Source organism: Nicotiana tomentosiformis, chromosome 9 (genome assembly GCF_000390325.3).
Source record: "Nicotiana tomentosiformis chromosome 9, ASM39032v3, whole genome shotgun sequence".
Lineage (NCBI taxonomy): Eukaryota > Viridiplantae > Streptophyta > Magnoliopsida > Solanales > Solanaceae > Nicotiana > Nicotiana tomentosiformis.
In genome coordinates this window covers 75,618,716-75,681,756 of record NC_090820.1, presented here as the reverse complement: position 1 = coordinate 75,681,756, position 63,041 = coordinate 75,618,716, and the positions used below count along the sequence as shown (strand labels likewise).

Below are 63,041 nucleotides of genomic sequence, written 5' to 3'. Positions count from 1 at the left end.
AGTTGGGTCCAGGAAGTGTCTTGGCTTCTTGGTTTTCCAAAGAGGAATTGAAGTAAATCCTGATAAGATTAAAGCCATAGAAGATATTTCTGACCAACTGAAGAGTGTAAAGGAAGTGCAAAAGTTGACTGGCAGGTTGCCGACCCCTAGCTGATTCATATCAAGGTCATCTAAGAAATGTCATTCTTTACACTATTAAAGAATAAGAATGCCTTCTCGTGGACACCGGAGTGCCAGCAAGCATTAAAATACTTGAAGAGGTATTTGTTCAGTCCTTCTTTAATGTCTAAACCAAAGGATGGGGAGTAGTTGTAAATTTATTTAGCGGTATCGAAAGTTGCGATGAGTGCAGTTCTAGTTTAGGAGGAAGAAATTACGCAATTCCCTCTTTATTATGTTAGTAAAATACTGTCAGGTGCGAAAATGCATTATCTGCACCTAGAAAAGTTGGCTCTAGCTCTCGTAGTCGCCTCTCGAAAGCTGAAACCCTATTGTCAATGTCACCCAATAGCCGTTAGATGACTTTTCCCCTGAGGAACATCCTTTATAAACCTGAATTATCAGGTCGATTGGCTAAATGGGCAGTTGAAATTAGAGAATTTGATATTGAATAATAAACCTCGTACTGCGATTAAGTCACAAGTTTTGGCCGACTTTGTGGATGATTTTAGTCCGAGGATGATGCCTTTAGCTACAAAAGAAGTAGTTCTGGTATTAGGAACTGCTTCCGGTGTAAGAACCTTGTTTATGGATGACGCCTCCAACATAAAAGATTCCGGCTTGGGATAGTATTAATCACTCCTTCGGAGAAATCCTGAGACAGGCCATTCAAACTGTTCTGTTGACTAACAATGAAGCCAAGTAGGAGGTTATGGTTGCAGGACTTGAATTAGCCCAGGGACTCGGCTCCGAGGTAATTGAAGTAAAGTGCGATTCCCAACTAGTGGTAAATCAGATATATGGGATCTTTGATTCCAAATAAGAGCGCATGTAGTAGTACTTGAATAAAGTGCAAGTTTTACTCTCCTGGTTTAGGGAATGGTCAGTGTTGCACCCTATTTTGCACTAGTCAAAACAAGATTCAACTTGTGATTCTTCTGTTGTTGATAAAAGAGAGTCTCCACCTAATATTTAAATGTGTACTAGGGTACTTATTTAATTACTAAGTTATATTCTTTATTAGTCTTCTAACCGATGAGATTATGGGTAAGGGTTCTTGTTCTTCAAAGGGGAAGGTATTAGGCACCCCTTAAAATCTACCTGAGGTAGCTCCTTAGGACTTAGACTAGATTTAGAACCAGTTATTTATACTATGCCTTAACTAGTGTTCTAAAAATATGGCTTACCGTATATTAGGATGTAATTCTCACAAAGGGAGGGTGTAGTTTAAAATTAATAGAGGAAAATAGTGTTATTGTATATATACTTGAAAAGAACTTTTGAAAAGAGATATACTGTGCTTGTATTTAAGAAAGTGTGTGAAAAGGAAAAATTAAAGTATACACTTGTTCCTAAGCATGAGTAGGCCTAAATGTACCTTGATCTTTTAAACTTGAAGAAAATCCATCTTTTGAAAATCCATTGGGGTGGCAGCACTTCCTATTTTGAGATAACTTGATTCTCTTTTTAAAGATTTTGGAAAGTGAGGCAGCCATTTTTCTAAGCTTTGGGATTCAAAATCCTTTGAGAAAAATAAAGTGAGCGAAAACATGGTAACGATATAAGCAATTATAATTGGCGAACGAGAAATTAGTTACTAACTAATTATTTTTAATCCCATGTTATTTAGGGCTTGCCTAAGTTTTATATGACATTAAGGTATAAAATAAAGCATGCAATCCAATAAATGAGTTTTGTATACATGTGAGGTGGAAACAACAATAAAAATACGACAAAGTGCAGAGAGGCAGTAAATTACAGTAGCAAAACAGAAAATGATAAAAGAGTTTAGAGAAAGAGGACTGAACTCTAGTATTTGGGCCTCAAAGAGGCAGGCCTAGTAGTAAAGGGACGGATACAGCTGACTTTAGACTTCTTAAAAATGAGTATTGTTGGGCTTGGGCCTGGGCCTGAGCTTTCTTAGGAACTCGACATGCCCAAACAAGTGTACATGCCCAAAAGAAGGAGAAAGTCATTAGATACATGTGCTATATGTTCAGCATATTCAACCATGTATGAAATATATAAACAAATGATTGGAGCAGGAATATAACAAAATATCAATACTCAAATACTATGAGAAAATTTACTTATGTGGTGTAATACGCTCAAATTACACCTATACAATTGGTGTAAGGCGGTCGATGTAAAATATAATAATCCAACTAGGTTGGGGTCGAATCCCACAGGGAATAGGTGTGAAAAAGTTACTTAAATAGTGTGAAACTTGACTTTAAGTCGTAATTCTACTCCGTTAGTTTAAACCAAGTTTTGTAATTGTGAATTATCGAGAAAAGCTATTTTGTTGAGATGATTTGATTAATTTGATTTAGAAACCAAAGTTGTGCCTCCATCAATGGAATATAATGCGAACGGTGTTAATATTATATATTTCTAATAGAAGATCCGTTGATATACAAGTCATTCCTAAATGACTACCCAATATTTTTCAATAATTAGATAGTATTTCCTCTTTATGATTTTTCCAAATATAAAAGAGTTACAATTAAGAACAAATAATTTATTTCAAGTAGAACCCACTTATCCCTAATAGATTCTATTAAACAAGGTTTAAAGCTTTGAGTTCATGCTATTCAATTCTACCAAACTCCAACCCACTTTTCCAAGTAAATATAGAGTGAATTGGCACTAGTCAATGTTTGCAACCATCAACTATAAATAAAGTATGAGAAATGAATAGAAATCGACCAACCATTATATATATATTCAATGATAAACACCCATTAACATTACACCCACAGAGGATTCACAACTTTAGTATTTAAAATTAGCTACTCATACTAGAATACAAGAACAATGTAATAAATAAAGTCATGAAACTTACAAATATAGACAAAATCTTGGATTCTCTCTCACAAACTTCCAAACTAATGGTGCATTCAATGCTCTAAGTGAAGCCTCTTTCTGTCAGACCAGATACTGCACAAAAACCCTTATCATTCTATTTATAATGGTCTAAAAGTCATGGTAAAAAAATGACAAAAATGACCCTGCAGATCAAGTCTGTGACCGCAAAATGGGTCGCAGAAGGCTTTTGCGGTTCGCATATCTTCAGTTCCACCGCAGAATTGATCACACAAACTTCCACTTTTTCCATCGCATTTTGGTTATGCGGTCTGCATATCACTTTTGCGGCTGCATAACACACCGCATAGTCATCTTCATTGGACTTCTTTTACAATTATACAATCATTATGCGGTCCGCACAAAAGTTATGCGATCGCATAATGGATCGCAAACTTGTCTCTCAGGAACTGGGCTTTTCTGCTTCATTTTGCGATGAGTCTGTGGCTCGCACATCACTTTTGCGCCCGCAAACTTGCCGCATTTCTGCCTTTCATAGGTTTTTGTCATATTCTTTTATGATCTTGGTTCTTCAAGTTTGGTTTCCTGCAAAACACCAAAACTACATAAGAAATGACTTATAATGCTATAAAAGATGAGCTAAATCTATGTAATTAGTGTCAAAAGTGTCGTATTTGTATGGCACATCATGGTGGTTATACATGGAAAATAATTTAGATTAAAAACCTTCTGTTGTCATTAAACACTAAACCCATAAAGAACAACAAGTGTCAATGAATTAAGGGTTAAGGAGAGAGTTCTACTCAAGGTCGATGCTCCCTTTGAATCCCCCGACACTTCAAAGTTCCCAGGGGTCCCAAGGCCTAAGGCAATGCTTGTGCCGTGGAGAGCAGTCCAACCTAGAGTTAAACTCTACTCCCAAATACCCCTAACCACTAACGACTCATTTTCCTTATGGGTTTAAGTGCCAATGAGGCCCTTTCAATATAAACTAACTACCATAATACTCCCTTACCACAGAAGTATACCTTTTTTCCTAACAGAATAACATAAAGATACGAAAGCAATTTTATAACTACATTTCTAATACTAAATGAATAATACGCATATCAAGTAAGTCTAAAGGTCAAATTTCAAAGTCATATGAGAGAGAAGCATGAAACACTATAATATTACTGTTAAAGGTCTAAACACTAAGGAAGACATTCGAAGGAAAGGTAAAGAACACACAGTTCATATATACAGCAACACAAATGCCTCTAAAAACAGATTAGTTAACTCAGGCTCTGCAACTAGCATATGCACAGATTGACAGTACTACTTAAAACATCTACAAGGGTTCAGACAGATGGTCATGATTAGCAAACACTATAGATATTATCAAAGATATCAAAACTCTTGGCATGACTATAGGTTACAGATTCAAACATGGGATTCTTAGAGATGCTTAATAGAACCATCGGTTACCAACCATACTTCATTTAGGAATTGAGGACAGAATCTCATCTCCCCTTATGTAAACAATTATATCTAAGCAACAACAATAGGAAATCCTCCTAGGGTTCACAGACCAAGTTCAGTTCATCAATAGGGAAAGAAAGAACCAAGTGCAGTTTCAAGACAGAGGGACATGCAACATTCTAAATCAACTACTCATAGACATTTCACATGAGGTTATAATATTACAGAAGTCAGGGTAAGCTTCACAAAGTCAACAATGTTATAAAAGAGATTTAAGATAAAAAAAAAAGTGCTATACCAAATAGGTTTGACTCAACCATATAACTGAGAGCTCTATCTAAACATGAACTAGTTATACTCAAGCTTGAAAATAGTCATAACTATGTTTGTTTTATGAAAAACAACAAAATATAGGAGAAAAGGTCACTGAAGTTCATAAGAGTTCACCCCAATAACACTATTTCACATAGGTATAACCAACAGTTAGATATGAACATAATAATTTCATGGTGGCAGCCCCGAAGTTGCTCTCAGAGTTAATAGATACAGATATAGAGAAGGAGAGCACTTAAACACTTAGACTTTTCATGCTTCAATTAAGTAGTGAAGGATTAAATTATGAACTTTTAAGTTTTGTCCTAATTAGGATTAACAAATAGTGATCTCGACCAGAATGCAAGAAAACAGTGTATGAAGATAGATATCACAATGGAACTATTGACAGAAAATCTGAAGTTTAGACAAGCATGGAAGTCATTAAAGTACATTAAGAAAATTTAATCATATTGGTTATCTGAAAGTCATTAAGGTCACATACAGTTCAATCAACACTATCTAAGGATACTTAGGAGCATAACTAATGATCACAAGTAAACAACATCTTATCACGAACTGAAAATAATATTTCTACACTAATGACAAACACTATAAACTAATACAATTAATAGAAGGCAACAAAATGTTCATAGTATTCAAGTAAGACAATTAAAAGAGAAGAGGGTGAAGGTATACTGACCTTCTCTAGGGCAGCAGACCAAATAAGAGTTTATTTAGTTGTTTAGGAACCAAGAACTCAAAGACTTAAACTAATGAGTACCTCAGAGCCAAAATCAGAAATCGAGTAAGAACTTAGCCTTAGTCAAAGAAATTCTAAAACTACTATATTTATTTTCTGCCTTTTTAGGTGTTCTTGGTGTGTTTTTCTTCAGTGGTTGGTGGTGGTAGGTTATGTTAGGTGAGAACATTAAGGGCCCTTTCTATAGTGCCATTAAGGCTCTAGGGTTTCAGCAGATTCAATTGATAGTGGAAAGTGACGAAAGATTGATGATAATAGCAAAATCGGGGGAAACTCTAAGGAGGCAGAGAGACAAAATGATTAACAAGTTTACATAAGTGAAGAATGGCCGTTGAAGGCAAAGAACCATCGGATAAGACCTCAATGTCCAGAGGTCACTACGTTTGACCTCTGGACAAAGAATAACAGTGGTGATGATGAAGAAACACCATGCATGCCATGGATTTAACAGAACACGAGAGAAATCCGAGATTTGATATTGCATCTTTGAGTCTAGGTTTTCAGATTTGGGTATTTGAAGTTTGAGTGATGAGATAGGAAATAGCCGGCTGGATTCGCAATTTTCAGAAGGCAAAATAATGGTTTCAGGCTTGATTTGTGACTCGTGAGAGAAATCATATGATTTGAAGGTTTTTCTTTCCGAGCTTAGGGTTTTTGATTAGGGGTTTTGAATTGTAACGATGGAATAGGAATGTTCAGGCGGGATTCACCGGTGTAGCAGGAATAGAATGGATGATTTAGAGTGATTTCGAGTGACCATGCACAAATTTGTGCAAGGTTTTTGGAGATTGATGGCTTATGGAGATGAGAGAAAAGAGAGAGGAAAGGGAAAGAGAGGCGGCAGGTTGAGGTGAGAAATGATTAGGGTTTGGGTAGGTTTAGGGACTGTCTCTGAGTTTAAGTTGGGAGATGGAACGGGAGTCGTTGGATCTGTTGATCAACGGCTCCGATTGTTTTGGTATTTAGGGATTTTAGAAATAATTCAATCGAAAAAATCGATGACCGTTGGATCTCTTTGATCTGACGGTGGAGATTAAGTCCCTGGGTGCTTGAAAATTAAAGAGGAAATAGAATAAAAATGTGGGTTGTTGATTTAAGAAATGGACGGTCAGATGATTTGTGTTTGTTTTGTGTGTGCTGGAGACGGGTGACGTGGTGTGTGGTGATTGGTTCAAATGTGATGGCAGGGATTGCCAAAATGGAAAGAGAGGGGTTTTTTTGACTGGGTATTTCCATATTGGGCTTGCACATTTGGGCCAAAATAAATTTAATAGATGACCACTTTGTGTTTAGTTGATAATTTCAATTGTAGCCTTTTATCTTTTAATCCCTTTTTGTAATTAATTTAAATAAAATTAATTATTTTCAATAAAATATAATAGAAATTATAATTATCAAATATACTACTAATTATTATAATTAATTATTTATAAAATACTTTGTTTTCTAAATTGTAACACTAATTTTGAATTATTAATATAGTAGTCTAATTTACTAGAAATTAAGGAGGAATTCATTAAATTAACTATATAGGCCTATGTGATGTATATAAAAGTTATTTCAATAATCTTAAAATAGGAAGTATATTTGTAATTACATAATACTAATAGTACATAATTAATTTTAAAACTAATACATAATTAATTTGTAAAAATAGGTATTTATTACTAGAAAACACTTCCAAAATACTTATTTTAAATTATTAGGTATAAATAAATTAATTTAAAAATAGAGGGTCAAAATTGGCCGTCAACAGCTGCCCCTATTTGACCGGAGACGATAAAAGAGTTTTTGGGCAAAGAAATTGAACTAAAGCCAATTTTGTCCTAACTTTAGGCATGCATTGCAAGAGTGGCATGAAGATTATGAGTTGCAAGATTAAGTTAAGGAAGATTCTGGGAGGATTTTGGGAAGAATTGTGGAGAGATTGGGGCCGAATTCTGTTTGTGAATTGCTTACACACCTCGGGTTTAATGAGGATTTGGCCTCGTGTAGTTCTGGAGTAATTTTTTTTAGAAAGCGATACTTGCAGGAATTGCCCCAGTATCGTATTATGACGATAAGACGAGGCATAGAATTGGGCACCCATGACAGCTTAAATTTTGCAGCTTGATTTGAAGGATTTGAAATTTTTTAGTTTCACTGGCCGTTTCGTGTTTGAATTTGGATCCTTGGCCCACTAATGGGTTTGTTGTCCCTCATAGCGTTGTAGTTTAGTCTACTTCTTAGAAAGGTTCCACGCTGCGGTGTTTGTTCCTGTGAAACAAATGAAATATACGCATACCAATATATTGCAATGCAGAATATACTAAGATGTGATGTAAATGACACAGGAATGAAGATGTATGGCTGCCGGCGAGCCGTTATTTGGGATTGGGATGATGGGATACTTGATCTTGACTCGACTTGTTAGCCGGACTTTGTACCGTTCCGCAGCTGTTAGAGCATTTGCAAATTGTCTCCGCTTGTTGGGAGAGCTTGATTTGTAGAGTGCATATCCACTTGTTGGGAGAGCTTGATTTGTAGAGTGCATATCCACTTGTTGGGAGAGCTTTGCACTAAAGAATGTAAAGTAACCTCCGCTTGGGAGTGATTAATTAAAAATGTAATCATGCTTGAAGCTGCATGAGCAAGACGTTAAAAGATTCAAAGTAATAGCAAATAAAATAAAAGCGTGCTCAAGAGATACTCTTGAGTGCGAAGCTAGGTTGTGGCCATCAATTGGCAGAACGTCGGTGACGAGGTTTGCGACTATCTATTCTGGCATCCATTATGATGGAGCGGCGATGCGGATTACTTTATTGGCAAAATTTGTAGTTTTCTATATACAAGGCTCCGATTGACGAAGCCAACGTTCGACTTGTACAGGGCGCTCCGTTTGATTGAGGTGATAGTTCGCTATATACAGGACTTCAATTGGTGAAGTCGATGGCTAATTTGTACAGAGTGCTCCGATTAGTTGAGTAGGCGGTTTTCTATATACAGGACTTCAATTGGTGAAGACGACGGCTCGCTTTGTACAAGGTCCTCCGATTGGTTGAGCAGACAGTTTGCTCTATACAAGGTTTTCCGTATCAGCTGTCTGATTCCGAGGTACCTGCAAAGGATTCAAAGGTTAGCTTTAGCCGTACCAGAAAAATTCAAGTAAAGGAGGAAGAGAGATAATCTTAGGCAAGTGGCGGATCCGTCATTTTTCCCAGTGTGGTCTTACTTACTGCTTCCTTACTCCCTGTTGACCCTACATTCAAAGAAAAATTCTTAGTGGGAGTGGGAATTTTGATTTGTGTCGACCACAATGTTGGTTTGCCCCGGCCTTTGACATGATTGCGCCGCGAAGTTCGGTAGATGGAACAAATAAATATATTTTTTTTAGAAACATTTTGAAAACACTTTGTTTTTAAGACAAATGTCGTCGTTCCGGATTATGACATGTTGCGAAAGGTTCTCCACTTGCGAGTGTATCCTCTTGAAAACTTTGTCGTGTTAATGTCGTCCTTCCGTGATGCTTCTGACAATGCGGCTGCTTGTTGTTGTGACTGCGTCCCAATTCGAACTAATGCATTACAAGGCTTTCCTAAGGTTATGACCGAACCCTTTCAGGTTGCCTACATATCCAAAAAGGAATCAGGTCTGAACGTAATTCATGGATTATGATAAAATATAATGAAGATGACTGATCCTGACTCATGCAGCCTACGTATCCAAATAGAATCAGGTCAAAGCGTAGTTCGATTACAACAGATGCAAAATGATGAGATTAAGAATAAAAATGGCCGAGTCTGACTCAGACCGCCTACGTATCCAAATGGAATTAGGCTAGAATATAGTTCAATTACAAAAGACGATTAAATCCGATGAGGATTGCCTACGTATTCCTTTCTAAGGAAATCAAGTCGGCGTAGTTCTTGAGCAACATACAAAAGTGATATTTGGTTTTTCTATTACAAAAGAGAATGGGAGAGAGAAACTGAACCTTACATGGGTTGCCTACATATCCCTCCGTGAGAAATCAGGTTGAACGTAGTTCTGTTACATCAAAACCTAACTCTATTTGTCTTCAAGCATAGTATCTCTTGATTATGTCTGAGTTAATGGACTTCTTGTTTATTCTTCCAACCATTTCTGCCAAGATTAGAGCTCCACCCGACAGTGCTCGGTGAACCACGTAAGGACCCTGCAAGTTTGGTGCGAACTTTCCTTTGGCTTCTTCTTGGTGGGGAAAGATTTTCTTCAAAACCAACTTCCCAGGTGCGAACTGGTAAGGATTCACTCTCTTGTTAAATGTGTTGGCCATCCTATTTTGATATAGCTTACCATGGCATACTGCATCCAATCTTTTCATGTAGATGAGCATGAGCTGCTTCTGTCTGACTTGTATCCACTTTGCGTCGTCCAATTTTTCCTCTTGAATAACCCTCAAAGATGGTATTTCAACCTCTGCAGGTATCATAGTTTCCGTGTCGTATACCAACATGTACGATGTTGCCCTAGTGGATGTTCTCATGGTAGTCTGATAACCCAGTAAGGCGAAAGATAGTTTCTCGTGCCATTGCCTATGGTTGTCCACTATCTTCCGTAGAATCCTCTTGATATTCTTGTTGGCTAGATCAACTGCTCTATTCATTTTTGGTCTATAGGCTGTGGAATTGTGGTGGATGATTCTGAACTTCTCGCAGATTTCTCTTATGAGGTCACTATTGAGATTAGTGGCATTGTCAGTAATGATAGACTCCATTATTCCAAATCTGCAGACGATGTTGTTCCGAACGAAATTTGCCACTACCTTCTTTGTGATAGCCTTGTAAGTAGATGCCTCGACCCATTTGGTGAAATAGTTGATAGCTACCAAGATGAAATGATGTCCATTTGATTCGGCGGGCTCTATAGGTCCAATCACGTCCATGACCCAAGCGGAAAACGGCCAGGGTAAACACATTATGTTTAACCCATTTGGCAGAACCCGGATGAAATCCCCATGAATCTGGCACTGGTGACACTTTTGTACGTAGCGGATGCTATCATTTTCCATAGTCAACCAAAAGTATCCAATCTCAAGATCTTCTTGGTTAATGTGAACCCGTTTATGTGGGGTCCGTATATTCCTGCATGTATTTCCTCCAATAACCTGATTGCCTCGGCAGGGTCTACATATCTCAACAAACCTAGATCTGGGGTCCTCCTGTATAGGATCTCCCCGTTAAGGAAAAGGTGGTTATCCAGCCTCTTGAGGGCTCTCTTTTGACCATTAGTAGCATTCTCCGGGTATTCTCTGGTTGCAAGGAATTTCTTGATGACGTGATACCATGGTTTACATCTGGTTCTTCATCTACATGGAAGCAATAGGCATGTTGATCCTTGATTTCTACCTCAATAGGGTCGATGTAGTTCTTGTATGTATTCTGAATCATAGATGATAGGGTTGCAAAGGCGTCGACGAACTCGTTCTGAATCCTGGGGACGTGCTTGAACTCAATCTTCGTGAACTTCTTGCATAGCTCTTTCACGCAGTGCAGGAATGCGAGCATCTTGACATTCTTGGTGGACAATTCCCCTTGGACTTGGTGTATCAATAGATCGAAATCTCCTATGACCAAAAGTTCCTTGACGTTCATGTCGGCTGTCATTCTGATCCCAAGGATGCATGCTTCGTATTCAGCCATATTATTGGTACAAGGGAATTTTAACTTTGCCGATGCTGGATAGTGTTGTCCATATTCTGAAATCAGCACCGCCCCAATTCCGACTCCTTTGAAGTTTGCTGCTCCATCGAAAAACATTCTCCATCTAGGGTACGATTCTGCAATATCCTCTATAGAAAATAATACTTCTTCATCAGGAAAATATATGGTAATAAACTCGTAATCCCCATCCACTGGTTATCTGCGAGATGGTCGGCTAAAGCTTGCCCTTTGATAGCCTTCTGAGTTATGTACACAATGTCAAATTCGCTAAGGAGAATTTTCCATTTAGCTAGCTTTCCGGTAGTCATCGGCTTCTGGAAGATGTACTTAAGCGGGTCGATCCAATATACCATATGCGTAGTGTATGCCGACATATAATGCCTTAGTTTCTGGGTAATCAAAGTCAGAGCACAACAAGTGTGTTCTATCAAAGTATACTTGTCTTCACATGGCATGAACTTCTTACTTAAGTAACAGATGGCCTGCTCCTGTCTCTCACTTTCGTCATGCTGTCCCAACACACAACCGAAGGCTTTATCCAAGACTTACAAATATAGTAGCAGTGGCTTTCCGGGTTTGGGGGAACCAGCACTGGTAGATTTGACAAACACTCCTTGATTCTATCGAAGGCCTTCTGGCATTCTTCTGTCCAATTTGTGGTAGCATCTTTCTTCAGCAACTTGAAAATGGGTTCACAAATTACCGTGGACTGGGCTATGAAGCGACTGATGTAATTCAATCTACCCAGGAAACTCATCACGTCTTTCTTGATCTTCGGTGGCAGTACTTCCTGAATGGCCTTGATTTTTGATGGATCCAGTTCTATTCCCTTCCTGCTTACAATGAAGCCCAACAGTTTTCCAGCGGGGATTCCGGATGCGCACTTTGCCAGGTTCAACTTCAGACTGTAACCTTAAATTGTCCAAGTGATCTAAACTTTTATGATGACATCATCCACATACACTTTTCCTTATGAATTATGTCATGAAAAAGGGTCGCCATGGCCCTCGTGTAGGTGGTACCCGCATTCTTGAGACGGAACAGAATGACTCTATAGCAGTAAACTCCACAAGGTGTGGTGAATTCCGTCTTCTCTGCATCTTCCTCGTGCATCAAGAGTTGGTGGTACCCAACGAAACAATCCACAAATAACTACAGTTCATGCTTCGCGCAGTTATTGATGAGGATGTGGATATTTGGCAGAGGGAAATCGTACTTTAGACTAGCTTTGTTGAGATCTCGGTAATCCACACATATTCTGATCTTTTTGTCTTTCTTGGGTACTGGGACGATATTTGCCAACCAACTGGGATAATTGGTGACCTTTACCACATTCGCCTCTATCTGCTTGGTCACTTCTTCCTTTATACTCAAACTTAAATCAGGTTTGAATTTCTTGGGCTTCTCCTTGACCGGCGGTCTGGTAGGATCGGTGGGAAGTCGATGCGAGACAATATCAGTAATTATTCCAGTCATATCATCATACGACCATGCTAACACATCGATATACTGTCGGAGGAGCTCAACCAGTTTTTTCTTCTGCTCAGCTTCTAAATGAATATTGATTCTGGTTTCCTTTACATCATATTTTCTTCCAAGATTGACCACTTCCATTTCTTCGAGGTTGGGAATTTTCGGACTCTCCAGTTGCTCAATCTCCTGCGGGAGATTGTATGGCATCATACTCTCATCATATTCCTTGTAATATGGGTCGTTGAGCTCAAAAGAGTCTAATGAAAAAAAGTGGTAAATAAATTTGAAATATTTGAGAAAATGATTCTTTTTATTTCATCAAAAGAGGAACGTCTTAAGCATTCAAAAGAGTCTAATGAAAAAAGGTACAAACACGGTGCATGCCTCAATTGACCGTGCGTTTTTCAAAAGAAAACTTTTACAGTTCCATACTACCAAGACTCCTAGCGAACCAAGGATGGATTGTCGGTCCAATTCTGCAGCTCTTCCCCTTGTTCGGCATCCCTGATAGTCGGTGTCTTGATGTCAGTCCCTTCACAGCATTCTTCAATCATATTCACTAATAACTTTTCCATCCCGTCGATGATATCATCTTCTGGTACTGAACTCTAACCCGGACTTGAAATATGCTCTGGCATAAAAGCCTTTTTCCCGGAGCTAACAGTACTAGCTTCCCCTCCCCCGGAGGCTGATATCCTATGTCGGCCCTTTCTTTCTGCCTGTTAGGTTCAATTGGCTATGTGATTCCATCTAACCTGGCTCCCAGCCCTGTTCCTGGCATGTATCCATATTTCATCATCTCCCTTATAGCCATCTTGGATCTATATGGTGACTGCATTCCCAAGTTTTGTTCAGTCTCCTCCATTTCGGTAGTCTGCATGATTTCCACTGCATGGAAAGCAACTACGTCTAGCCCTTCAATGAACATAACATCACACTCCAAATAAGCGGAGTGACCCCACTCGCCATGAACGACGATCTCCTGATATCTTCACTCAAATTTCATGCATTGGTGTAAAGTGGATGGGACGGCCCCAGCCATATGTATCCAAGGCCTTCCCAGCAGCAAGTTATAGGAAGAGGAGATGTCCATTACTTGAAACAATATGGGAAAATCAACTGGCTCGATCTGCAAGGCCAAATAAATTTATTCAATAACATCCTTTTGCAAACCATCAAAGGCCCTTACCCTTACATGGCTTTCTTTGACTTCCCGCAAATAAATTCCTAACTCCCGTAGGGTATAGAGCGGACAAATGTTGACTCCTGACCCTCCATCGACCAATACTCAGGACACCACTTTGTCCCCACATTTGACAGTGATATGAAGAGCTTTGTTGTGACTTGCGCTTTCGACATGAAGTTCGTCTCTTCTGAAAGTGATCATATTTGCTTCGACCATTTTCCCAATTGTCGCGGCCAACGCCTCACTGGTGGTGGTACTTGGTACACTTACCCCACTTAGTACTTTCAATAGGGCGTTCTTATGACTGTCGAAACTCATTAACAGATCCATGATTGATATTTGTGCTAGAGTTTTCTTCAAGATCTCCTCCACAAAATACTTTTTGTTTAACATTCTCTTCCAAAACTCGACATCTTCTGGGTCTGTTATGTTCATTCTTTGAATTTTTTTCTCTTCCCAAGTTCCCTCGATTGACATCATCGGGAGCGTAGTATCTCTCGGACCTAGTCATATTTTGGGCTACGACAGGGTCTGTCATTTTGGCCTTCCCTTTTTGTTGGTACGTCCATGGAATAGTTTTGTATTCCCGAGGTCTCACTTGTACGGTAATCATTGGAGCCCTTCGAGGAGGGATCTTGGCGGCTTCTTCATTTCCTATAGTGACAATCGTTCCTTTTAGGTCATACTCTTCGTCCAATGTGATCATGTTAACTCCATAGTTTCGGTGATTTGCAGCGGATTGCGATTCACATTAGGCGGAGCCTGAGCGCATTGGATGGCTTCACTCTTGATCAGTGTTTCAATCTCATTTTTCAGCTTAAAACAATCTTCATTATCATGCCCAGGTACGTTGGAGTGGTATACGTATCTTTTAGTTGCGTTAAAATACTTGGAGGGGTATTCAGGAACCCTTCCTTCAACTGGATATATTAATCCTGCTTTTCTCAATCTCTTGAACAATTGGACCAGAGACTCAGCAATCGGGGTGTAATTTCTATGACCCCTCTCTTCAAAGTTGGGACGAGGGTGTGGTGCATAAGCAGGTCAGTTTTGGTGATAAGTGGTTTGGACATGAGCATATGGTCATTGTGGGTTCAGATTGTTGTTGGCTCAGAGAGGGGTGTATTGTGGTTAAGGGTGGTAATATGGCTGGGTGTTATAGATTGGAGCGTAACTGGGTGGTGGTGAATAATTATCCTTTTAAAAATACCTCTGAGAAGGGATAATTGTGTTTGTAGAGGGAGGTCCGACATCAGGTTTATTAGACTTGTTCTTCTTGGATGGGGCGCCGCCGATGCAAGCCCCGGTGCCATTAGATGAAGAGGTTAAAATAAAGTAATGTTGTTTAGGGGTGGAAGATGAGTTATAGGAGGAAGAAATAGCAAAAGACATGTTGATAAAAAGAACGAATATTCTGAGCAAAAGGGAGTTACAGGAAAGCTTTAAGAAGACTCGGAGAAGAAAGATTGTAAAAGTGAAAGATGAAAGTGGTAAAAAGGGGGAGAAATTTATAGGCGACACAATACAAGGCCATCATTACCTAGGTAATTGGCGAAAATACTTGTCGAATCACATGTCAATACGTGTTCGGCTCATTAAATGAAAAGAGACATACGCCCTTTCAAGTGTAAAAACCCATTTAAGAACTTTCCCGCCAAGAAAAGAGAAAGCTTTATCTACTTCCCGGTCACATCAACTCGTGTCACCAGAATGTAGGGGGACTATTTGTATTTCATAAAGTTAACAGATGATAGATGGATGAGCTTTGTGTTGACACGTGACTGTGAAGACAGATAGGAGATGATTCAACAAATAGCTGACATCGGGTACAAACAGGTGATCGGTATTGCATAAGTTCCGAAGACATCAAGGATGGGGAAGAAAATGTGAAAGAAAGATACCGATTGAAGAAGGCAGATTAAAGGAGCAGCCGTTACAGAAAATCATAGTATTTATTATCAATTGTTATGTTGCTATCAAGAGGGGTCATTATTCACCTTAAATAGGTCATTATTGTGGTTAAGGGTGGTAATATGGCTGGGTATTATAGATTGGAGCGTAAGTGGGTGGTGGTGAATAATTATCCTTTTAAAAATACCTCTGAGAAGGGATAATTGTGTTTGTAGAGGGAGGTCCGACATCAGGTTTATTAGACTTGTTCTTCTTGGATGGGGTGCCGCCGATGCAAGCCCTGGTGCCATTAGATGAAGAGGTTAAAATAAAGTAATGTTGTTTAGGGGTGGAAGATGAGTTATAGGAGGAAGAAATAGCAAAAGACATGTTGATAAAAAGAACGAATATTCTGAGCAAAAGGGAGTTACAGGAAAGCTTTAAGAAGACTCGGAGAAGAAAGATTGTAAAAGTGAAAGATGAAAGTGGTAAAAAGGGGGAGAAATTTATAGGCGACACAATACAAGGCCATCATTACCTAGGTAATTGGCGAAAATACTTGTCGAATCACATGTCAATATGTGTTCGGCTCATTAAATGAAAAGAGACATACGCCCTTTCAAGTGTAAAAACCCATTTAAGAACTTTCCCGCCAAGAAAAGAGAAAGCTTTATCTACTTCCCGGTCACATCAACTCGTGTCACCAGAATGTAGGGGGACTATTTGTATTTCATAAAGTTAACAGATGATAGATGGATGAGCTTTGTGTTGACACGTGACTGTGAAGACAGATAGGAGATGATTCAACAAATAGCTGACATCGGGTACAAACAGGTGATCGGTATTGCATAAGTTCCGAAGACATCAAGGATGGGGAAGAAAATGTGAAAGAAAGATACCGATTGAAGAAGGCAGATTAAAGGAGCAGCCGTTACAGAAAATCATAGTATTTATTATCAATTGTTATGTTGCTATCAAAAGGGGTCATTATTCACCTTAAATAGGAGCATGATTTGGGGATCTTGTCTCCCCTAATATAGCTATAAATAGAGAAATTCATACTCATTGAAGGGGAGAAAATACTTGTATGAAAAAAGGCTAATAACTACTCTCTTATTATGCAAAACTCTATTATGCTAATATTAAGTTTTTGGCATTGTTCTTGTTTCCTAAGAAGAAAGTTCAAGTATGTCTTTTCTTTAATTATTCTTATTTTACTCTCTTTTGCTTTTCATTATTTTATTTTTTCGATCCAATTTAATCTACGTATCTACAAATCACGTTATAAATTTAACTATATCATTTTATGGGTAAACAATACCACCAAATATCATGTTAGAAGCTCTTTCTTGTGGTTCATTATTCAATGTTCGTTGCTTTTGTACCTCCAAAAGGTAAGGCTTTAAAAATCTACAGTTGAAACCAAAAGCTAATGAACTAAATACACGAATTTTTTTCAGAATTACTTTTAAAACCAAATCTGGAAGTTTAGTATCTTCGTAGGGAAGTATACATGCAGTATAACTTATGCTTAAATTAAAACAGGTTATTCAATTAATCAAATTAAAAAATGATTATTAACTTTAAAATGTGTAATATTTTGGCTTTCACCTAGGGGTGCTTATCGGGGCGGATCGAAGGGATATTTATGCTTAACTGTTTGATTTATTGGTTATCGGTTTATAAATGTAATAATCCACTAGCCAACCAATACGACTTCCGGCAGAATGGTAACGGATTAGCGATTATTGGGCGATTTATCGGCTAAATCTAACAGACAATAAAAAATAAATAGAGAATTAGAGATAAGGGAAAATTTAGGATATGTCACCTTCGAATTGCATTCAATTACTATAGTGAACATTTGTCTTGAAACCGATACCTGATTAAACATTTTGTACTCACTGCAAAAAAAAAAAAAAAAAATGAGAAAGGAAACATAACTTAATCCGGATAACATAGGCAACAAAAGAAACATTGAACGTATATGAAGTCATATTAAAATTTCTAACACAAAATTTTTTAAGATATCAGTCTGGATTCTACTATACAAATAAAAGGTCGTGGAAACTCACTTTCTCACAGGAATTACTTTTAAATTCGAGCAACTTTAGCTCATTCTGCCTAAGAGATCAATTTAGATGATAATTCTTGGGACCGATGATTCTTTTTTGTCTCTTCTCTCAGAAAAGCTTTTACTGTGTGCCACCTTTATTGGTCTCTCCATAAATTTCTATGGAGAAGGATATAGGATAGTAATTTATATATATAGAGGTAAAAATATAAATATAAAAATTTTTAACGGGTTAACGATTTATCCGATAAGAAAAGTGAGTAATTCACTCCCAAACCGTTAAGCCGTTAATTATAAAATTTCAATCCGTTCACCAACCATTACTCCAATAACCCGATAACAACAAGCCAATAAATCAATTTTAAGATTCGATTAACGGTTACAGTTCAATTTTGAACAACCATATTTCACCCCTCTTTCTTACTATTTTCTGGCCTTTAGAGAATGTAAATTATTCTAATAATTTAATATATAATAGTTTGAAAAAACTTGGCTCTACTTTAGAAAGTTCTTATCATTAATACAGTATATTAAACCATCATACAACAGAAACAATAAAATGGCAACTATGACCAATTTTGTCTACGATCATTTAATATAGGCCCATTTACTTATCGGATAGATTGGGTATAAGAGACATTGATTTTATCATTAAATTATATTTTTTAGTATGACATGGCATACTAAATGGGTATTCTTTGATTTTTAAACCAAAAAATAATAATTGAATAACTTTGTTATCCCAAACCAAACAAAAATAACTTTGGTAAAATATTCTCGTATGTTAGTGACCACTTAAGAAATTAAGTCTAGCTTTAGCCTACCTAGGATGAGATCTTATCCCAAGTCATCTTGCAGGTATTTTGACTTTAAATCCAATGTTTTGAATTATATAACACCAATAATACAACTATTAATTATTGTGGTGCACTTATTTTCATGAAAATGATCATTTACTGAAATACATAATATGATGGGTCAATTGGTTTTTGGCCTTTTACAAACTTGTTTTTAATTTTATAACCCTATCTTTTGTTTTACACATGAGAAATTTACTTTTACACATAAGAGATCTTTCATTTACACATAAGAGATCTAAAAAAGATATTTTCTTAAATTCAACATTGTAAAAGGCAAGAAGACCTAAAACCTAATATGATCACCAAAATTATGATTTTCAACTAGCAAGTCATCACACCAAACTCCTTATACACACAGTTCAGCTTGATAACTCAATAAGCTATATTAATATTTTTTTTTTGTTGCATTTGTTATCCTGGAGTGAATGAGTTTATTAAACCTTTTTTCAATTTCACATTATCTAACTTTACTTTATTGAAAAATGGTAATCATATCATATTGATAAAATGACAAAATGATCCCTTATGTTTGGGATAGGGTCAAATTGATCCCTGAAATATACTTTTAACAACTTTGGTCATCTAAGTTTGTTACAAATGAGCACTTTTGATCTCTGTTAAATAATTAATAAACTTTGACTGTTAGATTTTATGCAAATTGTGAAAAATCTTTAATAAAAAATTCCAAAAAATTCCGTTAGATCTAAAAATAATAATAATAAAAGATTATATTTGACATAAAAAATAATTAAAAAATAGTAGAAATTACACCTAAAAGATGCATTAGGCTCCAAAAAATACCAAATATTGTAGAGACTAGAGAAATTGTACCTCCATGAATTCATGGAGAAAAACTAAACACGATTCCGAAAAGTTTAATAACCAAAAGTGCTTAATTTTGGCAAACTTAAAGGATGAAAATTATTTAAGATATATTTAAGGGACCATTTTGAACCTAACTCCAAATATAAAGAACCATTTTTGTCATTATTCAATATTAATCAATTGCGTGGCTTTCCTGCAGGTGAAACGGCGAGATTTCCGTCGTAATCGCGCACACGTTTGGTTACGGCTGGCAAATCCAGCTACTCTGTTCAATTTCTTCTCGGAGCTGACAATTCCGACCGTCGACAGACGCCTATGAAGCTTCAATTTTTTTTCTCCGCAATGAGCAAAAACTTGAAATACTGATAAATTACTCTTTACATTCATTTTCAATAATGTATGCAGTAAGATATTTACAGCCATTTGGGATTTCTCTGGCCTCTATTACCTCTCCTTACTTCCATCTCTCTCGTTCCACAATCCCATGTAAGTTCCTATTCTCTTTACGCCTGCGCTACTTTTACATGAAAATTAATTATTACCAATTTATGTGAAGGTGTTTGTGGGGCAAAGTTTAAGAAACAAAGGACTTTTGCAACTCCTGATTTAAAACAAGTCATAGAATATGTGGTTATAAATCATTTTATTAAGGATAAAATTGAATTTCAATGTTAAATTATTTCTAAATATAAAATTTAGAAACAAATTACATACCCAGGCTCACTTAGTATGGGCCTTCACTACTTTTACATGAAAATTAATTATTACTCCCTCTGTCCTAATTTATATGATGGTGTTTGATTGAACATAAAGTTTAAGAAAGAAAGAAAGACTTTTAAAATTTATAGTTTAAAACAAGTCATAGACATTTATGTGACTATAAATCATCTCATTAAGAAGTTTAAAGTTAATCTAAAAATAAATAAAAATGTGTCATTCTATTTGTGATAGACTAAAAGGAAAAGTATAGCATAAATTGGGACAAAGGGAGTAAAACTTATGGAACATACCAATATTGCATTGAGTTCCAATGGAAAGTACACTAGCTAAGTATTTGGTATCAGACCCACATCCCAATTTATGTGAGGTGTTTGACTGGATACAAAGGTTAAGAAAGAAAGAAAGACTCTTGAAACTTGTAGTTTAAAATAAGCAATAGACATTTATACAGCTAAATCATCTCATTTGGGTAAATGGAAGTTTAAAGTTAATTTGTTTCTAAATAAAAAATGATGTCATTCTAGACTAAAAGTGCGCCACATAAAATGGGGTAGAGGGAGTATAATTAAAATCACTGTCATCCTGCTATTTGTAGTTTGTTGAATCATTCTTTTTTCTCTTTTATAGGTGTAGCAAATTCAGATATCTGTTTCTTTTTCTTCATAATTTGTTGCAGTTGATGGAAAATTTGCACCTTTGAAGACCTTCATGAGATGCCTAAAGCCTCAGATGTACAGTCGGGTGTCAAAGTTAGCTGGGGGATCTAATTTTGAGACATTCCACCATTACTTTAGAAAAGTACAAAATACAGGTAAGTTTTGGAGTATAGTCTTTGTAGCCTGATGGCTTTCCGGATTCTTTTTATATAGAAAATATTGTTGGGATTTCAAAATCTTCCAGCTGGTCACCTTATTTCTTCGCTGAAGGTTGTGTACCTTGTTAGAGTTGTGATGTTTTTGTTTACGAAGCTTATTAGGAAGTCGGAGCTGCCCCCAAGTGGTGTTTTAGTATGGCGTTGTAACACGATGTTTGGTACAACGAGAGGAGAGAGCAGCTTACAGTTTCATAACTTTAAAGAAAGACTTCTCTTTTAGGATCACTTCCGTCCCTAAGATGTAGTAGTCAATGCATAGGTAGATTGGTATAGTATAAAGGAAAATAGAAGAGAAATGAAATACTGTTTTTTCCATGGTACTTTGAAATGTAATGAAAACTTTAACTTGTAGGACATCTACCTTTCCACTTTTACATTCCTATCCTCCTTTTGTTCTTGCCAAATATGGTGTAAGATTCAAGTTAAGCAGACTCAACTTAGAACTACTGGTATGTGTCATGGTTCTTTCCTAGTTTATCAGTTGGAAAATACTGGAAATGCTTATCTTCATCTATCACTGAAGATCTATGTCTTTATCTGCACATGTTAATTTCCTTTTTTTTTTCAAATACAAAAGTTGAATTGGTATATTATGTAAATCAAGTGTTTACTAATGTTTAGTCGCTAATTAAAATGTGTTGTTTTAGTTGCATCCATCCTATTTATAAAAGGTTTAGTTGATTTTGAATTGAGGGCATAACTTAATGAGCTTATCTTTATCTTTTGCATCATTGAGTAGGTTGCGATTGATAGTTATTGAGTATAATTCCCTTTTTTTCTTATTAAGTTGTGCAACAAAAAGATATAAAACATCGCTGGTGCTTTTTGTTCTATATTTTTAGTTAGCCTTTACGACCACTTGTGATTCCTGATTTGTATTGAATATCTTTGTTTCATTGTTGGTATACTCGTAGGGCGCAGTTACACTTTATGGAGTGCATTTGGTTTGTCGGCTTTGCTTGGATCTATTAAGCTTTCTCCTCGTATTGCATATTCTTCTGATGGTGAGAAGTTTATGGTTATGATAATTTGAATTAAACATTCTATAAATGTACCAGCTCTCTTTTCTAATTGCAGCATGTTATTCATGCCTAGGAAAGTGTGGTCTAATTAATTTTATGTGAATATTTACTCTTTTCTAATGACATTCTAGGTCTTGATGGTCTATTGGATGACCATCATTTGGGCATGTTCGGTGATTCAGATACTGAAGAAGACCGACGATCTCTCTTAATGACTTTAAGGAAGCTGTTGGTTCCTCTCTTGTTTGTGATTACTGTGTTCATGAACTGGGGTCATCCATTAATTATTGCAACTAAAGTCACTATTATTCTTCTTACGACAAAGCCAAGCCCTTTATCAGTTTATGTCCTTGTCGAACAGGTAAAGGACCATTCTTTCTATACATTATGTCCAAGTCCTTCATCTGCGCTAGAGCAGGGGCAGAATAGCTGGATTCATCGTCAGTTTGTGGTGGATTAATTAACATGTTTCCTTTTATAACAGCCTCTTGCAAAAATGCAGGGTTAGGTTGCGTACAATAGACCCTTGTGGTCTGGCCCTTTCCCGGACCCCGCGCATAGCGGGAGCTTAGTGCACCGGGCTGCCCTTTTTGCCTCTATCTATTCCATAAAAATTGTTAATGGAGTTTGTATTTTAGCGTGCATATAGCATCATCTCAATCAAGAGGTAGATATCTGATATGTTTTGCTCACACTTGATGTGAAATATTTCAGTTGCGACATCAAGCAGTTCGCGAACAACCATTTATCTATAAGTTCAAGGTTAGTTTCATGATTTAGCTCCTCGGTGTAGTGTGAGGATGGATGTTGCTGGCAATTTATTTCAAGTTCAAGTAGTCAAAATAGCCAAATTAATTGCATTCATGCAGTTGATACTATAGCACATCGTGAAATAGGATGTGGCATCTTTCAGTTAGAAAACATACGCTCATTTTTTTAATGTGACATACTGATACTTGTAGCTGTCCTCTTACAACTTTTTCCTGCAGTCATTATATGCAAAGAAAGTTGAAGTTGCAGATTATCTGTTTCTCTCTCTGGCTAAGGTCGAACTAAAAGATCAGGAGTTTACTCTTGTTGGAATTCTGGGGAGTTGGTGGCTTTTGCCCCTATCTTCATGGCAAGAGGCGTCATCTATGCTTAAGAACAAAATTTTGAAGAATTTAAGCTAAAGGTCAGCTGCTAATTAGATCAGATTGAGTTAAATTTATCTTTGTTGTAGGTAATTATATTTTCTCTGTAGATCCGATAGGAAACATGGAAGGCAAAGGCAATCTATGTTCATACTTGGAGTGCACCAGAATTAGATGATTTGTTCGTGATTTTTGCTTTTTGAATTATACTTCACTTGTATCTTCAGAACTAGTTCATTTGGGTCCAAAAAGAGTTATAACCAATTGATAATGATTGTAGAATATCCCTCTAATAGAAGGTAGTCTTATTATCTTCAATATTAATGAGCCACAGAACATTCCAGTACTCAACTATGAACTGTATTCAGTTTACTGTTCTCTCAATTCTTTACACACCGGTCAGTCACTAAATGGATTTATAGGAGGAGATATTTTTCTTTGGCTGAACTGGAGTGAACATGTCGATCCTTCTTTTTATTCTTCTACTTCTTTGTTGCTGGATTTGCTTCCTAACTCAAATTCAGGGGAAAAATTCAAGTGGTTTTGACTTAAGAAATAGAGATAAAACCTTTCACTGCATAGACATCCTCCTTCAAGACCATGAAGTTGGCCTTTTCTTAAAATGTGTTCCATAGCCCTCTGTCCATGTTGATTTCACTTACTTGTCCCTTTCTTTTAAATTGCTATCTCTTATCCGTTTACATAAAATATGTGGCAAACCTCTAAACAAAAATAAACATTTGTATTTACGTATCAAATATATGTGTATGTGTGTATTTCTTTCACTCAAATGTATGTATGTATGTGCACACATATGTATTGATGCATGTATGTATAATTGTACACAAATATTCTTAAAGTTAAAAGGCGGAAACGATTCCAACTTTATTGTGTAGCCAAATAGAAAATATTTGCAGGAGTGTCGTTATATTTTGTTCTACTTGAATGGAAAGATGTTTTGACATGGCACAAATTTTCATTCAGATTTCTATTGTTGCTGGATTCATCTATATGTGTTGTAACGCAAAGCCAAAATCTGTGGGAGTAATCGAGCTTATATTACTCCAATTGATCGAGCAATAAGCTAGCTCTTTAATTTCCCCTGAACTGAGCTCAACGATCTGTTTATATCTTTCTAGACATGTGAACTCCTTCAAAATTTTCAGACATGTGCCTTACCTCAAGCTTTGGCGTGTATTGGATCCTCTATTGTCATTTCGTTGTTTTGGGTAAATAGAGGAGGAGAGTTTGGCTTAGCTCTGCTTCTTGTCATTTCGTTTATTACTTCACTAGTAAATGTATCCGCGCTTCGCGCAGTCGTAAAGGAAAATAAAATATGACTACATAATTAATGTCCTATAAAAGAAACTCAATCTCTACTAATCAATTAAATTCATGACTTTATCATGAACTATTACATTGATTACAATCCGTGAAATGAAAAGGTTAAAGTATGCATTTGGACGTTATTTGGTTGAAGTGTGAAAAACAAAAGTATTTGATCTCCAAATATTATTTCAAATAGCATTTAATAATAGCTAGAGCGAAGCCAAAATAATCTACAGCTATTCCCGTTTTGAGAATTTTACTGCATTTGATAATGCACCGTTAATCCAAATTTAGCAGTCAACAACAATTCAATGAGTGAGATTAGAATTTTACTGACATCATTCTTATATGGTATAAATAATTTTTATTTTTCTTGTTTTACTTTCTATTTTGGGTACTAAAAGAGCAATAATAAATCATGAGCAACTAATGTCTACAATGGCCATAATTTAGTTTTAATTAGATTACTCTTATAGCGCTGTAACCACAGCTTCTAATATTATTAATGCTAAGGCAAAATTACATACAATGTGATTTGATCTTACACATAAGGCCTCTCGATTTGTTATTTTGACATTCGTTCACTTGCCCCTCCTTTGTACTTATACAATTTTACAAATACAAGAATATCCAAAATTCAGAATCTGTAGTGCAACAATGCGAGGTAATAAAAGTGCTATAATCTTTCCTTGTTAGGACCATCGACCAGCCACAATATGATGTCGTATGAACAACTCATGCCAATAAACTGCTCAAATAAATCTACGTTGCCAATCCCACAGAGAAGAAAGATGTTTTGGTCATGTATTCTCGGTATTGTTTATAGAAGAACTCGTTCTCACTGATTAATGCAAATGCATCAGAAGACCTAATAATACCGCCATCTGAGGTATAGAATTCTAACATGGATGAAATGACACTTTTTTCCTGAATTCTAGAGTTGACCCAACCATCACTCCTTCTCATCCTGTTTTTCAAAATGCCTCTGATATGATCATGTCGATGATAGAGGATAATTCCATTTTTAGGGGAGGGGTGATTCCATCTTCTTTCCCTATGAGTTTCAAAAGCTGTGGAAATAAAAGGTGATTGTAGATCAGTAAGCCAATTAATGGTTATGCACTACATGAAAAAAAACTGTGAAAGATGTTGGTGCATAAGGTGTGGAAATTAGAAGAATAGGTAAATAAAAATAATAAACTTGTAATCATGCTATTTTAAGAGTATGTTGCATTTATTTTTTCTTGAATGGAGTTCTCCACTTGAAAAAAAACTGTAATGCCTATTGCATAACGAAGGTAAGTTAAAAAGTGGTAGTGTAGCTAAACCAATTCTTTTCTACAAAGGTTAGAGCCTAAAAACAATGCAGGCAAGAATTAAAAGTTAATCTTCTATTTAAAAACCTAGTTAGAAATAGCACTCCCCTAATTGTCAATATATATAATGATTCATGATCACTTATTTCACATGTACCATTCGATTTTCTTTTCTCTTCACTCAATTATGTGTCAAAATGCATGAGTCCATGTATGTTTTTTAAAATAACTTTAATGCCGGTACCAATATATAAAAATAACAGGGAACAATAACTGAACTACAAATATATCACATGAATAGTAAGGTAAGACCGGAAAAATATAATGAAAGCAAATGTAAATGATCTACATATATCATGAAAGATAAATCCTGATCCCAGAGTCAATCTTATGATGAATTTTTTTTAGAGAACATCTTTTTTAATTGTGGCAAAAATCTAGTTTGATTCTTTTCCAGAAAACAGTTTAGTTTGATTCATAGTAATCAATAAATTACAGCGTATAAAAACTGAATTATAAATGTATCATAATAGCAAGGTACATGTCATGACTCATAAATAGATCGGAAAGACACAAGGAAAGCAAATGTAAATGAATTACATTTGATATATCATGTAAGATAAAATCCAGTTACAATGATCATATAAAAATTAGAGGCCATCCTAAACTGTTCCTGATAATTCCATGAGTCAGCCTTATGGTAAAATTGTTTTTGGAGACAGTTGTGTTCATTTTGGTGAAAGACTACACTGCTTCTTTCCTGGAAATGTTTTAGCTTTATTTGTAATAATCTACAAATTACAGGGAAGAAAAATTGAATAACAAATTAATGTATCACAATAGCAAGGTACATGCTTTAAATATCCACCCTTTTAGTTTTAATTTACATCACCAGTGTTTCTGAAGGAAATAACAGTCAGTCATACCCAAGTCAGACATACGGTAATGAACCCTAAATGACCATTAAAATATAATCCAAAATTAAACAGCAAAATAAAATAAGTTGTTATAGCATCTTCTTGTAGATACCAAAGTTGAAGGTTTACCGGTGGTGACGAATTTGCGGAAGATCCATCAGAATGGCTGTGAGAGTTCCTTGAACATATGAAACTATAATGGTGGCAAAGAGATGTGGCTTCGCATACCCTCCTGAAATTGAAAAGCCTGATTTTTAGCTTGTCGTTTGTGAATCGACAGCTTTATTCCTCTTTCATTGGTCTTAACGGAGGTAGAAGTAATTAGTATTGTGAAACGGTGCCTTTTTTAAGTAATAATTGATTTTGTCTTAAAATGTGAGTAATAAATGTAAAAACAAAAAAGATAATAGATAAATACATTTCTTGATTTATGAGAGGTGTGAGAGAGAGAGAGATTGGTGAAGCGATTAAATTAATATAAGTGTGCGCTTCAGATGAGAAGTGGACAGTTATTTGAATCTCGAACTTTGAAGAATTGTGGACTAATACCGGCATTGTTGTTTTTGGGTGGCTGATGTTAGTTATGTTTATTGCAATTTACTAAATTCTTATATATTTGCTACTTTCTAATGTTCATAAACTGTACGCTTTCACTTTTCGCTTTATGTCTCATGGAACTAGATGCAAATCTCAATATGAAACTTAAACAATGAATTATTTCATTTACTTTTAATAAAATAATGTATCTCAATCAAATTCGAAAAATACAGATGAGTAAAATAAGTCTTGACTTGCGAAAACAAAAAGATTGAGGTATTTGTACAAAAAAAAAAAAAACTAATCTATGTGATACTCATATTGAATGAAATTATATTTTCAGATAAGGATCACAAATATGTGTAGACTAACTTATAAACAAACCCAAAATTTTAACATTTCTAAGAAAACAAATTAATCTGTACATCGATTAAATTTGATTTTTCTTATTCAAAGAATATACATAATAATTTCTATTTCTCACCCCTAGAACTTGTCCTCCTTATTCACTCAAAAACAAAATGTCCGGTCTAAAAAAGGAAAGAAAGAAGAAACAAATCCATACTGACGTGTCATGAAACCCGTTCATTTCGGGTTGGCAAGATACCAGAAAATTCCGAACTGTAACTCACTAATAAATACGAGTAATTGCGATATACTAATCTTTCAAATGATTCTTTAATTAATTCTCAGGGGACTAAATTAAATAGCGCGTGACATGCCGCACGAAATCTACCCCTAAACAAGAATACTACCCAGTTTTTATACCTCTTCCAATTCCGTCTGCTCAATTCTCGCTGGTTTTTGTCCGTCACCGATTTTCCGGAGGTATGTTTCTTTCTGAATCCTTTTTTTTTTTTTTGCATGGTTTTCTCTTTAATTCTTGTATTTTCTCCAGTTTGTTTGATGTTTGCATGCTGCGAAGTAGGAAATTTAAATCGAAGTTGTTTGTCTACGCGAGAAAGGAAGCAACAGAAAATGGTCTGCGATAAAAGGGTGTGTTCGGCTGTTTGTCGGTACAAAATAATTTGAAAAATATTTTCTTAGATATCATATTTTTTTTAAATTGGAAAAAAATGACTTACTTAAAAAAAGTTAAAAAAATATTTTTCTAAAAACTCCATCTACCCTCTTACCCGAATTCCCTCCAACTTCAATTTTTTATTATTTTTGGTATGACCCCCCAACCCCAACCCCGTCAACCCCCAATTTTTTATTTTTTTTTATTTTCTATTTTTTTATTTTTTCGTTTTTCTGCACCACCTACCAATCCCAACCCCTCACCGCAATTATTTTTACTTTTTCTTTTTTTTCGTTTTTATGCGCCACTCACTCATCCCCGCCCGCAATTATTTTATTTTTTTTATATATATTTTCAATTCTGGTTTTTTCATTTTCTATTTTACAGGTTCGAAATTTTACGAGTTTCAAAATTATGAGTTCGGAGGTTTATGTGTTTGGATGTTTACGGGTTTAGAAATTATAGAGTTTACAAGTTCGAAAGTTTGCGGGTTCGAAAGTTTTGCGGTTCAGAAGTTTATGAAATTTGTGGGTTCGGAAGGTTATTGGTTCGAAAGTTTATGGTTTCATGTTTATTGTATTTAAATTATTTATGAATACTCTTGAGAAGTTATTTTCCTTAATTTGCGTACCAAACACCGGAAAATGAGTAATATTACTACTTGTTTTCCAAGAAAATATTTTTCACGAAAAACATTTTCAGTTATATCAAACACACCCAAAGTCGATGATTTATTTGGATTAAAAATTTCCAAACTTGAAAAAAGAAGAAGGTATATACGCTTTAAGAGACTTGTCTAAGGTTTAGTTGCTCTTTTTGTATAGTAGTATTGGTGTTGTGCTTGTCATATGTCTCAGGTTGATTTGCGTTAGAAGAGAAATAGTAGTAGGTTGATTTTGGAACGAAATGAGCATGAATTGAGGGCTCTGATATAAAGAATTCATATAATCGACCCATCTTGTTTAGGGTTGAGATATGGCTCTGTTTCTCAATTGTGAATTCATATCTTGTTTAGGGTTTAGCAGCTAATACATTTGTGAATGTTATGTTGTATTACTCAAGGCCGATGCCGGAAAGAAACAGGAAATTTAGCTTGTACTTCTGTTTTTTATGATATGAATAAAAAACTCTTGATGCTGTATGTGTGATCGCATGTATGAGGAAGTAACTGTAGTGTTTTACTTGCTTATAGAGGGGCAGAATCAACCCAACCCATGTTTTTTTAACCCATGGAAGTTTTAAAAGATTGGGTTATTATTTGTTTGTTGACTTGATCCAACGGGTTAAACTCGAAATGACTCATCTAACTATTGGGTCAACACGAGACAAATTGTAATTTAACATAAACATACAAAAATCAAATTTGGTGAGATTGGAAATTATGTAAATCTTGAAGAACTTAAGCTGATAATTTTAAGAATATATATATAGTAACTTCTGCATTTTTTTCTTTTTAAACAGCAAAATAAAAAAAAGGGGAGGGAAGTGGTGTCATGTTGGACGGGTTGACCCGTTATTTGATCCATCTTGTCCCAGCAGGCCAGTTTTCACCCGAGCAAACTTTGAGTGGGTTGATAACCACATGTTTATTAATTCGACCAATTTTGACCCGTCCAAGCTGACACAACCCATCTATTTGCTACCTCTAGTTTATTCAGAAGTAGGCAACAATTAATATGGTGATAGTCTTTTTTCTTTCAAGCAAGTAGTATAGTAATAGTTCTCAAAGCTAACACTTTTCTTTGTCTGACCACCCCCACCAAAAAAAGGGAGGAAAAATGGCAAGTTCTCATATTGCCCATGCTGCATACAAGGGTCCAAGTGTGGTGAAGGAAATACTGATTGGGATTGCACTTGGCATCGCCGCGGGAGGCTTGTGGAAGATGCACCACTGGAATAACCAGAGGAGAACCAAGGAATTTTATGATATGCTTGAGAAAGGTGAGATCAGTGTTGTGGTGGATGAAGAGTAGCTTTCCTACCGCCTTTCCTCCGGTATGAAACCAGCACTTGGTCTAAGATGGTAATGTGAAACAAAACTCTTGCTTTACTAGTAATCCTTGAATTTTCCTACGAATGTCCTTAACTTGAGAAATGTGATGTTTGGGAATTTTGTATCCATATATGCTGGTGCTGTTGAGGAGATTTGCGTCTTGTTTGTTCAATGGCTGTTCAGCAGACATTATGTTGAAATAATACAACATAACATTCACATACAGCATCAAGAGTTTTTTATCACTCCATGTTAATTTCTTGTTCAGCAGACATTATGTTGCCACCGTGGCATTTTTGTGTGGCTTTATCACTCCATGTTGGTGAGGACCAACCAAACAATTTCTTTAATACATGGAAGATATACTTTTTAGTGCCCACGAGAGCATTGGCGCAACGGTAAAAGTTGTCGGTCATATAATTAGGAAGTTGTGCGTTTAAGTTATGGAAACAGTCTCGTGCATGTTGGTAAGGGCCAATCAATTTTCTTTTTTTAAAATTAAATTGAAGATAAGTTTTTTCAATCTGCAACGATTCTAACATTGTAGTTGAATGATGCCCTTTTGGCTACATGACTTGCCACTAAACTAGACTTCGTTCTCTATCATTTAAATTACGGTTTTATGAATTTCTGATGTTTCAACAGTATCAATAACACTGTTGAACACGAATGTAAGAGCATTACATTAATGTTCGAGGAGTTGAATTTGTAAGCGACAAGAAAAAAATGAATTTGTCGTCAAATTGTTTACTGTAAACAGTTAACTGATTTAAAGGAAGATAGGACTTAAGCTACAACTAATCTACTACAGATTTAACTAATTTATTCTTGTTATACTTCACCTATTGTGGTGATAATGTTCCTCCTTGTGTGTGATAAAGGCGTATTCACCATTTGGTCATATACAAGCGTACGTGAATAGTATCCTTATCACGTCAGTAATTATCGTTGTAAATTCTAAAATTTGTTTCGACTTCTAATATCGGTTAGAATATATAGGTCTATTTTTCAGCTTTTCGTATTGGTTAAAATAGGTCCATCTACACTTTTTGTTGGCAATATTTCAAAAGATTTTTGACAAATGACGTCATGCATGGAGGCGATGGACAATTAGGGGCGTTCATAATCGAAAATCGAACCGAAACCGAAACTCAATGGCTTATTGGTATCGGGTTAACGGTTTAACGGATGGGGAACGGATTGAAATTTTTTTATTAACGGCTTATCAGTTTGGGGGCGCATTATTCAATTTTCTTAACGGATTATCCGTTAACCTGTTAAGAATATATATATATATATATATATATATATTACTACTCTGGACAATATATATTTTTTTTCCAGAAAGATTACCATCTTCCAGAATCATTCATATTTTGTTACAAAACTTTAACTTTAAACAGTTTACTATATAGCCAAAGCAAAGCTAGGAGACACTGCAACTTCTAATTAGTTTCATGTCAACTTTTCTTAGCAAAATCCGGAAGAGTAGCAGCAGAAAGGACACAAGCCAGTTACAACAAAATTTACGGAGCAACAATAGCTTCAACCACAACCAGCAGTGACAGCTCTCAGGTTAATACTGCTAATATCAACCATTGCCATAAGCTAAGCATCATAGTTGAAAACACAATTCATCTGTTACAAAAAAGGCATTTACATGTGCAGGACGCGATCTCCCCCTAAAACCCCAAAATGAGATCCAACAAAATCTAGCCCTCCCACACACGACAAAAGATAACCTCAGTATCAAGCCTGCACATGATGAGTAAGAAGATGCAGTTTCCACTAATATGGAGTGGAACCATCTTTACATAACAGATACGTAGTATATATTTACAAGTCTAAATCATAACTTCACCGCTTATAGTTAAACCTCACTTTGACCAAGAATTGCAGCTTTACCTGCAGAACATACAAATTAAAAACAGTCAGTCCATCAGTATGTTCATCTATGTACTTCGCATCCCTACCCCCACCACTGAAGAATATCATCATTTCAATCAATTGAAACTAAACCGATAATCATCTGATAACCGCCCGATAATAGCTAAACTGATACCAATTCGCTCGATATCTTATCGGGTGGCTAGCAGATTAATACATTTAAAAATCGATAACCGATAAGCCAAACCATTAAGAGTAAATAATCGCCCGTTAAGCAGCCCTATGGACAATTGTCTAAGTTGTTACCTTTTTCGTTATTCATTGGTTTTGGGTTGTTGAGGAATCCACAAAATACAAGGTGAAGGAGATCACAATTAGCATAATTGTAAATTAACAAGGCGGAATGGCTTTCTGGCCACTTAAACTTGACGGGGTTTTAAAAACCGATACATAAACTTTTAAATTTTCCATTTGAACACTCGAACTCATTTTTTCCGTAACTAATAAACACATTTGATCATTGACCATGCCCATGTGGCGTCAGTTGATCCTAATCAGCAAGCCATGTGAGGAACGCGACGCACATGAGCGTGAAAGGCCCCTTACCAACGCCCAACCGTACAACATGGGTTGTATTTAAGTGTCTTCTTATTCATTCCTTCTAAAATACCCTCTTCCTCCATTTTTTAAAATCTAAAGCTTCATTCCTCCTTCTTGTAAAATCTGAAGCTCTATTTTTAATTTTTTTTCTTTTTTTCAGACCGTGAAAATGATGGAAAGTTGTATATTTTGTCATTGTGGAGTTGAAGCTAAATTTTGCAACACTTGGACCAAACGAAGCTCGATCAGAACAAGATTAACATATAATAAATGAAAATAAAAAAAATAGGTAAGTGATTATGATCGATTTTGGAAGGGGGTGAGTGATTATGATCCATTTTGGAAATTCATCCACCACGGCTGACCTCACGCCATATCCACCACCATAAACAAGTCCTTTTTGAATGTTGGAGAAGGTGAAAACAATCTGGAAGATTCTGGAATTCAGCGATCGGAGAAGGTGAAATGAATCTTCCAGAATTTTGATGCAAATGGCGATTAGGGTCTTAACCGCGAGGAAATGGTAGCTTTGGTGGTTGTTGTTCTAAATCACATAAAACCTGTAAAATAGAAGTAGATGACATTAAACACATGATTTTATCAATAAAAAATAGCAAAAATCTAAGATTAAAGACTAGATAAGCTGGTAAAATACCCACTTATCAGTTGTTCGAATTTAATTTCAATTTCAGCGTAGTGGAGCTGGTATCAGCGATGAGGAACATCAAGGAAGCACGGTTCCCGAGGCCGATGCGATCCAATCCCAGCCAAAAGGATCCTAATTTATGGTGCGAATATATGGGACTAATGGCCACCGAATTGGGGACTGCTGACATCTACGCGAAGAAGTTGCTACACTGTTAAAGAACGACCATCTCAGGGAATTCTTAAGCGACCGGGCTACGAACAATTACGGTCACAGCCAATACAACGCATAGCTCTCGAAGGTAGGGGAAGACCCTCCTCAACTAACTATCAACATGATTTTCGGGGGGGGGGGGGATGAGATCAATGGTGTAACCTTCTCGGCGGCGAAAAAGAAAAAGGTGCCAGTGACTCAGAGCAAGAGACTCCGAAAAGTCTCCGAAGACGTGTCACCACCCGAAATTCTCACCGCCGGGACTGTGATGGAGCCTAATATTTCACTTGCTAGGCAAGCCAACGTTAGAGAACCATTAAACCAATCCTTATTCCATTCAGTAAATAACAGCAAATTAGCTAAGATGAATTATAGTGAGTGCGGAATAATATAAAAACTACATTAATTACTACCACCCGGATCTGGAGTCACAATTCACGAACTTCTAAGATTTCACTACAAGTAAATGTCTGAAGGAAATATGACTGTTTTCGATACAAATGAAAGAGTAAATGAAATGCATAGAAGGGGACGTCAGGGCCTACGGACGCCAACAAGACTACCTTGGGTCTCCAACAGATCAAGCCAGCAGCTAGACTCAGGTTCAACTCGGTCCGGTACCAAAATTTGCACAGAAAGTGCAGAGTGCAGTATCAGTACAACCGACCTCATGTACTAGTAAGTGTCGAGTCTAACGTCGGCGAAGTAGTAACGAGGCTAGGACAAGACACCTACAAATAAACCTGTGCAATATATATCAATATATACAACAATAACAACAACTAAAGAAGCAAGGCAAGAAATATTGGGAAGGGGACATGCTAAGGGGATTACATGGCAAGGAATCGCAACAGGAATGAGAACATGATCAATCGATATATCTTTAATAGAAAGAAACAAGTAAACACAGTAAAGGAAAGTGCACAGCATCACCCTTCGTACTTTTACTCTCAACTTCACCATAAAAAATAATTGAAATAGCACGACATCACCCTTCGCGCATTAACTCTCTCATAACATGGCACGACATCACCCTTCGTGCTTTATCACTCACTCACAAAATGTTGCACGGCATCACCCTTCGTGCTTTAACACTCTCCCTCACCAAGACAATGAACAGTAACAATAGGGAGATAGAAATATCAAGAACAAGTCTTATTTTAACATACAATTCCACGTTACTAACCTCAACTTTGAGTCAATACCCAATCAACACCAATTTCCGTAAAACATAATAAGAGTAGTTCAACATAATGAATAGCTAGTCTAATCATGAACAATATGATCAAGGAATACCACGATTACAATAATAAGACTCACTCGCATGTTATGGCTCGACAACAATACATAGGTACCCGTCACCTCACCTATACGTTGTAATCAACATACAAACACGTAGCAAATAAGCGAATAATACCTAATCCCTCAAGCAAGGTTAACCACGACACCTACCTCGCTCCGAAGGCCACTCAATACTCAATCACAGCTTTTCCTCTAGAATTCACCTCAGAACCACTCGTATCTATTCAAAAACGACTTTATAATATCAAATATTGCTAAGGGAATCAATTACATTACATAAATTTATATTTTCCAAATTTCCCCCAAAAATCAAAAATCAACCCCGGGTCCGCTTGGTCAAAATTCGAGGTTCGGATCAAAATCCATTTACCCATTCACCCCCGAGTCCGGATATATAACTGGTTTTGGAATCCGGCCTCAATTTGAGGTCTTAATTCCCATTTTTCCAAATCCTTAGTTTCTACCCAAAACTTTAAATTCTACCATGAAAACTCTAGATTTTAGGTTGAAATTTCATGAAATGTAATGGATAATTGAAAGAGAGTGGTTTAGGATCACTTACCAACACTTTGGGGAAGAAAATGTCTCTTGAAAATTGCCTCTAGACCGTTTGGTTTTTGAAAAGTTGAAAGAATGGCTTAAGTCCAGTTTTGGGACTGTTTTATGAACTGGGCGACAGTGTTCATCGCGTTCGCGAGGACACTGTCGCATTCGCGAAGAGCAGAGCTTGCCAAGCTTACGCGATCGCGATTCCCACATCGCGTTCGCAAAGGATACTCCCCCTGGCCTTCGCGTTCGTGAGCCCTTGCTCGCGTTCGCGATGAAGGAAAGACTGACCCCTCCCCCAGGTCCCTAACATTATGCGTTCACGTTGAGCTGGTCGCGTTCGCAAAGGGTAAAGCCCCCATCGCTCCGCGTTCGCGAAGAAAAAATCTCAGCCATCCCAGTTTCTACTTCGCGTTCACGAGAGTGCCTTCGCGAACGCGAAGAAGGAAACCAAAAGGCACCTCAAACTGCAGAAAATCCAGATTTTCCTAAGTTCAAACATCCCGTAGCCTATCCGAAACTCACCCGAGCCCTCGGGGCTGCAAACCAAATATGCACACAAATCTAAAAATATCATACGAACTTGCTCGCGCAATCAAATCACCAAAATAACACCTAGAACTACGAATTTAGCACCAAATCAAATGAAATTCTCAAAAACACTTTAAAATTCCTATTTTCACCACCGGACGTCCGAATCACGTCAAACTAACTCCGTTTCTCACCAAATTTCACAGATAAGTCATAAATATTATATTAGACCTATACCGGGCTCCAGAACCAAAATATGGAGCTGGTATCAGCAAGGCCAAACTTCAACCAATTTTTAAAACCATTAAATTTATAGACTTTTAACTTTCATCAAAAATTCATAACTCGAGTTAAGGACCTCCGAATTCGATTCCGGGCATACGCCCAGGTCCCATATTTTGATACGGACCCACCGGGATTGTCAAAACATGGATCCGGTCTCGTTTACCAAAAATGTTGACCGAAGTCAATTCAAATGAACTTTTTAGGCAAAAATTCTTATTTTTATCAGTTTTCAACATAAAAGCCTTCTGAGTCAATGCCCAGATTGCGCACGCAAATCGAAAAAAGGCTAAGATGAGGTTTTTGAGACCTCGAAATGCAAAATTAGGTTCTAAAATATAAGATGACCTATCGGTTCATCACATTCTCCACCTCTAAACAATCGTTGGTCCTCGAACGAACATAGAAAAGTACCTGGGCTAGTGGAAAGATGTGGGTATCTACTCCGCATGTCCGACTCGGACTCTCAACTAGCTGCCTCGGCGGGATGACCTCTCCACTGCACTCGAACTGAAGGATAACTCTTTGATCTAAACTGGCGAACCTGTCGGGCAAGAATAGCCACCGGCTCCTCCTCGTAAGTCAAATCCTTGTCCAACTGGACAGAGCTGAAATCTAACACATGGGACAGATCACCGTGATACTTTCGAAGCATGGACACATGGAACACCAGATGAACAACTGCTAAACTAGGTGGTAATGCAAGCCTGTAAGCCACCTCTCCCACTTTCTCCAAAATCTCAAAAGGTCCGATATACCTAGGGCTCAACTTGCCCTTCTTTCCGAACCTCATTACACCCTTCATGGGTGATACCCGAAGCAACACTCTCTCCCCGACCATGAATGCAACATCTCGAACTCTATGGTCGGCATAACTCTTCTGCCTGGACTGAGCTGTGCGAAGTCTATCCTGAATAATTTTGACTTTATCCAAGGCATCCTGTACCAAATATGTACCCAATAACCAAGCCTCCCCAGCTAAAACCATCCAACTGGCGATCGACACCATCTACCATATAGTGCCTCATAGGGAGCCATCTGAATGCTCTACTGGTAGCTGTTATTGTAGGCGAACTCTGCAAGGGGCAAGAACTGATCCCAAGAACCTCCAAAGTCTATAATACAGGCGCGAAGCATATCTTCCAATAGCTGAATAGTGCGCTCTGACTGCCCGTTTATCTGTGGATGAAACATTGTGCTTAAATCAACTTGCGTGCCCAATTCATGCTGTACTGCCCTCCAGAAGTGTGAGGTAAACTGCGTACCTCGGTCAGATATGATAGACACGGGAATACCATGAAGACGGACGATCTCACGGATATAAATCTTGGCCAACCGCTTTGAAGAATATGAAACTGCAACACGAATGAAGTGCGTTGACTTAGTCAGCCTGTCCACAATCATCCAAACGTCATCGAACTTCCTCTGAGTCCGTGGGAGTCCAACAACGAAATCCATAGTGATACACTCCCACTTGCACTCGGGAATCTTTATCTTCTTAAGCAAACCACTAAATCTCTAATGCTCGTACTTTACTTGCTGATGATTTAGACACCTCGCTACATATGCAACTATGTCTTTCTTCATTCTCCTCCGCCAATAATGATGCCGCAAGTCTTGATACATCTTGGCGGCGCCAGGATGGATAAAATACCAAGAACTATGGGTCTCCTCAAGAATCAACTCACGAAGTCCATCCGCCTTAGGCACACAAATACGACCTTGCATCCTCAAAACTCCATCATCTCCAACAGTAACCTGCTTGGCACCACCGTACCGCACTGTGTCTCTAAGGACAAGAAAATAAGGATCGTCATACTGTCGATCTCTGATGCGCTCAAACAAAGAAGACTGAGCAACTGTACAAGCTAAAACATGGATGGGCTCAGAAACATCCAACCTCACGAACTGATTGGCCAAGGCTTGAACATCCAATGCAAGCGGTCTCTCCCCAATTGGAATAAATACAAGGCTACCAATACTAGCTGTCTTTCTACTCATAGCGTCGGCCACCACACTGGCCTTCCCGGGATGATACAAGATGGTGATATCATAATCTTTCAATATCTCTAACCACCTCCTCTGACTCAAATTGAGCTCCTTTTGCTTGAACAAATACTGCAAACTCCGATGATAAGTGAATACCTCACATGGCACGCCGTAAAGATAGTGCCTCCAAATCTTCAGCGCGTGAATAATGGCTGCCAGCTCTAGATCATGAACAGGGTAATTCTTCTCGTGAACCTCCAGCTGTCGCGAAGCATATGTAATAACCTTGCCAGCCTACATCAATACCGCACCCAGACCAATACGAGATGCATCACAATATACTGTATAAGATCCTGAACCTGAGGGTAACACCAATACTGGTGCCGTAGTCAAAGCAGTCTTGAGCTTCTGAAAGCTCGCCTCACACTCGTCCGACCATCTGAACGGGGCACCCTTCTGGGTCAACCTGGTCAACGGGGCTGCTATAGATGAGAATCCCTCCACAAATCAATGGTAATAACCCGCCAATCCCAAGAAATTATGGATCTCTGTAGCTGATGTGGGTCTAGGCAAGTTCTGAACTACCTCAATCTTCTTAGGATCCACCTGGATACCCTCTGCTGATACAACGTGACCCAAGAAAGTAACTGAACTCAACCAAAACTCGCATTTTGAGAACTTAGCATATAACTGACTGTCTCTCAAAGTCTGAAGAACGATCTGAAGATGCTTCACATGCTCCTCTCGGCTGCAGGAGTAGATCAAGATATCATCAATAAACACAATCACAAAGGAATCCAAGTAGGGCTTGAACACCCGGTTCATCAAATCCATGAATGTTGTTGGGGCATTTGTCATCCCAAATGACATCACCAAAAACTCATAATGCCCATACTGAGTCCGAAAAGCTGTCTTAGGGACATCAGATGCCCTAATCCTCAACTGATGGTAGCCAGATCGCAAATCAATCTTCGAAAACACCTTGGCACCCTAAAGCTGATCAAATAAATCATCAATTCTTGGAAATGGATATTTGTTCTTGATGGTGACCTTGTTCAACTGCCGATAATCTATACACATCCTCATCGATCCATCTTTCTTCTTCACAAACAACACAGGTGCACCCTAAGGCGAGACACTAAGACTAATGAATCCCTTATCAAGCAGATCTTGCAACTGTTCCTTTAATTCTTTCAACTCTGGCGGGGCTATGCAGTATGGCGGAATGGAAATAGGCTGAGTGCCCGGAGCCAAATCAATGCAGAAATCAATATCCCTGTCAAGTGGCATCTCCAGCAGATCTGCAGGAAACACCTCTGGAAACTCACGAACAACCGGCACTGAATCCATGGAAGGAACCTCCACACTAGAATCACGGACATAAGCCAAATAAGCTAGACACCCCTTCTCGACCATATGTCGAGCCTTCACATAAGAGATAACTCTGCTGGTGGAATATCCAGGAGTCCCTCTCCACTCTAATCGAGGCAACCCCTGCAAGGCCAAGGTCATCGTCTTGGTGTGACAATCTAATATAGCATGATAAGGTGACAGCCAATCCATACCCAGAATGACATCAAAATCAACCATATCGAGAAGTAGAAGATCTACAGGAGTCTCAAGTCTCCCAATGGTGACCACAAACGAACGGTAAAGACGATCTACAACAATAACATCTCCCACTGGTGTGGACACATACACAGGAGCACCCAAAGAATCACGAGGCATGACCAAATAGGAAGCAAAATAGGATGACACATAGGAGTAAGTAGATCCCGGATCAAATAGAACTGAAGCATCCCTACTACAAACTGAAATAGTACCTGTAATAACGACGTTAGATGACTCAGCCTCAGGCCTAGCTAGAAAAGCATAACATCGGGGTTGGGCCTCACCACCCTAAACTACGTCCCTGGGACGACCTCTAGCTGGCTGTCTCCACCTCTAACAGCCTGACCTCTACCTCTAATAGTCTGGCCTCTATCTCTAGCTGGCTGACCCCTGCCTCTCGCCGGCTGAGCAGGTGGTGCAGCAACTGGTGCTGGAACCATCGCATGAGAACTCTGATGTTGTGAGCTACCTGATGTCTGAGGGCAAATTCTAGTAATGTGCCTCGGATCACCACAAGTATAATAAGACCTCGGCTGCAGTGACTGCTGGCCGTGAAACTCACCCTTTCAACCTGAGTAACCACCCTGAAAACTCTGGAGTAGAGGTGCACTAATAGGGGATGGTGGTGCACTGTAGGCTAGCTGGTCGGAATAATGCATCTGAGGGCCACGACCACCTGAGGCACTGTGGGATGCCTGGAGTGCTGAATGAAACGACCTGGGAGGATGGCCTCTACCATAAGTACCCCGGCCTCCAGATGAGGCTCCACTGAATCCACCGGAGTGACGAGGCCTCTTGTCAGACCCCTGACCACTCCCCTGATCTAATACCATCTCGACTCGCCTAGTAACATTGGTAGCTGCCTGAAAAGAATTATCACTCCCAGTCTCCTTAGCCATCTGCAATCTGATAGGCTTAGCAAGTACATCAATAAACCTCCTCACTCCTCTCTCTCGATAGGAAGTAGAATAAGAGCATGGCGGGCCAAATCCACAACACGGGTCTCATACTGAGTAACAGTCATACTGCCATGCTGGAGACGCTCGAACTGATGGCGATGCTCCTCTCTCATTGTGAAGGGAGAAACTTCTCTATGAAGAGCTGAGAAAACTGGTCCCAAGTAAGAGGAGACGACCCAGCTGGTCCGGTCAACAAATAATCTCTCCACCATTTCTTGGCGGAACCATTCATCTGAAGTGCAGCAAAATCGACCCCGTTGGCTCCACTATACCCATGTTCCGTAGAACCTCATGGTAGCTGTCAAGATACTCCTGGGATCCTGTGAAGGAGGACCACTGAAGTGAACTGGAAAGAGCTTGGTGAACTTGTCCAATCTCCATAAAGCCTCAGAAGACATAGCTGACCCATCTTCGGCCTGTGCCGCAATAACCGGTTGAACTACTCTGACTGGCTGAGCTGCTGGAGCCTAATACTGGGGAGCTATCTGCTCCGGAGCGGGAGTAGTGGGAGTCTGGGCTCCTCCTCCAGCCTGAGAGACAGTTGGTGCCATGGGAAATGCGCCAGTCTAGGCCACACTCTCCATAAGGCCCACCAAACCTACCAAAGCGTCCTAAAGTACTAGGGTGGCAATGAACCCCTCTGGAACCTGAGCTGGTCCGACACAAATAGTCTGGGCCGGAACCTCCTCGCCCAACTCTACCTGAGGCTCCACTGCTGGTACTGCTACTCGAGCTCTGGGCTGAGTCCAGCCCCTGCCTCGGCCTCAGCCTCGACCTTTTCCCCTCATAATAGCTGCCACTGGGGCTCCGGCTACTGCTTAGCTGAGGAAGCGGTACGTGTCCTCGCCATCTGCGAGAGAATAAGAGTAGAAAAGTTCAATCAGTATTGAGGAAACAAAATCGCATGAAAGAGAAGAATAGAAGTAAAATTTGTTCCTAAACTTCATAGCCTCTGGAACATAAGCACAGACGTCTCCGTACCGATCCTTCAAACTCTACAAAGCTCGCTCGTGAATTGTGAGACCTAGGCAACCTAGTGCTCCGATACCAACTTGTCACGGCCCGGAATTCCCGCCGCCGGGACCGTGATGGCGCCTAACATTTCACTTGCTAGGCAAGCCAACGTTAGAGAACCATTAAACCAATACTTATTCCATTCAGTAAATAACAGCAAATTAGCTAAGATAAATTAAAGTGAGTGCGGAATAATATAAAAACTGCATTAATTACTATCACCCAGATCTATAGTCACAATTCACGGACTTCTAAGATCTCACTACAAGTAAATGTCTGAAGGAAGTACAACTATTTTCAATACAAATGAAACAGTAAATGAAATGCATAGAAGGGGATGCCAACAGGACTACCTTGGGTCTCCAACAGATCAAGCCAGCAGCTAGACTCAGGGTCAACTCGGTTCGGTACCAAAATCTGCATAAAAAGTGCAGAGTGCAGTATCAGTACAACCGACCCCATGTACTGGTAAGTGTCGAGTATAACCTCGACGAAGTAGTAACGAGGCTAGGATAAGACACCTACAAATAAACTTGTGCAATATATATCAATATATGCAACAATAAAAACAACTAAATAAACAAGGCAAGAAATATTGGGAAGGGGACATGCTGAGGGGATTACATGGCAAGAAATCACAACAGGAATGAGAACATGATCAATCGATATATCTTTAACAGAAAAAAAGTAAACACAGTAAAGGAAAGTGCACGGCATCACCCTTTGTCCCTTTACTCTCAACCTCACCATAAGAAATAATAGAAACGACGCGACATCACCCTTCGCGCATTAACTCTCTCACAACATGGCATGGAATCACCCTTCGTGCTTTATCACTCACTCACAAAACGTTGCACGACATCACCCTTCATGCTTTAACACTCTCCCTCACCAAGACAATGAACAGTAACAACAGGGAGATAGAAATATCAAGAACAAGTCTTATTTCAACATACAATTCCATGTTACTAACCTCAATTTTGAGTCAATACCCAATCAATACCAATTTCCGTAAAACATAATAAGAGTAGTTCAACATAACGAATAGCTAGTCTAATCATGAACAATATGATCAAGGAATACCACGATTACAATAATAAGACTCACTCGCATGTTATGACTCAACAACAACACATAGGTACCCGTCACCTCACCTATACTTTTTACTTAACATACAAACACGTAGCAAATAAGCGAATAATACATAATTTCTCAAGCCAAGGTTAACCATGATACTTACCTCACTCCGAAGGCTATTCAATACTCAATCATAGCTTTTCCTCTAGAATCCACCTCAAAACCACTCGTATCTATTCAAAAATGACTTAATAATATCAAATATTGCTAAAGGAATCAATTACATTGCATAAATTTATATTTTCCAAATTTTCCCCCAAAAAGTCAAATATCGATCCCGGACCCGCTTGGTTAAAATCTGAGGTTCGGACCAAAATCCATTTACCCATTCACCCCCAAGCCCAGATATATAACTGGTTTTGGAATCCGACCTCAATTTTAGGTCTAAATCCCCATTTTTTCCAAATCCCTAGTTTCTACCCAAAACCTCCAATTCTACCATGAAAACTCTAGAGTTTAGGTTGAAAATTCATGAAATGTAATGGGTAATTTAAAGAGAGTGGTTTAGAATCACTTACCAACACTTTGGGGAAGAAAATGTCTCTTGAAAATCGCCTCTAGGCCGTTTGGCTTTTGAAAAGTTGAAAGAATGGCTTAAGTCCCGTTTTGGGACTGTTTTATGAACTGGGCGACAGTGTTCATCGAGTTCGCGAGGACACTGTTGCGTTCGCGAAGAGCAGAGCTTGCCAAGATTATAGATTCGCGAGTCCCACTTTGCGTTCACGAAGGATACTCCCCCATGGCCTTCGCGTTCTCGAGCCCTTGCTCGCGTTCGCGATGAAGGAAAGACTGACCCCTTCCCCAGGTCCCTAAAACTATGCGTTCGCGTTGAGCTGGTCGCGTTCGCGAAGGGTAAAGCCTCCATCACTCCGCGTTCGCGAACCAGCCTTCGCGTTCGCGAAGAAGAAAACTCAACCATTCCAGTTTCTACTTCGTGTTTGCGAACGCGAAGAAGGAAACGAGAAAGCACCTGAAACTGCAGAAAACCCAGATTTTCCTAAGTTCAAACATCCCTTAGCCTATCCGAAACTCACCCGTGCCCTCGGGGCTCCAAACCAAACATGCACACAAGTCTAAAAACATCATACGAACTTGTTCGCGCGATCAAATCACCAACATAACACCTTGAATTACGCGTTTAGCACTAAATCAAAATGAAATTCTCAAGAACACTTTAAAATTCCTATTTTCACCACCGGACGTCCGAATCACGTCAAACCAACTCCGTTTCTCACCAAATTTCACAGATAAGTCATAAATATTATATTGGACCTATACCGGGCTCTGAAACCAAAATACGGACCCGATATCAACAGGGCCAAACATCAACCAATTCTTAAAACCATTAAATTTCAGATCTTTTAATTTTCATCAAAAAATCATAACTCGAGTTAGGGACCTCCGAATTTGATTCCGAGCATACGCCCAGGTCCCATATTTTGATACGGACCCACATGAACTATCAAAGCATGGATCCGGGCTTGTTTACAAAAAATATTGACCGAAGTCAATTCAAATGAAGGTTTTAGGCAAAAAATCTTATTTTTATCAGTTTTCAACATAAAAGCCTTCTGGGCCAATACCCGGACTGTGCACGTAAATTAAGGAAGGCTAAGATGAGGTTTTTGAGACCTCGAAATACAGAATTAGGTTCTAAAATATAAGATGACCTATCGGGTCATCACAAGACGATATCACCTTAATGGAAGAAGACGTGGATGGACTTCTTCTGCAACACAATGATGCCCTGGTAATTTCTCTTAACGTTTTAGATTTCAAGATTAAATGTGTTTTGGTTGACCCAGGAAGTTCAACCAACATCATTCAATGGAGAGTGCTGGAACAAGCTAAGTTAATCAGAAGCATTATTCCGGCAACCAAACTCCTCGCCGGATTAAACTTAGAAAGTGTGATGACCCGGGGGAGATCTTGCTGCAAAGACCACCCTATTTGAAGTGGTGGACGGCGATATGGGCTACAACTTAATTCTCGATAGACCATAGTTGCATGAGATGAATGTCACGCCATCAACATATCACCAAATGTAGAAATTCCCGACTCTAGAGGAAATAAAATAAATAAGAGGTGATCAACTTGTAGTAAGGGAAATGAACGCAATATCGGTTTCCAGCAACAAAGGGAAGGAATTCAACGCATAGCAATTACAAGAGCCGACGACTGCTCCCGAACTGAATGAAGATGACAAAGGGGTAGAGTCGTTAGAATCCTACAAGGTACCAAGATATTTTTAGGTACCAGAAGAAATAGGTGAGACAAATTCCACGACAGATTAACTCGAACAAGTGGCTTTGTTCGAACAATTCCTGGATAGAAAATTCCACTTGGAACAGGCCTCAACCCTGAGCTCAGGTCAGGATTTATTGATTTTCTTAAAACTAACATTAATTATTTTGCATGGTCGCAAGCGGATATGACAGGTATCCTGGAACGGGTATCCGTGCATGAGCTAAGCATGGACCCAAGTATCCTACTAGTAAGGCAAAAAAAGCACCTGATAGCCGAGGTCAGAAACATGTTTGTCAAAGAAGAGGTAACTTAGTTACTTGACATCAGTTCAATCCCGGGGGGTAAAGTATCCCAACTGGCTAGCGAATATAGTTGTTGTTTCGAAAAAGAATAATAAATTTTGAATGTGTGTATATTATAAGGACTTGAATAAGGCATGGCCGAAAGACTCGTTCCCACTTCCAAACATCGATGAAATGATCGACGCCATGGCCAGGCACAAGTTAATAAGTGTACTTGATGCCTATTTCGAGTACAATCAAATTAAGATGAACCTGGCGGATTAGGAAAAAACTTCATTCATAACGAACTTCGACACATATTGTTATAATGTGATACCTTTCGGGCTCAAAAATGTCGGAGCTACTTATTAGAGGCTCGTGAACAAGATGTTCTAAAAACAAATAGGTAAATAATGGAAGTGTACATAGATGATATGCTAGTCAAGTCTTTGAATGCAGGTGACCATTTGAAACACCTCCAAGAAACATTCGACATCCTAAGGAAGCACCACATGAAGCTCAACCTCAAAAAATATGCATTCGGAGTTAGCTCCGGCAAATTCTTGGGTTTCCTGGTGTCACAAAGAGGGATCGAAGTCTATCTCAATAAGATCAAATCCATTTAGGACATCAAAGACCAGTTGACAAACGTAAAAGAAGTCCAAAGGCTAACCAGAAGACTGGCCGCTCTAATTAGTTTCATTTCTTGGTCTTTGGAAAAATGTCATCACTTCTTCCCACTTCTGAAGAAGAAGAACAATTTCGAATGGGCTCCAGAATGCCAACAGGCCCTAAAAGACCTAGAATAGTATCTATCGAGCCCTCTGTTACTATTAAAACCAGAGGAAGGTGAACAATTGCTAATATACTTAGTGGTCTCGGAGGTAGGGTAAGTGTTGTTCTAGTCCGGAAGGATGAATGTACGCAATCTCCTATATATTATGTTAGCAAATTTTTAACGGGAGCGAAAACTCATTATCCGCACCTTGACAAATTGGCCTTAGATCTCGTAGTCACCTCTCGAAAGCTTAGGCCTTATTTTCAATGCCACCCTATAGCTGTGGTGACAACCTTTCCCCTGCGGAATGTCCTTCACAAACCTGAGTTGTCGGGTAGGCTAGCCAAATGGGTAGTTGAAATTAGTGAATTTGATATTGAGTATAAGCCTAGGACTGCGATCAAATCACAAGTTCTAGCCAACTTCGTGGCCAATTCCAGTCCCGGGCTACTACCTTTGGCATCAAAAGAAGCGGTGATGGTGTCGGAAATTACATCAGTAGTTTGGACCCTATTCATGGATGGAGCTTCCAATGTGAAAGGGTCCGGGATCAGGGTGGTTCTAATCACGCCTTCGGGAGAAACCCTGAGGCAAGCCATAAAAACTGTTCCTTTGACTAACAATGAAGCCGAGTTTGAGGCATTGATTGCAGGACTCGAATTGGCCCGGGGAATTGGCTCCGAGGTCATAGAAATCAAATGCGATTCGCAAATGGTGGTAAACTAAGTTTATGGGATCTTTGAGGCAAAGGAGGAACGCATGCAACAGTATGTGATTAAAGTTCAAACTTTTCTCATGCGGTTCCGGGAGTGGTTGATCACCCACATCCTGAGAGAAGAAAACGTGGAAGAAGATGCATTGGCCAACTTAGGGTCATCCACATAGATGAAGGGATCAAACTCTGGTACTGTTGTACAGCTCATGCATTCGGTACTAGATGCAGACGGTTATTGTGAAGTAAATACGACCAACCTAGTCTATGACTAGAGGAATGAGATCATCGATTACCTTGAGCACAGCAAGATGCCCGAAGATCTAAAGGCATCCCGTGCACTCTGCACCAAAGCATCCCGTTACAGCTTTCAGGGAGGGCAGTTATATAGAAGGTCGTTCGAAGGCCCGTTGGCCCAATGTTTGGGAGCATCCGAGGCTGACTATGTTATGAGAGAGGTTCATAAGGAATCTGGGAGAACCATTTTGGTACAGATTTGTTGGTCCTAAAATTAATCAGGGCCGGATACTATTGGCCCCGAATGGAGTAAGATGTGAAGGCATTCATTCATAAATGCAACAATTGTCAGCGTCATGCACAGTTGGTGCACCAACCGATAGAACTCTTGCACTCGGTACTGTCCCCTTGGCCATTTATAAAATGAGGTATGGATATTATAATGACCTGACCGATCATTTTGAGCTATAGCACATCGTTCGGCAGTTTAGGGCCTTGAATAACTTTACTTCATGTTTTATGACTTGTACATTTTGTCGGAATTGAATTTCAGAAAGTTCGGAGTTGATTCAGAAAGAAAATCCTCAATTCGGAAGCTTTAAGTTGGAAGAGTTGACCAAGATTTGAATTTTGAGTAAACGACCTCAGAATCAGGATTTGAAGGTTCCAATAGGTTCGTATGATAATTTCGGACTTGGGTGTGTGTTCATGTTGAGTATCGGGTGGTCCGGGAGCATTTTCGCGCTTATTCTAGAAAGTTAGCATTTTGAAGGTTTTAGAATTTCCTAAGTTTAATTTGAAGTGGACTTTGATATTATGGATGTGCTTTTGGGATTATGAGCCTTGGAATAGGTTTGTATCGTGATTTTTGAGTTGTACGTAAAGTTTGGTGTCATTCCGGAATGTTTAGGTATTATTCGGACGCGTTCGCCAAAGATTAAAAAGTTTTAAAGTTTAAAGAAAGGTTTCGATCGCCGATTCATAGTTTTAATATTGTTTGGTGTGATTTGAAGCCTCGAAAAAGTTCGTGTTACATTTTGGGACTTGTTGGTGTGATTGGATGGGGTCCCGGAGGCCTCGGGTTTGTTTTGAGATAGTTTTGGACCATTTTCCTTTGTTTGGTGATTGTCGGGTTTTGGTGTCAAGGGAGTTCTTTGCGATCGCGTAAATAGGCTCGCGATCGTATTGTGTTGATTGGGAGCTGGGCGAAGTTGTTCTTCGTGATCGCATACGGTGGCTCGCGATTGCAGTGGTTGTGTAGATGGTTCATCGCGTTCGCGTGGAGAGGATCGCGAACGTGAAGCTTTGGAATGGTGGCCTGGTTTGGACGCTAGCTCTTCGTGGTCATGTGGGTAAGTTCACGATTGCGGAAGGAGTGGATGAGTGGCTGGCAGGTTTGGTCTACCCGTTCGCCGAAACGAGATCGCGTTCGCGATTGTTTGGGAGGGTGTGCTTTGCGATCGTGCCACCTGCCTCGCGTTTGCGTAGTGAGATTTCTAGACGAGTTTGGTTTAGCCTTCACGATCGTGGAGAGGAGGTACCTGGGCAGAACATGGATTTAATTCGGGACATAGATCATTTCTCCCATTTTTCACTTGGGTTGGCCGACTTTGGGAGCTCTTGGAGGGGAGATTTTCATCATTTATTGCAAGGTAAGTGATTCCCACTTATTGTGAGTTAAATACTTAGATTATATATAGATTTTAACATGGAATGTGATAGAAATTGTGGAATTTTTGGAAGAAAACTTACAAATGGTATTTTTGGATTTTGACCACTAAATTGGACATGGAATTAGGAATAAATTATATATTTGAGTTCGTGGTATTATGAGTAATGATTATCTTCAAGAATTTTTGGAATCCGGGTATGTGGGACCGAGGGTTGATTTTGTTGAATTTTCGAGCGGAGTTGGAAATTGTTATAAATTAATTAATTATGAGTGTTGGAGTATATTTTTATTGATTTGCATATTGTTTAACTAGTTTCGGATCGTTGGGCTTTGAATTGAGGAGTTAGAGAGGTATTGGAGCCGGTTATTAGAACTTCAGAGCGAGGTAAGTCTCTTGTCTAACTTTGTGAGGGGGAAACCACTCGTAGGTACTACGATTATTGTGTGCTACTAGTTGTGGGTGCTATGTACACACGAGGTGACGGGATTCCATACGTAGCTAAAAGGCATGTTTATGTCCGGGTAGACTTAGGACTTTATCATGTAATATTTGAATGATTTGAACTCATTTTGCTAGCTTAATTAAGTGAATTTATAATTGAAATTGATTTGGGAATATATTAGGCCGAGCTTTATCGCCTTGATAAACGGTAAAAGTCGTGTTTACTTTATGCTCATGTACCTGTGTTGTAAGAACGTGACTCGCAATTCGATAAGTTTCTTCCTCTCCTGTGGATCGGGCCGAACGCCTCAGTAGTATATGTATTTATATGAGATGCATCCATGGATCGGGCCGTACGACCTCAACAGTGTATGTACACGACTATATGGATTAGGCGGAAAGATCTCGGCATAATTCGTGCGTAAATATTGCTAAGAGTCCGAATACCCACGAGATTACCCTCTTAATTAAACTTGGGAATTACGTAATATTTTCTTTATGACCTGAGATCGGATATCTAATTGATGGTTCCTATTTGTTGAGATAGTATGTGGCCCTTGGGGACATTTTAACTGATAATTGTTGTTAACGGATTTTGTTATCTATTGTTCCTTATTCTGTCGATCCTGTTGTATTTCATGCCTATTTATAATTCCTACATTTTATTCATTGGACTACTAGTAAGTGTCGATATCCACCCCTCGTCACTACTTCTCCGGGGTACGCGTTGTTACTGGGTACGCGTTGATTTACGTACTTATGCTACACTTTTGCACTAAATGTGCAAGATCTGACAGGTTCATTTGATGGTCATCTTGGCGCGTAGGTGCAGCTACTGAGAACACTTTATGGTGAGCTGCATTTCATGCTACGTGTCGCAGCCTACAGAGTCTCTATCTTATTTATTTACTTTGTCCTGTTTATTTTATATTCCAGACAGATGTTGTATGATTATTATGGCACTCCTTAGTATACGCTCATGCACGTGTGACACCCGTTTAGTTTATTCTTTACATTACTCTGCTCACTTTCTATTTGTTTCCTTATTAAATAAAAATCAAAGATTTTAAAAAAAATATTAAAATGAGCAATTAAATGGGTAGTTCACTGTTGGCTTGCCTAGTGGAGACGTTGGGTGCCATCACGGCCTATAGTGGAAATTAGGTCGTGACAGCTTGGTACCAGAGCTCTAGGTTCACTTGTGTAACGATCTGACCAGTCGTTTTAAGCATTTGCATTATGTTCAACCATTTGAAGTTTTGAGTAGCTTCATATGATGTCTTATGACTTATGTGTATCATCGGTTTTGGTTTTCAGGTGATTCGGAATTGATTTGGAAGAATGATTCTCAACTAGGAAACATTAAGTTGAAAGAGCTGACCAAGTTTGACTTTTGAGTATTTGACCTCGGATCGAAGTTTTGATGATTCCGTTAGGTGCGGATGGTGATTTTGGACTTGGGCATATGTCACGCCCCAAACTATGGCCTGGACATAACAGGGCACTCGGTGCCTGACTACATGTGACCGAGCAAACCAACTGGCTGGCTAAATCAACATGTGATATCATAACGTATTAAATGCGGAAGATAAACTGACACATGCTAATATATTGAAAGTCTGAATGATATAAATCAAAATGTGGAAACACTAATACAAGTCTGGAACATATTTGTTGTCAACATTGCTTAACGTGAAAAGCTTGTGACTCTGTTTAACTGTTACTCTAGCCTACAAAGCCTCTAAAGAAATACTGAAAACACCAACTGTCTATAAATACTAGAAGACTATAAAGTAATGATAATGCCCCGAAAGAACTAGGTCTCACCCAATAGCTGGTACGAGAACCCTAGCGATCTGAATCGTCAACCTATAAATCATTACCTGCATCGTGAGATGCAGGCCTCGGGAAAAAGGGAAGTCAGTATATTTGAATTGCACTGGTATGTAAAGCAACTGAAAGAAAGAACTTTAAATGATGAAGCTAAAACTGATAACGAGAACTGATAACTGAAATGATCACTGATAACTGAATAAAGGAAGTAAGGATATGAATACTCCCTCCTTTGAATGATGAACCACTTGTTTATCTGAATAAATAAAGTGCGGCCTCAGACCCTATATGTGTGTGTGTGCATGTGTGTGCACAAACTACAGCCTCGGGCCCAAGTATACGTATACATAACTGCGGCATCAGGCCCAAAAATGCATAAAGCATAAACTGCGGCCTTAGGCCCAAATACAGATGTTCAATATTCAGGAATTAAGAATTATGAACTGAGAATCATACTGCTATATATAATATTAAAATACGGAACCATACTGAGTTACATGATACTAGAATGCTGAATAGAACTAGACTGAGACATGTATACATAATAAATGATTTGTCATAACTGAAACTCATAGGATATTGAACGATTATGAAACTATGCCATCTAGAGAATAGAAGTTCTACAAATATTCTTGGGACTAAGGCATAATTACATTCTGAGGAAACTCATAACAGTCATAAAGAATGGGGCGTAGGGAGAATCATAAACATTCCCAAACGTAAAGAGAGCTAGCCTCACATACCTTGATTCTGGCCTTTTTAAGTGTATAATAATGTTCGTTGCCTCTTTCAATGATAATCTATAGCAATATATATCAAGAGGAACCAATATTAGCACTACGACTCACGTTTTGGTAACTTAGGAATTTTATCAAACACCTTATAGGCGTAAAGCCTCATAGCCCTCATCAATGGTGTTTTCTTCACCCAATTCTCATTATGTTATTTCTAGGTGATTCTACAATCCTAAATAGATGTAACTAACACCACTTCTCATCACCCAAATATTTATCATAAGTCAACAATCCAAAACCCTAGCATAGTTCATTTGATTCCCTTTATCAAACCCATCTATATTCTCCCAAAAACTCATCAGTTCATAGTTATAAATGATTAGGGTGTAGAAGCTTACCTTTTTGAAGTTAAATCCTCTTGAATTTGAGTTCTATGGTTTCTTTTCTCAACAATGGTGTCTCGATTCGAATATCTAATGATTTGAAGGATTTACCCATGTTAATAAGGTGTTGGAGAATTAAAATTAACTTAGAATCATCGTTAGAATTTACCTTGGATGATGGAGGGACCTTGGGGAAGTTGGGTTCTTGAGAGCTCCCCTTTCTAGAGTAAATGTACGTGTTTGGGGTTGTAGGGAATGAGGTAGGGTTTAAATAAGTGTACGCGTCCCAAAACTTGAGGAGGAAATAAAAGTAGCTCGAATAAACATCGTCGGCGCAGGGCATCATCAGGGGCGCCAAAATAACTGTGCAAGGCGCTATCAAAGGCACCAAAACTACAGTGCCTTACACTGTTACGGGCACTAAGGTTAATGCCCTGGACAATGCCTTACACTGTTAGGGGAGCTGAGGTTAATGCCTTGGACAGTGCGTTGCACTGTCTATGGCTGTGAGATTTCATGGCCTTGCACTGTCTAAGGCTTTGAGCTTTCATGGCCTCCCATAAACTTAGTCGATTCTATCGAATTTTATGCACTTCACTATCGGTCTAGATTCTAAAATAATAGTTTCCACCCATACTCATCCCGATAATACTTCACATGTCTAAAAGGTCACATTAATACTCATTTAATACATCCACAACTAATCCAGATTTATGGTTTGTTACATTATCTCCCCCTTGGGATCATTCGTCCTCGAATGATTGTCCTTATTGTAACTACAACTAACTCTGGACCTTAACGGGATAGATGGACACATGTGAAAGTTTAACCATCATGAATAGATGCGTACTAAACTGAATGAATACATGATTACTGAACTGCTGATATATTGAACTGGATGGCGACTGAACTGACTGAATACTAAGCTTACTGAATATTGAAGGACATGGAGATTATAGTATAAGGTCTGAATGAGAATGTTAGTTATCATCAACATTTCTCTAAAACACCTGCCAGCTAGCAAAGCATAACAAAATCCTTACAGGGCATCATAATACTCATAACATGAAACATATACGTGAATACTGGTCTGTGATAGATATGTGAATGCTGAAATAACATGAATATATGAATATTGAATTGGCACGAATATTTTGAGTACTGAACTGACATGAATATCTGAGTACTGAACTAACATGAGTATCTGAGTACTGAACTAAGATGAATTTTATAACATGAGATCTGAATACTAGAAACTTGAATTTTATAACATGACACGTGAAATACTGGGTGTACAATCGCCAATTCTTGTGGAAACTCTAGCTCGTAAGCTACTTGTTCGATCTTTCGTAAGATCCTATACGGCTCAATGTATCTTGGACTGAGCTTTCCTTTCTTCCCAAATCTTATAACACCTTTCATAGGCAAAACTTTCAGAAACACGCAATCATCAACTTGAAACTCTAGGTCTCTCTACGTTGCACATCCGAATAGGACTTTTGGCGACATTAAGCCGTATTCAAATGCTCTTTAATCAACTTAACTTCCTCCGTAGCCTGATAGACCAAATCTGGTCCCAACAATTCTGCTTCGTGACGAGTGCAAAATACACACTTAAATATGCTCGCTAGTCGAATATTATAATATAATATCGTATCCACAGGGATTGGAGTTAAACAATATTTTCGTAGTTTACAGCGTGATTGCTATCCAAGATGATCAACAATTGAGATTTATGTGATTAAAAACTAAAATTAACTAAGAATCTAAAGCTAATTGACGAATGACAATAGAAACAAAAGTAAGCAAGGAAGATATCTGTCACGACCCAAACTAACCCCTGTCGTGATGGCACCTATCGTGGAACTAGGCAAGCCGACTCATTTCCAAATCAAACCGATAATTTCAATGTTATTTAACACAAAAAAACCTCCGTAAAGGAGTTCCAATCAAAATAAAAGTGCGGAAGGAAAAGCCCGACATCGGGGTGTCACTAGTCATGAGCATCTACAACAATCTGTCTAACAATATCAAGGCTAACTCAGCCTGGAAATTAGCTAAATACAACTAGAGGAAGATAAGAGGGAGAAGAGCAGGGCTGCGATCGCCAGGAAGCTACCTTGCTATCCTCGGGAAAATCTGCAACCAAAATAATCAACAACCGCTACCATGTCCAGCTACACCTGGATCTGCACACAAGGTGCAGGAAGTAATGTGAGTACGCCAACTCAGTAAGTAACAACAATAAATAAAGACTGAGCAGTAGTGACGAGCAATAAAGCATATAACATTCATATCGGGAAATTTCAGTAGAATACCACATGCTTTAAAAATCAGGATTTGAATCAAAATATTTCGTTTAAACCCAGTTCTAGTAAAAATCATTTAAAGATATTTTTCAACAGTTTTCAAACAGAGGAAAAATGCAAAGGTGAGCAAAAATGATGAAATCATAAACAGCCCTCGGGCAAAACATCACTCATATACAGCCCCTCGGGCAAACCTCACAGTCACTCGTGCCACTCGGGCATACCTCACAATCACTCTTTCCACTCGAGCATACCTCATAATCACTCATGCCTCCCAGTCACTAAGAACTCGGCACTCGCACTCAGTAGGTACCTGCGCTCACTGGGGGTATGTACAGACTCTGGAGGGGCTCCTTCAGCCCAAGCGCTATATCAAGCCAAATCATGGCATAAATCACTCAGGTCCCTCGGCTGATATCAAACATGCTGCGGCGTGCAGCCCGATCCCATAAATATGCAACACGCTGCGGCGTGCAGCCCGATAGCACAAATATCCTCACAAATCAGGCTCTCGGCCTCACTCGGTCATAAACCTCTCAAGCCACTCGGGCATTTCAGTAAAACAAGGTGCTCAGCCCAAAACAACATTTATATGCATCAAAATAGAGTCATAAAACTGAGTTATGCAGTAAACAAGTATAACCTTGACTGAGTATAGATTTTCAATCGAAAACAATGAGAGGATAGTAAGAAAAGGCCCCTAAGGGTCCAAACAACAGTGGCACAAGGCCCAAACATAGCATTCAGCCCAATTTACAGAAACTCTTTCTAAAACATATAAGTATCATATAGTTCCAACAAAGTATGCAACTTTACAGTTGCTACGGGACGAACCAAGTCACAATCCCAACAGTGCACGCCCACACGCCCGTCACCTAGCATGTGCGTCACTAAAAATAGTAGAATGATACAAAATTCGGGGTTTCGTACCCTCAGGACTAGATTTACAATCGTTACATACCTCAAACTGGTCAAATCTTTACCCCGCAATGCTCTTGCCTCTGGACTCGGCCTCCAAATTCTCCAAATCTATTTACAATCAGTACAATACCATCAATATACACTAATGGAATGAATTCCAATAGAAAAGCTATAAAATTTGACCAAAACCCGATATTGGTTCAAAACCGGCCTCGGGCCCACGTCTCGAAATCTAATAAAATTTAGAAAACTAGAAAGCCCATTCACTGACGAGTCTAACCATACCAAATTCATCAAAATCCGACATCATTTGGTTCTTCAAATCTTTAAATTACTCTCCAAATATTCCAAGCCCTAACCCATCATTTTCACTAATTACATGATTAAACAACGGGAAATCACCATATATATGAGTACTTACCTCACTGATAGCCCTTGAATTACACTTTAAATATAACTCCAAAAGCTCCACTAACTGACTTGACAATGGTGGAAATGAACCAAATTCGCGAAGTGTTCTATTTATGGTTTTGCCCAAGTTTTCGCACTTGCGGGCTCTTTTTCCATGACTGCGGGCATGCGGTCAAGGCACCGCATCCGCGAACTCCACTTAATTTCCCAGCTTCCGCACCTGCGCTCCAAGCCTTGCACATGCGGGCTCACAGGTGCGACCAAATCCTTCGCGCATGCGCTCCAGCCTTGGCCTCACATTTTTCCGCATCTGCGCAGAAAATTCTCGCGCCTACACAAGCGCACGTGCGCTCTCATACTCCGCTTCTGCGAAGCATGCCCAGCATCCCCTTTCCGCATCTGCGCCCCAGGTTTCGCACCTGCGGGCTCGCAGATGCGACCTCCAACTCGCACCTGCGCAACCTGCCTAGCCGAGCATTTCCCGCACCTGCGAACTCCCCACGCGCACCAGCAGCCTTGCACCTGCGACTCTTTCTTCCGCAGGTACAAAAATAGCAGTAGCAGCAGCTTCAGCTGCATTTTCCAACTTCGACAAATCCATTAACCACCCGGAATCACCCCGAGTCCCTCGGGACCTCAACCAAAAATACCAACAAGTCATATATCAACACACCAACTTAGTCGAACCTTCGAATCACTCAAAACAATATCAAATCACCAAATTACCCTCGGATTCAAGCCTAAGAACTTCTAAATTTCCAAATTCGGCAACCGATGCCCAAACCAACAAAACCACGTCCGAATGACCTCAAATTTTGCACACACGTCACAAATGACGTTATGAACCTATTCCAACTTCTGGAATTCCATTCCCATCCTGATATCAAATTTTCCACTGCTGACCAAAAATTGCCAAATTTTCAATTTCGCCAATTCAAGCCTAATTCTACCACGGACCTCCAAATCACATTTCGGATGCACTCCTAAGTCCAAAATCACCTAACGGAGCTAACAAAATCATCAGAATTCAAATCCGAGATCATTTACACATAGGTCAACATTTGGTTGACTTTTCTAACTTAAGGTTCTAAATAAGAGACTAAGTGTCTCATTCCACTCCAAAACCACTCCGGACCTGAACCAACTAACCCGATATATCATAATATAGCTTAAGAGCATAAAGGAAATAGAAATGGGGGAAACAGGGCTATAACTCCCGAAACGACTGGCCGGGTCGTTACAATATCAATGGGAGAAAATAGGAATTGAGTAGATAGGTGAAAGATAAATGTATGGGATTTAACTCTAGTAATTCACTTCTAATGTTCAAGTGAGTCTCTGGAATTCACTCAATTATTAGTTTAAACATTTAGTAGAAACTCCTCTCTCGATTAAGTCTCAACCTCACAATATGAACCAATTTAAGCTCGGTGAAGATATACATGACTTCGTAGTGGATTGGTCTTTAGGAGAACCTCTTTCGATTATCCTCCTACAGTATCTTCTCCAACTTGTTAGGTACTACAAAACAAATCTTGAAATGAAGTTAACTAATACAAATATAAAATAGAAAGGGAAAAAGAAAAGAAATAAAACTAAAACGTAATTCCTGAATTAGCACCAAAAACTATTTCAAACAATATTAATTGTCAATCCCCGGCAATAGCGCTAAAATTTTACGAGCGCAAAACACACACTTAAATATGCTCGCTAGTCGAATATAGTATAATATAATATCGTATTCACAGGGATTGGAGTTAAATAATATTTTCGTAGTTTATAGCGTGATTGTTATCCAAGATGATCAACAATTGAGATTTATGTGATTAAACATAAAATTAACTAAGAATCTAAAGCTAATTGACGAATGATAATCGAAACAAAAGTAAGCAAGGAAGATATCAATGGGAGAAAATATGGATTGAGTGGATAGGTGCATGATAAATGTTTGGGATGTAACTCTAATAATTGACTTCTAATATTCAAGTGAGTCTCTCGAATTCACTCAATTATTAGTTCAAACATTTAGTAGAAACCCCTCTCTCGATTAAGTCTCAACCTCACAATATTAACCAATTTAAGCTCGGTGAAGATAAGCACGACTTCGTAGTGGATTGGTATTTAGGAGAACCTCTTTCGATTATCCTCCTAACTGGGTTTAATCAACAATTCAACTAGCCTCTTTTGATTACTAAGAGGAATTAATGAATTCAACCAACAAGATAATGCAAAGATATCATAAGTTATGCATCTCTCGATTACATGAACATGTGAATATAGATGCAACTATTAAAACATCCAAAATGATTCATGACATAATAATTAGAGTTATAATTTGCAAACAAATATCAATACACCAAATTCATCAAACCCTAAAGAAAACTACTTTATAGACAGAGAGTAATTCATCACAAATATGTTTAAAGTAAAGAAAAATATAAAACGGTCCAAACTCGTGTCTTGAGTGAGGATTGAATGATGAATTCCTTGTGCTTTAACTTATCCACCTCCTCCATAGCCTCCTTAGGTATTAGATGTGTCAAAAGTCCAGAAAATATCATTTTTCATGTATATATAGCAAGTAGGGTCGGTCCCAATCGAAAACACCTTTTCCTACGCGAACTATGACAACTTTCGGAACTGGACGTGTGTGGCCGCGCACCTAGAGGTGTGCTCGCGCATATGGCAGTGCACTTTGGACAGTGTAGTGCTCTACTTGCGTGCCCAGTGCGCGATCGCGCACCTGGGTGACCTCTTGCTCGCGATTTGTTTCTCCTGTTAAGTGTACTATTGCTCGTTGATCCCCGAACATGACTCCAACTTAATCCTTGGGCTTTTACTCAAACTTCAAAGCTTTAGAATAGCTCGAATTCATTCCAAAACATCTACATAGCTCGGAAGTACTCCTACAAGGCATAAAACACACAATTAGTGCAAAACACTAGCGACTAAAGATCAAACTCAATTAAAGTGCAGTAAATTAGAGTGCAATAGGCGACTAAAATACGAGATTATAGCCTACCATCACTTTGCCAACTTCGAACCAACCAATTGGCGATCTAAACCTTCGTCCACACAAATCATGCTTTCAAAATGAGAGAGATAATCCTATTATAAGGTCCATATTTACCATCTCCACTAAAGGATATGTGTATTCTATGGTAAAACACAAGGCTTTCTGCTGCTCGACTTTCACTTGCTGACAATTCAGACACTTGGCCACAAAGTCTGCGACGTTCCTTTCCATGTCGTTCCACCAACAATTAAATCTTATGCCTTCATTTCCTTCCTACTCATTCATATACAATGTCGAGAACTTGTTATCAATTGGGCATCGAGGAATTGTAATGGTACTGCATGTGATGCATGATGTTTCTCCCTGCGTATTCGAGTGAGCTATTATCATCGCCTTGTGGAAGGGCGCTCTGTCGTTTTCGCCCAGTGCTAGTGTTGCCTACAGTTTCGATGTTATGCACACTGTATTATGAGGTTCATGCGTTCTTATTGTGTAGTATTGGTGTGAATGGTAGGTGCTTATTTATGTGTCCCGGTAGTGAATGACTCGAAAGGAGGATTACTCGGTTCACAGTTTAGAGGTTCGGCATTTAATGCTCGCGGAAAGGCAATCCGACTATGGGTGTTCAGGCCTTGGTTGACGGAGTAGCGAGACTTGTTATTTTCGAGTGTGGTGGAATTCTCATTGTGGTGTGGTGTCACAGTCCTTGTTGGAATGCATCAAAGCTCGTCGGTGTTATGGTCTTCTTTGATTCGCATTCAGGGAAGGGTATTGTGAAATGGTGCCTAAGCAGCGGTTATCAGAGATGGCGGTGTATGACGATTTCAAAGTCGAATCAGTGTTTCTAATTTTGATGTCTCGAGAAAGATGATCTTCAAGGGGGCTTATAATTGGTAGCAATTTATTAGTTCGGGTGCTACAGAGATGGATCATGATTGGAGGCAGTATTTGGGTAGCGAAGGATGAGGAAGGACATGGTGGGAGATGTCTCGCAGAGGTTGAATTTCTAGAGATCAAGTAGTTCGCTTAGGAAGATGGTTAACTCAGAGTAGGAATGTTAGCGTATCGCATGGATTTTATGGTAGGATGGCCACATGCTTCCAGAAAGCTTAGCGTGATTATGGTCATGGTGAACAAGGGACTAAGTCCGTGTATTTTATTTGAGATGGTGGCTTTGTGCTTCGGAAGTTTGAATATGACGGAAAGAGTTTGCTTGGGATGTAATATGACTTTGAGTTTTGGAGCATAACTGAACCTTCATTTGATGTTGATGGGAATGAGCGGTCACTTTCGACTGGTGGGCGAGCGTGGCTTCAGGATGATTAACTAATTTCGTAATGGTTGTAGTTAGGGCAATGTTGTTGGAAGATGTCGATATGGGATTACACAAGTGGGATATCTCCTGTGAGGTGTTAGGAGTTGCATGATTCCTAGCAAAGGTCCTCCGAAGAACTTTATTTTCTATTCAACATGAAGAAGGTACTACGATGTGAGCTGGGATCGCTTGAAGAAGAGGATGTAGCAATCAGGAGGTCGAGTGTGTGTTTGGAGATGATAATTCGAGTTATGTTACGCAAAGTTTAACAAGAGATTTTGAGAAATTCGATAGAGTGACGGTGCGAAATCATGGTAACTGAGGAGGAGTCATTGTGATTTATGGATTTTTGTGATTGTAGCTTAAAGCTGAGTAGGGGAGCCCACAATATACGATGGGGTCATGTGGTTGTGTGACTTGGCAGTACGGGTTATCGGTATATTGGTAGATTAGTTATGACCAAGAAAAGAAAACATCAAGGGTATTTTGGGCAAGGAATTTGATGTATATGTGCCACATTTTATCTTATCGATTCATGTGCCGATATTGGGGATGACTTAGAAATTTATGCTTCTTATGGATGTGATGTGCAAGGAAAAAGAATTCATCTAATTGCTTCATTGGGAGTGTTCATATGTTAGCAGAGCACTAGTGGTTGGTTATATAATTGGGACCAGGTTAGAGTGGGTGACTCTCAACAAAGGTTCTAGTGGGTTCAAGAATTAAAGCGCGATGTCTAAGGATTTTGGGTTTGTTATGTGGCTGAGGACTAGGTTTTGCAGCAGAGTGTGAAGAATATTTGGGAAATTTCTATGTTATTATCGGGTCTACGGTGCAGTGTTATAGGAACAACTTCGGATTCGCAGAAGGTCTTCCAAAATGGGTGTATTAGCTGGAGATACTATTGAATGCACGAGGAGTGTATGATGGCTTATGGGTATCGAGATGATGTGGTCGCATGATTTGGGTCATTGGGGATAAGTGTTGTTTGAGGTTTGTTATGTGTTTGAATAGGATTGTTATCCCAAAGGCAAGCCAAGAGTAAATTGGAAGAAGTTGAGTCAGTTAGTAATGATTTGAATCAGCATGGTTGTGGAAATGATCAGTTCCTCCGGTGTGCCAAGCTATACAGGGGATTCGTGGTTGTACGTGCGGGCTTGATAGCCACCGTAATTTGGGTGATTTGGAGGTATTTGATTCGGATGGCCTTGTTATGTGTAAATAGATCCCGGAAGAGTTATGGCGGTTTAGACTACGACTTGAGATTTGCATTTTCTGTGGTTATGGGAATTCGGTTGCGTGTTGCAATTGTTCTTCTTAAATGAGTTGAGCAAAAGGGGTACTAGCTAATGAAGTGTTTGTGCTATTGGTGGTTTAGGGGTTCTGATAAAATTCTTGTACTCTTGCGTAGCAACATGATAGGTGTACTGAGCGGTATGGAAATTTGAAGTTGAGGATCAAGGTTGCGGTTCGGCTTTGATAAGAATATCACAAGATCGGAGGAGCAGGGGGGAGAATTCAGATGTTCAGAGTAAGCTGGCATTATCTTAATATTGCCTGAGGACGGTGTTCTGTGGAAGAGGCATTATGCATTGGTTTGTGGATTCTTTGTCGGCATTACAGAAATAGCATGGTCGATGGCCATTGATGTTCAAATTTTGCTACCTGGCATGGAAGGTTGTGGGAATATATCCCATAGGAAGATCGTATAAGTATGACATGTTAGTCATTTGATTGTTAGAGACTTAAATCGGGTATGAAGATTTTGGTATTGTCGTTGATTGGAGAGTTTATGTCTGAGAGGCGCTTTATTTCTTTGGTTGCAGACTGTAGAAATTTGTTCCGGATTGGGAGACGACTCGTATGTGTCATAAATGGGGTCATTGTGGATCTTTGAAAGGTTATTGGCCAGTATGGGATGGTCGGAATCGTCTTGAGGTCCGTTGGTAGATCTAATGTGAATGTATGCTCTACATCAGGTCGGATGTGTTCCTTCAGCATAACATTGCTTATGGATGATTCTTCGGGTGTAGTGGATAATATTCATACCGTTGCCTATTTAAGGTGTTAATATTCATGCCATACGTGTTGTGAGGCGGCTTGATTATCCGCGCATGGGTTGTGATCCGACGTGCTTGTGGTCGATATTCGAGCATTTCGTGAGTATGAGCAGTTTGGCTCGGTAGGTACTTCCTTATTGATTGTTATGTATGGATCGGGTGGCACGCTGCCACGGGTATTATGTTTGGATCAGGTTGCACGCCGCAACGGTATCATATGTGGATAGGGTTACGCGCCGCAGTAGTGAGATGTTGAGTACTGTTCTTTATACTTATTTTGTGTGCCTTGTTTCTCATCTCTGAGATAGGTTCATAGAATCTGTTTGGCCATTTTATTCATTATGCGGGTTGGATAGTTCTTTGCCAGAGTTCGTTCTTCCTTAGGGGTCATATCCGAGTTGTAGCTTATTGGCGCATTGATGGCATCATATGAGATTTTAGACGATGTTTAAAGTAGCTTATTGCCCGAGCAGCTTGTACTGGGTGAGACGAGATTATTGGACCTGAGATCAGTGTAATCGGATTTGTGTAAGGTATATTCAAGAGAAAATGTCACTAGTCAGTTCAGAACAAGGAAGTGGTTCTTGTCAAGCGGAGGAAC

At 38.9% G+C, this 63,041-nt stretch overlaps 3 protein-coding genes and 1 long non-coding RNA gene across 8 annotated transcripts; 2 read left to right on the top strand and 2 right to left on the bottom strand.

Moving 5' to 3' along the window:
* Positions 1–2,924: 2,924 nt before the first annotated feature.
* LOC138899570 (uncharacterized) lies at positions 2,925–17,954 on the bottom strand. Its single transcript, XR_011411280.1, has 3 exons — positions 17,827–17,954; positions 17,583–17,655; positions 2,925–3,570 (listed from the first exon to the last, which is right to left on the bottom strand). It is a non-coding gene; the product is annotated as an uncharacterized lncRNA (long non-coding RNA).
* Positions 17,955–19,679: 1,725 nt separating this feature from the next.
* LOC104092558 (uncharacterized) lies at positions 19,680–24,294 on the top strand. 3 transcript variants are annotated; one of them, XM_009598182.4, is made up of 7 exons: positions 19,680–19,996; positions 20,907–21,041; positions 22,019–22,108; positions 22,258–22,487; positions 22,841–22,888; positions 23,116–23,300; positions 24,244–24,294. In XM_009598182.4, the coding sequence occupies exons 1-6, from the start codon at positions 19,906–19,908 to the stop codon at positions 23,296–23,298; spliced, it is 777 nt and encodes a 258-aa protein (XP_009596477.1). In that variant the 5' UTR covers positions 19,680–19,905; the 3' UTR covers positions 23,299–23,300; positions 24,244–24,294. The 3 variants fall into 3 exon arrangements, with proteins under 3 accessions (XP_009596477.1, XP_009596476.1, XP_009596478.1); XM_009598181.4 differs by lacking the exon at positions 24,244–24,294 and adding an exon at positions 23,370–23,577; XM_009598183.4 differs by lacking the exon at positions 24,244–24,294 and having other exon boundaries at positions 19,861–19,996; positions 20,858–21,041; positions 23,116–23,541.
* Positions 24,295–27,937: 3,643 nt separating this feature from the next.
* Positions 27,938–30,544, top strand: LOC104092557 (cytochrome c oxidase subunit 5C-like). 3 transcript variants are annotated; one of them, XM_033655186.2, is made up of 3 exons: positions 27,938–28,186; positions 28,287–28,339; positions 30,149–30,544. In XM_033655186.2, the coding sequence occupies exons 2-3, from the start codon at positions 28,337–28,339 to the stop codon at positions 30,350–30,352; spliced, it is 207 nt and encodes a 68-aa protein (XP_033511077.1). In that variant the 5' UTR covers positions 27,938–28,186; positions 28,287–28,336; the 3' UTR covers positions 30,353–30,544. The 3 variants fall into 3 exon arrangements, with proteins under 3 accessions (XP_033511077.1, XP_009596474.1, XP_009596475.1); XM_009598179.4 differs by having other exon boundaries at positions 28,257–28,339; XM_009598180.4 differs by lacking the exon at positions 28,287–28,339 and having other exon boundaries at positions 27,993–28,186.
* Positions 30,545–37,897: 7,353 nt separating this feature from the next.
* LOC138899010 (uncharacterized) lies at positions 37,898–38,380 on the bottom strand. The gene has a single exon (XM_070185122.1). It carries the CDS (start codon positions 38,378–38,380, stop codon positions 37,898–37,900), a length of 483 nt encoding a protein of 160 aa, XP_070041223.1.
* Between the last annotated feature and the right edge of the window lie 24,661 nt (positions 38,381–63,041).

Bases quoted from the DNA above. Each gene is read 5' to 3' on its own strand.
- LOC104092557 (XM_009598179.4), top strand. From the start codon at position 28,265: ATGTTTGCATGCTGCGAAGTAGGAAATTTAAATCGAAGTTGTTTGTCT. The intron at 28,340-30,148 runs GTCTGCGATAAA...CACCAAAAAAAG, and splicing joins AAAGGAAGCAACAGAAAATG to GGAGGAAAAATGGCAAGTTC.
- LOC104092558 (XM_009598182.4), top strand. From the start codon at position 19,906: ATGTATGCAGTAAGATATTTACAGCCATTTGGGATTTCTCTGGCCTCT. The intron at 22,109-22,257 runs GTGAGAAGTTTA...ATGACATTCTAG, and splicing joins TATTGCATATTCTTCTGATG to GTCTTGATGGTCTATTGGAT. The intron at 22,488-22,840 runs GTAAAGGACCAT...GAAATATTTCAG, and splicing joins TTTATGTCCTTGTCGAACAG to TTGCGACATCAAGCAGTTCG.
- LOC138899010 (XM_070185122.1), bottom strand. From the start codon at position 38,380: ATGAGTAGAAAGACAGCTAGTATTGGTAGCCTTGTATTTATTCCAATT.